Raw genomic sequence first — 70,980 nt, forward strand, 5'->3', positions numbered from 1 at the left:
TCAAGTACTTGAAAGGTTGCCACACAGAGGAGGGCCAGGATCTCTTCTTGATCATCCCACAGTGCAGGACACAGAATAATGGGCTCAAGTTCCAGGAAGCCAGATTTCAGCCAAACATCAGGGAAAATGTCCTGTTAGAGCGGTATGACACTGGAACCAATGACCTCAGGAGGTGGTGGGCTCTCCTACACTGGAGGGATTCAAGAGGCAGCTGGACAGCCCCCTGTCAGGTAGGCATTAAGTAGGACTCTTGCACTGAGCAGGGGGTTGGACTCAATGGCCTTACAGGCCCCTTCCAGCTCTATTATTCTATGATTCTATGAATACAACCCACATCCACTGTTCCTTCAGAATCTTTGCAGAGCAAAAGGGGAATTCTAATCCGTGTTTACAATCGCACAAAGCCAAGAGACAGAGACTTTTTTTTCTACCTATTTATTGACACTTTTTAAAAATCCCATCTTTCTACTCTCAGACAGAAGCTGCAGGGCATTTTTACAAACTTCAAAGCAAAAACAGGCAAAAGGCACTTCAACATCAACAGAATCTTTAAAAGCAGAAAAAGCAAGTGACATTACCCTGGTGCAGGGTGATACTCTAGAAAAGGATGTGTAAAGAAAAAAGACAGGAGAATTTTTATCTGATGCCTAAAAAGCATAGAAAAGAAGGCTGGCCAATTCTCCTGCTGCAAGGAGTTCCGCAGCTCAGGTGCAGCACGCATGAAACAGGCTGGTGTCAGCATGGCTCAGGGGAGCACTTTAGAAAGGGATGTCTAAACAGGGTTTTTTGTGACATCTGCACCATCCATTTAAAGCACCCTGACATCACTGTAACAATCATGGCAACCCCAAAGAATCCTGGGAACTGTAGTTTGCTAAGGGTGCTGGGAATTGTACCTCTGTGGAGGATCTCCTAGCAGCATCCTTAACAAACTACAGTTCCCAGGATTCTTTGAGGGAAGCCGTGACTGTTCAAGTGGTATAAAAGTGCTTTAAAGGTATGGTGTGGATGTGACTAATTGATTGATTGATTGATTGATTGATTGATTGATTGATTGATTGATTGCACTTGTATACCGCCCCGTAGCCGAAGCTCTCTGGGTGGTTTACAGCAATCAAAAACATTAAAACAAATATACAATTTAAAACACATATTTAAAAAACAATTTAAAACACAATTTTAAAATTTAAAACAATATGAAAACAATTTAAAACATATGCTAAAATGCCTGGGAGAAGAGGAAAGTGTTGACCTGGCACCGTAAAAATAACAGTGTTGGCGCCAGGCACACCTCGTCAAAGACATCATTCCATAATTTGGGGGCCACCACTGAGAAGGCCCTCTCCCTTGTTGCTACCCTCTGAGCTTCCCTTGGAGTAGGCACCCGGAGGAGGGCCTTTGATCTTGAATGTAGTGTACGGGTGGGTTCATATCGATGCCACAGAAAGGTAGGCTGGCCAAATCTCCTGCAGCAGAGAGTTCCGCAGATTGGGTGCCAACGTGGAGCAGGCTTCGTCACTCCTGCCCACCAGCCACACCTCAAATGCTTGCGAAACAAGGAGTAAAGTCCTCCTTTGATGAGCAAAGTGTGCTGGCTGGTTTCTATGGTCGACCCCCTCTTCCACACCCACACTTCAAGTCCTTGTTAATTTTCACACTTAATTTCTGGCATAAAACACTCACACACCAACACACTCATGTTTCTACCCCTTCAAGGAATACGTCCCACACGTTGCACTGCTTGATTCTTTCTGGGGGTGGGATTAGGCCAAGAGGAAGAGCAACCATGAGGAAGAAGCCAGCCCACTGAGGAAGGGCATTTTGCCCCATGCCACACACGCACACACAACCCCCTCCCAAAAAAAACCTAGAACTGCAAGGGTGGGGTTGGAAAGAGTTTGGTTCTAAAACAGGTGTGAGGAACCTTTGGCCCTCTAGATGTTGCTGAACTATAGCCAGAGCTTGGGAAAGTTACTTTTTTGAACTACAACTCCCATCAGCCTCAGCCAGCATGGCCACTGGATTGGGCTGATGGGAGTTGTAGTTCAAAAAAGTAACTTTTCCAAGTTCTCACTACAGCCAGTGGAGGTTGGTCCATTAGGGTATGTGCAGCAGTGCCCCACCAACCTCAGCCTACCCTCAGCCAGCCCCCCCCCCGGCCTCAGGAGGTGACACTGCCTGTCAGTTTCCTCCTCCTTAGTCTCAGTGTTGCCCTTGTGGAACTCAGCAGGGAAGAGGATGGGGAAAAAAATAGAATTCATTGGCTCCAGAGCCTGTCATTGGCTCTGGCGCCACCTACTGTTGGGCTCCCTGCCTTCCCCCCCACCAGTCCCAATGGGCACCAGCTGTCACTGGCTACAATTCCCATCAACCCTGGCCATTGGCCAAGCCTGCTGGGGCTCACTGGAGCTGCAGTTCAGTAACATATGGAGGGCAAAGGTTCCCTTGCTCTACGAGAAGTCCTTGAAAACGTTCCCAGGGTAATCACAGACCATCAAAAGAAAGCATCTAACCATCAGCGTGCACCATCTTGCTTTAAAAATGAGAATTAAAAACAGCTCCTTCATCTTCTTGACTGTGCTTTTTTCAGAATTTGAAACAGGGTAGGAAAGAGAGGCTAAGGTTGAAATAGTAGAGGATTTCCAGTCATGGCGGCAGAAGGATGCATGAAACAATTTATTCTTCTCTGTGTTTTCTGGACAAGAAGCTGGTGGCCACCGTAGCCATTGCTGCCAAAACCCCGACGCCCAGTAGCCCCACTGTGCCGGCGACCAAGGTGTCTCTCACCTGCAAGAGATATGGAAGGGGAAACTGTTAAGCGACCTCTATATATGTTATGGTGAGTAGGCAGGAGTGGGAGACCTGGGGCCCTCTTGATGTTGCTGGACGATGACAACACACCATGATGACTGTGTTTTACCTCCACTGACAGAAGGCAGCATGCCTCTGAATGCCAGTTGCTAGGAATCAAAAGTGGGGAGAGTTGCTGTTGCACTCGGGTCCTGCTTGTGGGCTTCCCATTGAGGCATCTGGTAGGCCACTGTGAGAACAGGATGCTGGACTAGATGGGCCTTTGGCCTGAACCAGCAGCCAGGCTCTTCTTAGGTTCCTATCTCCTATCATCCTCTAACCATTGGCCAATCAGGCTGGGGCTGATGTGAGCGGGAGTTCAACAACATCTAGAGCAGTGTTCTTCAAACTTAGGTCCCCAGGTGTTGTCGGACTACAACTCCCATCGACCCCAGCCAGCTTAGCCAATGGCCAAGGATTATGGGAGTTGTACTCCCAACAACGTCTTGGGACCCAGGGTTGAAGAACACTGCTCTAGAGGACCAGAGATTCTCTAATTCTAGCTGAACGCTTTGCTCAGGAAGCTAGGGATTTCTCCTGAGCCAAAAGCACAAATGCTCTCTTTGCTTTTAAATCAGTGTGATGTTTGTTTCTGATTTGAAAGCCACATAGAGAATTAATATAGGGTACATTTATTATTATTATTATTATTAATGACAATAATACAATAATATATCTATTTTATTTTTTATTTAAATTCATCTGCACACACACACAGAGAGAGTTTGAATATAATAGAAACTTCTAAGTGGTTTATGAGAAATATTACAATTATCAATAAAAAAACAGTTTAAGAGAAGTAATGAAAACCATGTAAAAGATCATTAAAATTAACAGTAAACTAAGAAGAGATTTAAACACATCAGCATCTACATGTCTGGAGCGGCTTACCTAAACAAAATGTTTGAAGCAGGCACCATAAAGAAGCCAGCGAAGGCACCTGCCTGATGTCAATAGGCAGGGAGTTCTGAAGTGTAGGTGCTGCCACACCAAAAGACTATTTCCTTACAAGTGTGCAACAGGTATTATGTGGCACCTGTAACCGTGCCAGTTCTGTAGGTTGAATCAGTTGAGTGGCCACATACAGAATAAGGCAATCCTATAAATTTATCATCATCATCATCATCTTTCACCTGCCACATGCATAATTCTTTCAAGAAGATATGTGGGGAGGGGGGCTACACAATTAGCGCAGCAAAATAGCTCTACCCTTTAGAAATGATGAAGAGTGCGCCCATGCTTATCTGGCACAGTGCAGAAACACACGCACACCAGTGCAGAGCCATCTATACGCACCTGGTCACTCTTAGCTATGCCGTACCGCAGCCTGGTGGCAAAATGTTCACAGTTCTCGCTGGCGAAGCTGTAGCACATTTCTTTGCCCAAGAGTGACTCTGCGTTCCGGACAATCTTGCTCGCAGGGAACGGCTTGTATTTCCGGTCATATTTGTTGTTGACTCGACAGACATCGCCCCCGACTATGCTCCACAGGAGTTCCTTCTTCACCACTCCTTTTCCGGACATGACACACATGAGGCTGGAAATGCTGGGCTGGCATGCGTCGGCTTGCAAGTCACCCGGATATAAAGGGAAGATAGGAAGGGAGTTCTGACTGCCAGTGGCGACTGGTGACTGTGAATCCGTGCTGGTTTTAGTCTGAACTGTCAAGGAGCTGTTCAAGGTGCTGAACCCTATTCCCAAAACAGGCTCAGGACATTGGACAGCTCCTTGAAAGTTCAGTCTAAAACCTGGGTGGATTCACTGCCACACTGACATGGAGCCACCAGTCTCCGCTGCTGTTTTTTTTTGCAAACAATGTCCACACTGCAGATTTAAAGCAGCTTCGAGCCATACCAAAGGCCAGTGGAGGCTAGTCCATGGGGGCTAGGGAGGCACTGTCCCATCAACTTCAGTCTGCTCTCAGCTAGTCCCCCCCATCTGCCTGCTTTCCTACTTACAACCAGTCCAGGGGGTGACCCTGCCTGTCTGCTTCTTCTTCCTTAGTCTCAGTGTCGCCCCTTGTAGAACTCAGCAGGGAGGAAGATGGGGGCAAGACTTAGCTGGCTCTGACTCTGCCTGTCAATGGCTGCCGCTTCCACTACTGTTGGTCTCTCTGCCCCCCGCGCTACCAGTTCCAATGGGCACCAGTCACCAATGCCAAAGGTTATAATCAGTCAGGCACTAGTCCAGGAGTGGGGGAACCTTTTTCATCCTGAGGGCTGTCATGCCAGCTTGCCAGCCTTGCCTTGGCCTGCATTTAAAATGCCTATGCAAGGCCTTGTGGGGATTTTTCCCCTTGACATCTTTTTCTGTAACCTGCCAGTAAGCAGTTAAATGTTTGATTTTGCCTCATCGCTGTGACTTGGCAATTACAACCCCAGCTGTATGAGATTACAAGCTAGCTTCACACTTTGTTATCAGTAGAAGGGGCCTGGTTCCGTCAAGGCCATAAAATTCAAGGAACTGCCTTGGGAAACCAAGAGGAGGCGCCTGGAGTTGTGGGAACATACTTTTTTCATCCTTTTGATAATATCCCAATTGGTTAATTGTCTCCAGCTGGGCGGAAGATTTCTTCCATAAGAAGGAGCTCAGAACTTTGGGTTTTTGTCCCACTTTGTGAGTACCACCTTGTCCCATATGTGATGCTCTGTTGTGGCTCCATTTCCATCCTGACTCGCAATTCTCTGAGGGGAGAAGGCTATTCATCTATAGATTCTATGGTCTGTAAGTATAGATTAGGCAAGAAAGCTTTGTTATTTTTTATTTGTGCCAAGAACTATCTTACTTGTATTTCTTACCAAACCTTACACTGGGCGTATGGTAACAGGATTCAGTTTGCTGCTAAACCTTATTTTGTGCACCTCTTTTTTATCTGTAATACTTTTATGCTTTTCTTATTCTTTTTAATAAACTTTAGTTACTTTAACCAATGTGTGTTCACTTCAGTGGGGGGTCAGTTCCTAGATTCAGTCCTTGCCATTCAACTACAACTACCGTGTAACAAGGAGCATTTTGCCTGAGGCTTTAGAAGGAGCAAGGAGCACATATAGGCTCTTGCTCTGAGAAGCTCTGGTGTTTAACAGGGCTCTGAGGTTCCCTTTGCCCCAGAGTGGCTAACCAGCTAGAAGGGTGGTGGCAGTTACTACCTTGCAGGGTTGGTGTGAGTGTGCACATCCTTGGCAAACCAGGATTTGCTGGGATCAATTGCCCAAGGCTGGGGATTGACTCCTGGGACAGTGAGAGCAGACGGGGAAAGCTCCCCGCTTTCACTACAAGGGCCGCATTCCCTTATGGGCAACCTTCTGAGGGCCACATGCCAATGATGTCACGGAGGGGTGTGTGTGTGCAGAGATACTCTGCTTCTGAGCTGCATGTGTGCCAGTGTGTGTATTTACCTAAGTAGCAGGCTTTTACCCTGCATTTAGATCACTGAGACTTCAGACTTAGTAAAATAAGAAAAGCTACTTTATTTATAGAAATACAGAGCAGATAGCAAAGGCATACCTAGTTCTAACTAAGTTGGAGGTGGAATGCCCAGATGTGGGTATTGCCTTCATGGCTCAGCAGAGAGAGAGAGCAAAGAAAAATATGTCTCCTCTCTCCTCGGACAGGAGACAGGACAAATATGTCTCCTCTCTCCTCAAAGAAGAAAAGCAAAGGGGCTGCTCAGCTTCCCTGAGCATATCAGTTTACAACGGAAGGAAGTTAGGTAGAGAACAGCACAGGTAAAGGTAGGCAAGCCTAGCCAGCTGGAGGACCCACACTCTATCTTCCTTCTGGAATGCAAACAAAAGAACCCAAACAGGAGTTGCTCTTGCCCTCATTTCCAACAAATGGAAGGCAGCGCCAGAGGCAAAAGTGGGTAGAGCCATGAATGTAAATATTACCTCTGTACATCAGGCTCGTTTCTGCACATGCACCCCCTCATGCACCCCCTCAGTCCTCCATGTAGGCAAGCAAGAGGCATGATCAGAGTTCAGGGACATGTTCCAGTCGGTCAAAAACACTCAAGGAAGCAGACTTGGTAAGGGACGTGGCCTGGAGAGAGTGCCAAGGGTCAGATACAGAGACCTGGAGGGCCACCGGGCCTGAGTTGCTCCACCTTTGTGATAACGTAGGATGGTATCCAACTAAATTACACTCGGAGCAGACCCACTGACATGAATGGACCCCAGCTGGTCATGTCCAAGTAGCAGTATCCATTGCTATGTGCAATCTCTTTTACAAGAAGAATAATTTTAAAATGATGCAAGATCATGATCAGTGATCATTGGACCCCCCACTTCCAGCAGAATTCACAGCCCTGGGCTATCTGACAGTCTTCATCCACCTGTATTATTCTGTTGTGCAGGCAAGCCAATTATACAGGATGCGGCTCATACCTGCTCAGCGCACAAAACCAGAACTAGAAGACTTTGTTGTTGTTGTGATGTGCCTTCAAGATGATTACGACTTATGGCGACCCTATGAATCAGTGACCTCCAAGAGCATCTGTCGTGAACCATCCTATGGCCAAGTAACCCATTTCAGTCTACCGATCTGAACCCATTCCAGTCCAGCTCCAGGCCTGGTTTCCCCACTGAAAGTGCCTGGATGGCCCCGACTGATGGCCTTCGTCAGGAAAGAGACAGCGTATGGTTGCAGCCAATGTTAGTTCTACTCACAGTAGATCCATTGAAACCAATGGATCTGCATTAGCCACATCCATTAATTTCCATGGGTGCTCAAACTAGCCTACCATATGGATTACTGCAATGCGCTCTACATAGGGCTGCCTTTGAAGACGGTCCGGAAACTACAGCTAGTGCAAAATGCGGTGGCCAGGCTGATAACGAGGACCAGGTGGTCCGAACATATAACACCTGTTCTGGCCCGCTTGCACTGGCTACCTATATGTTTCCGGGCCAGATTCAAAGTGTTGGTTTTAACCTATAAAGCCTTATATGGTGCGGGACCACAATACCTTCTGGAACGCCTCTCCTGATATGAACCTGCCCATACACTACGTTCAACATTGAAGGCCCTCCTCCGAGTTCCATCTCATAGAGAGGCTCGGAGGATGGTTACCAGAACCAGGGCCTTCTCAGTGGTGGCCCCTGAATTGTGGAATAGTCTTCCCGTTGAGGTGCGCTTGGCGCCGACATTGCTATCTTTTCGGCGCCAAGTTAAAACCTTTCTCTTTGCTCAGGCATTTTAGTTTAATATGTTTAATTTGGTTTTAGATTTGTGGATTTTTATATATATGTTTTTGTACTGATTTATGTGATTTTATTGTATATATTTTCTGTTGTACACCGCCCAGAGAGCTATGCTAGTGGGGCGGTATAAAAATTTAACAAATAAATAAAAATAAATAAAAGATAAAACCTATACATGTCGCTCCGCCCACTTTGGCCTCTTGGCCCTATCAGGGAGCAAGGTGTGAAGGAAAAGTGTAAAGACAGACATGCCAAGCCACACCCTTCTCTGGAAACAGCCGCCTATGGACCCAGGGCCCTAATCCAGCACTGATGAAAAGCTCCAGAATGGCCTATACCCAATGAAACCAAGGTGCCACTGCCAAGATTGGTTGAAACGTTGGAAGCCTTCCTTACCTGAAGGAGCCAGGTGGATCACGTAACCAGAGCCCACATAGATGGCCCAGTGCTGGTATCCCAAGCGGGAAATCTCTATAAGGTCTCCGGGCTTTGCCTCCACCTGTTGAGATAGATTCGGAGAGAGAAGGGCCAGAAGAGAGATGCAGTAACAGGCAGCAAGGGGAGAAAGAGTGCAAATCAGCAGGGTGACAATTAGGGATAGAAGGATCTGTCTGTTTCGCTCTTCTCCATTTCTCATTTTTTCCAATCTTAAATTCAGTTCTCCACATTTCTGCAGTAATTTGCAGATTTTTTTTTTAATCCTCATGAAAATTCTTCAGCATTTTAGTACGAATTTTCCCTAGCAGACACTTTTTTTATGCAGTTTTGGCTAACGTGCACATTTTTTGCAAGCAATTTACTCTAATATAATGCATTGTTAATCATTGTAACTCTTATATTCATTTTTCTGTAAGCTTTCCCCTAATAGATGCATTTCGGTATACACTCTTGGGTTGGAGAACTGCCTCGCAAAATTCAGAAAAGTGTGAATTTTGAAGGATGGCTGGGTTTCAGTTCTGATACTGGTTCATAAAGGACAAATTTTATATATTCGGCTATAAACGCAAACTGAATCCATTTTCTCCCCCATCCCTAGTGACAGTGCAATCAGGACTGAGAGAGGGTAAATGCTGAAGCAACCTCTATGCCATTCTCCGCTATCAGCCCTATCCGGCATGGCCAATACTCAGAGATGATGGAGTAATGTTGAATTTGAACGTTGTTGCAATCCAACAACAATTATTCAAAGTATATAACATGCCTTTTTTCCCCAGTTTCCTAAAAGCAATGGTGTATTTGGGTAAATTTAGACTGTGTTTTTAATGGTCTTGGGGGAAACCCTTCTTTAAATTTATTTATTTTGGTGTATTTATACACGGGGTGTATCTTTTTGGTCCAGAAGGCCAGAGCTTTATCTCCCCACATAGGATAACTTTGACAGGTGGCCAGGACTTCCCACCTGTCAATCATCTGACATCAGCTGACTAAGAAAAGAGCAGTCCCTGCCACCTGTCAAAGTTGACCCTTGAGGTCGCAGGAAGGGGTTTGCTTCACTAGAGCATTCCCCACCGGGAACGCTCTGGCAAAGCATCACCCATGAAGATTGAACTCACCACTCACCAGCTGATGATCAGAGACGTTTGTCCTGCTCTCTGCAGGGATCTGCTTTGCGAGCATGTTCCCCACAGGCAAACCCAGCAGGATTGAAACCCTGCCCCCAGTGATGTCGCCCAGTGACATCAGCTGATTGATAGGTGGGTGTGGTTTGGAGAAAGTGGCTTCACAGGCCAAATTGGACCCCTCGGTCCAACTTGCTGCCCTGGGCTCCTACTGGGAAGAAGGGCGGGATCCAAATCAAATAAATAAATAAATAAAAATAATGATTAAGAATAATAATAGCAGTAATAACAATAGTAATAATATGCTGCTTTTCCATATAAATATGCTCAAAGCACCTCACAGCAGAACAAGAAAAATGCAAATCAACACATTAGTACCATAACGATCAAATAGTAAATAGTTTCGAAACATAACACAACAATCCAACAAGTAACTCAGTTTGAGTGTATGACTCAAATCTGAATGCCTCGAGACCTGCATTTTAAGGCTCATATTCATATTTTTCCCCTTCAGTCATGGGGACTAGAAACGTATTATTTAAATTACAGCAAATCATCATAATAAATGTGACTATCCTTGACAGTCGCTGTAGAGCCTGGGCTGGACGTTAAACCTAACTTGGAGCAGCCTAATCTCTGAAGGCATCCACGCATGGTTATATTTATAACTCAACCGAGAGATGGCAGAGATGCTTTAGAATCTGCCAGGGGTTGGGGGATAGCCTTCATAATCTCTAATACTCTCTGACACCACAATGCACACCACCAGAAACGGCTGAAACAACAGCAGAGGCATCCCACTAAACGCAGCACGGCGAGACAGAGCCAGTGGCATCTGTGCTTTCCCCATCAGCTGCAGCAACAGCTTTTACTTACATAACCGTAGTAGTCAGACATCTTGAGGAGTTGCACAGCAGTCTGATTGGATCCTCCACCCTCGCCTGCAGCCAATGGCTTAGTTTAATGGCTGAGGACAGCTGCAGGCGGTGTGTGTGTGTGTGTGTGTGTGAGAGAGAGAGAGAGAGAGAGAGAGAGAGAAATCGCCTTTGGTCTGGAAGAGGCCTGGGCAACGGGTGTTGAAATAAGGCAGGTATCCCAGAAGGATCGGGTGACCTGCCAAAAGAGGAAGGAATCTGAGGGGAAGCGTCTCATTTATTTTTAAAATGTAATAGTACCATTTTGGGGGTTACACAAAGCATAACCAAAATGCCAAAACATTGTCCTAAATTTTCTCCTGCTAAAGAAAGGCGCAAAAAGCGTACGCAGAGAAGGTTATAAATAGGACGTTATTGGCAACCATATCTGGCTGCATACATACCCTATGTTTAAAGCACAGTCCCCCCCCCGGCCAAAGAATCCTGGAAACTGTAGTTTGTCAAGAGTGCTGTGAATTGTAGTTCTATGATGGATCAGCTACAGTTCCCAGGATTCTTGGGGGGGGATGTGCTTTAAATGTTGAATGCTTACGCAGCCTCTGTCAAATCCCAATGTATAATGCAGGGGTGGGGAACTTTTGACCCTCCAGGACTCTGCTCTATTTTGTGCAGTGATCTAGTCATCCAGGGTCTCAGGGAGTCTTAGACCCCCCCTTACTTTTTTGGGAGCAGGGTCCCTATGTCTCCAGCATCCTATGAGCCAATCAGCACAAAAGGGGAGTGTGTTAGCCACTGCGAAGAGTCTTCTAACATGCTTCCTTGTCCTTTCCTGCTGATTGGAGCCAATCAGAGTGAAATGAGGTGAGTCAGCCTCTAAGAAGACTCTTCTCAGTAGCTAACACTCTCCCATTTCATGCTTATTGGCTCCTAGGGACGCCTGTTGTTGTGGGAGAAGGCATTAATAAAGATCTCATTCTCCATCCAGGAGCAAAAAAGGGGGGAGGGGCATGCCTGTGATTATCATGAAGGGACTGCACTTCTGAATTTGCCACCACACTATTGGTTTTGTGTTCTCTCCTGTCTTCCCTTATACAGTTCTTCCCTTATAGAGTCTTCCTCCAGATTCCCCTTGTGCAATGGTCTCTCTTGACTGCTGTTTCACCCCCTCCCTTCTTTCTGGCTCGCCACTAGGGATGACAACCCTAGACCACTCTCTCCTATTACTCTTCCTCTTTCCCCATTTCATTGTCCGTGCTGAGGCTGCCCAAATTCCTTTTGCAGCTCACTTCATTCCCCTCCACCTCCTCCTTCCCTCGTAAATCTCTTGGTCTCGAAACCATCCAGGTTTCTTTGACTGTGTTTCATTCTTCTCTTGGTTTCATGCACACTTGCCCCTAAAATAAGCATTTTTGTAAACATCGTTTGGTCAGAGAACGGCGTCAGAAATTTTGGAAAAGTGCACATTCCGAAGGATGGCTGTGTTTCAGCTCTCATATTGTTTTGGAAAGTTGGGATTTGGTAGGTTTGGCTTTAAATGCGAACCAGATCAAATTTCTCCTCCATCTCCTCCTCAGATAACAAGTCAAAACAAATGCAGCTTCCAGAGCAATGGGAAGCGGAGCACACAAACCAATGCCCAGCCCTAACAAGGTTTAAGAATAAAAAGTAATTTTTCTAACCACAGGTAAAAAGTAAAATATATACCTTTCCAAACACTGGGAGAAAAGAGAGGGAGGAAAGAATGAGGAAGCTAACTTAGTAGAAACTTCTTTGCAGGTTGCCCAGAGAGTCCAAAGTAACCAGCTTTGCGACACGGGAAACTAATCTTCATTCTAAGGTGCTGTGGCAAGGTGTGGTAAGGTGGCCACAACCTATTTGATAGGCGACGCCAGGTGACATCACCTGGTTAAGAATTGGGTGTGGTTTGGTGAAAATAGCTGCACAGGGTAAACTGGAACCCTTGATGGGCCAAGATTGGTGCACAGGCCGGAGGTTCCCCAGCCCTCTTCTGGGTAACCCTTTGCAAGCAATCATGTCAGAGCTCTGGCAAGAGCAAATTGAGAAAGAGCAGGAGAGAGAAAAAGAGAAACACAGAGAGAAAAGGGGTGTCAGAGAGAGAAAAGGGGTGTCAGAGAGAGAGAGAGAAGGGGTACAAGAGAGAGAAAGGGGGTACAGGAAAGAGAAAGGGGTATCGAGAGAGAAAGGGGTGTCAGTGAGAGAAAAAGGGTGTCAAAGAGAGAGAGAACGAGAAAAGTGTCAGCGAGAGAAAGGATACATAAGAAAAAGAGAGAAAGGGATGTAGGAAAGAGTGAAGGGGGTGTCAGAGAGAGAGAAAGGGGTGTCAGAGAGAGAAAGGGCATGCAAGAAAAAGAGAGAAAAGTATGTAGGAGAGCGGGGGGGCATAAGAGTAAAGAGAGGGGGTAGCAGTGAGAGGGGGAAGTGGTGGCAAAAAGAGTGTCTGCATCTTATCCTTAATACAAATGCATCTAAATACATGACCACGAAGATGTCCTGCGGTGCACTGTCTGCCATTTCATACCCAGCAGTTATTGAACTGTTGACAGCATACGGTAGGCCAATTTATGTGTTTCACAAATATGTATCTGGCCAACAGAACCAGGGCCCTCTTGGCTTTTAAATCAGGGCAAGGCATGCTTTGGCAAAGGGAACCACTACACCAGGCATGTGGGCCGGTGGAGGTGAGCCTTTAACAGTGTGCAATAGCCGAGGAAGGTGGTTCTTGGTATAAGAACTGGGGATGTGTGCCCAGATTTTCATCTGTGAAATGTTGGAAGGTTTGTTACCTCTGGCAGGTGTGGGGGAATCTTTGGCCCTTCAGATGTTGCTGAACTACAGCTCCCTTCAGCCCCAGCAAGCATGGCCAATGACCAAGGATGATGGGCAACAGCTGGAGGGCCAAACGCTCCCTACCCCTGATCCTACAGATTGTATCCAGCTACGTTTTACTCAGAGCAGACCTACTGAAATTAATCAACCTAAGATATCTATATCCGTTAACTTCAATGAATCTACGCTGCGACTAACACCGGATCCAACCCCATGTTTTAGAGTTAAGCCCCAGAACTTAACTCTAGGTCTCGGTGAATGCTGGCATAAGCAAAGCTTTGAAGCCACCACCACTCACGCAAAAAAGCAGATGCCCTCACTATACTGTTTCAGACGCTTGCTGGAAATATTTGTTTCATCAAGCCTATCCAGATGCTTGATTCAGTTACATTTATTTTATATGTTTTACTGGATTTGTCTTTTGTTTTTAATAACAGATCTCTATTTGTTTTTAATTAGCTTGTGTATTTTCGTCATGGTTTATATATGATTCAGCACTTGGATAGTTTTGTTGCTGCTGTTGCTGACCAAGCAGTTTATCAGTTTTCTAAATAAATAATCAATCAGCACAACACTGTTTTGTATTCATGGAACTGTTTTACTTGTGTCACTTACAAAACATGGTAAGAACAACGGATGGTGCAAAATGTCCAGTGAAAAGGAACAAAGTCTGTTGCTGTTATACAGTATAGTAATTGGAAGCTTAGATTGCAATGATGGCAATTTATTTGTTTTCATTTTTTGCTGTTATTTCTTTTGAAGATTAAGATCCCTACCACTAATCAACTGATGCTCAAGGTGGCTTAACAGGCTGCAATTATATACAAACCCAAAACTCACACACACAAAATCTACCCGCCTGTCCTTCTCTGGCTGATAGAGAGTTCCTTTCCTTATCCCGGGTCCCAGAGCAAAATGGCATAGGAATAAGGAAGCATGCTCCCTGCAGCTGCTGCTTCTCTGGCCTCCCCCACAGCTGTTCTTCCTGGAAGGCAGGGGGTGCAGCCTTCCAGTGACCCTTGGCCTCCTGGCCAATCACAGAGGTTCCTTTCAGCTCTGCCAGTCCAAGGGCAACAGCCATCCTCTGTTGCAGGGATGGCAGCCTACAGACTAAGGGTCACATGACTCTCGGCTGAATTTCATGCAGATGGCAGAGTGCCAAGGAGGAGGAAATGAGAGAGTGGCAAAGTGGATGGGGAGATGGGAGGACGAGAGGGGGGAAACCCCTCTGTAGGCAATTGATTCAGACCTCTGGAAAGAGCAATTGGGCTCTTCCCAGGCAGCCTGCTGGGAGGGGAGAGAGAAGGGGTTGCTATATCCACTTTGGGCTGTGACACCATCCACTTCAGGCTTCAGCCGCACCCACACCTAGTGTGTGGCCCTTGGCATATTACCCCTGAAGAAAATGTGACCCTCAGAGTGTAGCAGCGGCAGAGGAGGGAAAACTCATCAGGGATTCCAGCCATCCACCCCCGCTGCTACACTCTGAGGGCCACCTCAACCACAAAACTACATTTTGTGCCGGGATATTGCCAGGACCGTTTCTATATGGAGATTTATTTGCTACGATTTATATATTCTTCAATTTATATCCCACTCCTCCACCCGAAGGAGGCCAACACATCAATGGGGAAAAGTTCTACAAATTGTTTAAAACTTTCTAAAAGCCATTTTAAAACTTTCTATAAACATTCTAAAACCTTCTCAGTCAGAGTTCTCAGATGCTGCCGAAGCACAGAAAAAGGGGTCAAAGAATATCTCCCCTTTCAGTTCTTTTGTTTAAAAAAGGCAAGTTTCTAGTCCTCATGACTGTGAATATATCCATAATAGTGTGGGGCCCCGAAGCTGGAGAGGGGGCTGAATAAGATTCCTAGAGTCTGGAATTAGGGACTCAGTGTCCTGAATTAGGCTCCTCATCCACTGCTCGCAAATCCGGCTCGAGTTTCACAAAGCACCAGAAAAGTACAGAATAAATTAGGTAAGCACCCTTGCTTGAGATGCCTACTGAAAACGTTTTTATACCAGCAAGCCTACCCAAGCATATAATTTCATCACTTTTATTTGTTTTTAAAGTTTTGCTCATTGTCTGTGTTTTAACGATAATTATTTATATTTTTTTAATAGTTCTGCGGATATTAGCTTTGTTTCATCTATAATTTTATTGTGTATAACTCTTAGAAAGCTTATACATTTCTCAATAAAATAAAATGCAAAATAAGATACATTACGCAAATATGCTCCATTGCATATTTAGGGTTGTATCCAGCATTAGTCATACTCAGAACAGATCCACCAAAATTAATGGGCATGACTAACTTAAGTCCATTAATTTCCATGGGTCTACTCTGCATAAAACCTAGTTGGATGCAATCCTCAGGCTGCATTTCTTGGCCCAGACTTGTAATTTCAGGGCAGACAACACACAACTCAGCTGTAGTTTTTTATTCTGGTTAGCAAGTAATCCTAGTCTCTCTCTCTCTCTCTCTCTCTCTCTCTCTCTCACACACACACACACACACACACATTCCCCCTTCCCATCTCCTGCCACCACCACCACCCGAAATGAATATTGTTGAAGTCTTCTGGCCAGACCTGGAGACCAATGAAAGGAAAAACCTCTTTTGCAGATTAAAGATTTCATACAGATGCCGAGATATTGGGTTCCTGCCCCTTTAAATCATGGTGAGGCAGATGTTTTTGACAAAATGTGCCTTTTCCCTACCGTCTGGGACTGGACCATGAGAAGCTGAACCTCCCAGAATGAAGAACCCCTGCCCTAATATGGTGCCGTTTTCAATGTTATCTGCACTGCCACGTGGGATTTTATGTGCACTCACCTCTAACATACACATCTCTGTGCACATTATTTGGTTGCAGAACTGCATCACAAAATCCGGAGCAGTGCGAATTTCAAAAGACAGCTGGGTTTCAGTTCGCGTAATGTTGTTGGAAAGCACAAACGGTTCACAGTAGAATCTGAACTGAACCAAATGTCTATTTCCCCCCCCAGTCAGCAATGGGGAGGGGGGAGGAAATAGATCTGTTTGGAGTGCAGGAGGGGTCAGGTTCAGTCTTGGACACCTCCCAGTACAGCTGGGAACTTCTCCATTCTGAAACCTTGGAGAGGTCCACAGCTCAGTGGTAGTGCATCTGCTTGGCATGCAGAAGGGGTCCGGTTCAGTCCCGGTGTCATCTCCAGGGAGGGCAGGTCATGTCCGCTGCCTGAAACCCTGGAGAGCTGCTGCCTGTCCGTATGGACCATACTGGATTAGACCAGACCAATGGTCTGACTTGGTACAAGATGGCTTTCTCGGTTCTACACCTGGGAGGCCGTGGAGACTCGCTCTTTACTTGGGAATCGGGGGAAATCAAGACACCCTCAGCAAGGAGTTAGGAAGAGGAGGCCTCCAAGACTGAGTCCCCAAATGGTAGCAGTCGTTTCACGTGCTTGTTTTCCAAAGAGGTCCTCTCTCAAAGAACACAAAACCTAAAAAAAAAGGGAAGAAAAAAAGGGAGAACAAAACCCACGAGGGCACGGAAGTCTCAGGGTCTCTGTTATTGTTTCTGTTATTGGTTTTGTTGCTTCTTCTTGACCACGATGGCACTGAAGAGTCCCAGGGCGGCCAAACCCAGCCCTGCAATGCCGACCCCCACCAGGGCATCTCGGACCTGCAGGATCAAAGGGAGAGCCGGGTCAGCAAAGCCTGAGGTTCCTCAAAGCAGAGACCTTTAGAACTGGTGGCTGTCCGTGGGGCAGCGCATACATTCCAGGTTTTTGTCCAGACTTTAAAGGAGCTGTCAGAGGTGCTGAAGCCTGTCCCCACAATAGGTTCTGACCCTCGGACAGTGCCTTGAAAGCTCGGACTAAAGCCCGGAGAGGATGTGCTGCCCCACTGGCATCAGAGCTGCCAATGGTTAGAACAGCCCTGCCATGTCAGGCCAAAGGCCCATCTATTCTGGCACCCTGGTTCTCAGATAACCAGATGCCTCTGGGAAGCCAACGAGCAGGGCGTGAAGGCAACAGCACTCCCCTGCTTGTGTTCCCCAACAACTGCTTTTCCAAGGCAATGCTGCCTCTGATCCTGTAGGGGGCACCCAGCCATCATGATTAGTACTTGCTGACAGCCCAATCCTCCTCAAACTTGCATCATCCCCTCTTAAAGCGAAGCTTGTGGCCAGCAGCAAATCTCGTGGTAGCAAATGTCCATATTCACTGTATGAAGAAGCCCTTGCTCTGATCTCTTCTGCATCTTCTTGGGGTCATCCAATGGAGCTGGAGAACACAGGACCATAAGGAGAGCCCTACTGGACCAGGCCAGTGGCCCATCTACTCCAGCATCCTCTTCTCACAGTGCCCAACCAGATGGCTCAATGGGAAGCCCGCAAGCAGGACCTGAGCGCAACAGCAACTCTCCCCATTTGCTATTCTCAGCAACTGGTATTCTGTCTTAGAGGTAAAGCATAGCCTCATCCTTCATTAATTTGTCTATCAGTGGCTATCAGCCCTGATGGCTATGGTCTATCTCCACTGTCAGAGGCCGGATGCTTCTGAATACCAGTTGCTGGTAACCGTAGGAGGGGAGAATGCTCTTGCACTCAGGTCCTGCTTGTGGGTTTCCCGTTCAGGCATCTGGTTGGCCACTGTAAGAACAGATGGGGCCCCCTTCCTCTTGTTTTTTCCCTAAACTAAAACACCACAAATGTTGATTGATTGATTGACTGATTGATTGATTTCCCGCCTGCAAATGTTGTAAACCTTCCACACAGCAGAGTTGCCCCATGCCCTTTTCTGAACCTTTTCCAGCACTAAAATATTCTTTTGGAGGTCAGGCAACCAGAATTTTAAACAAACCATTAGCGGGTTTTTTTTAAAAAAAACTGTCAGTGTTATATGACAGTGGTATTATAACTTACTAGACATATTATGGTCATGGTACCATTATTGTAGACTAGATTGTGGACGTGGGGACCGGGCTGTAGCTCGGTGGCACAGCATCGGTTTTGCATGAAGAGGTCCCCAGGTAGGACTGGGAGAGACCCCTGTTGGAAATGCTGGAGAGACGCTGCCAGTCAGTGCTAGCAATACTAAGCTAGATGGACCAATGGTCTGACTCAGGATCAGGCAGCTTCCTTTGTTTGGGGAAGGGCTGTAGCGCAGTGGAACAGCTTCTGTTTTGCATGCAGAAGGTCCTAGGTTCAAACTTTGGCATCTCCAGGTAGGGCTGGGACAGGCCCATGCCTGAAAGCCTGGAGAGTTGCTGCTAGTCAGAGTAGACAATACTGAACTTTATGGACCAACAGTCTGACTCAGAGTAAGGCAGATCCCTACATTCTGCTTTTTTGGCCAGGCAGAAGTGTGGTCAACCAATCAATCCAATCTTAAGTAAACCACAGATAATAGTACAATAGGGCCCCGCTTATACGGCGGGTTAGGGACCAGGCCCCTGCTGTAAAGCAGAAATCGCCGTAAAGCGGAACCCATAGACTATAATGGGGCCGTCGTGCAAAAATGACGTGAAAATGTCACAAAATGCCACAAAATTGCAAAATCGGCTTTAAAGAGGGGAATTTCCTGCCACCGCGTTAGCGGAACACCGGAAAGCGAAGCTCCGGTAAGCGGGGCAATACTGTACCTGATCGCTCTTGGCCACGCCATAGCGCAGCTCAGTGACAAAGTGTTCACAGTTTTCGCTGGTGACTTTGTACTGCAGCTCCCGGCCCACCATCTCCTCGGCCCGTTGGACAATCTTGGTGATGGGCAGCGGCGGGTACTTGGTGTCGTGCTTGTTGTTCACCTGGTAGCGGTGCTTCCCCGCCACCTCCCGCAGCAACTCCTTCTTCACCAGCGCCTTGTCTGTGAGGGTGGACATGAGGCTGGCACAGCTCGCCCCAGCATATTCGGCTTTGGTACAGAGAAAAAGATAGGACATCATGGAGGGGGGGGGAGGAAAGCTGGGTGCAAAAACCTTTACCCATGCCCCCCCCCCGTCGCTTAGGACTCAAGAGGGCCAACAAAAGCAAAATCGGCCACTTTTGTTCATTCTCTGTTACGGAATTCCCACTTTCATTCATTCTCTGTTATGGAATTCCGCTGCCCCAGTGTGGTGATGGCAATGAAGGCTTCATTTGCATTCTACTGTCATGGGTTTGGGGTTGAGATGGATGATTTCTATGAATCCCTTTCCAGCCTCTGATTTGGAACCCTGCACCTGGAGGCAAGAAATCTGCTCTGCTGGCCAGTTCCCACTTTGTTAGTCTAACAGAGTGGCTAGATGAGTTAATGGGTCTATCAAGTGCCCATTAACTGGGCCAGGGAGATCCTATTGTTATTGAAACTGTAAAGGAGGGGGGGCCCTCTTGGGGCCAGAAGAGAGGCTTGTGTTTTTGGTTAGTCTGAGAAAAGGCTGGGAACTGGAGACAGGCAGAGAGGCTGGCTCCCTGCACAATGGCTCCAGGATGCCTCCTGTAAACCTGATTGGACTGCTGATGCCTTGAACACCTCCATTTTAAGCTCAGGTGAAAGTGTGTAAATAAATAAACCATATTTCATAAAGACACCACAGTCTCCGCTGACCTTCTTTCCAAGCAAACCAAACCCCTGGGTAAGTGCAGGGACCCCTGGAGATCTCTCACTGCTCAGAGATTGGGGTGGCACGCCACAATACGTTTAGAGCTGTATCATGCCACTTTAAACAGTTATGGCTTCCCCCCAAAGAATCCTGGGAAATGTAATTTGTGATGGGTGCGGAGAGTTGTTAGAGGACCCCTCTTTCCCCTCACAGAGCAACAATTCTCTGGTCACATCCATCCAGCGATCATACCCGCACCATACTTCAAAAGCACTCTTATACCACTTTAACCATCATGGCTTCTGTAGTGGGTTGGTAAGGTTGCTGGGAACGGTAGTTTATTCCCGCACGGAGCTACAGTTCCCAGCACCCTTACCAGCCCACAGTTCCCAGGATTCTTGGAGGGAGGCCATGCACATCAAATGCGCTTTAAATGCGTGGTTGCGGATCAGGTGACCGCTCACAAACCCCTTCGGCCTCCTCAAAAGGAAGGGCAGGACAACGGAAGCGCCACCCAGGGAGATTTCAGTGACATTTTTTTCTCTCTGGACATTCTCAAATGGGATTTCTTTTATCATTAATGGACACAGAATGGTTGCGGGGAGGGGGAAATGTGGAATAAGTTTTTGGCACGAGGCCGATTTCAGTGTAGGCGGTGACCTAATAAAATCCTGAAAACCCCATACATGCACACTCCTCTGGCTCTCAGCCGATGAAGGTTAGAGTTGCCAAGGTCTTTGCTGGCCCCTGATCTTGTGCCTCAAACAGCAGATTGAATGGCAGAGAGGAGCAAGGCGCTCTCTCTCTCTCTCTCTCTAGGCTGTAAAAGGTTCTGAAGATCAAGCAGCGCTTAAAACACACAGGGGCAGGCCGCCTTTTCTTTTTTCCTGGGTTGGCTGGCAGATCTCCTTACTTGGTGGAGCCAGATGGATCACGTAGCCATTTCCCACGTAGATGGCCCAGTGCTGGTAGCCAAAGCGGAAGATTTCAATCAAGTCTCCGAGCTGAAGGTCATCCTGAGAGTAAAAGAGATTGGGCGGGAAGCATTACTCATCTACATTCAACAGAAATTTGAAAAAGGAAGTTGAAAAGAAAACACTTCAGACTAGGAAACGGGTGCTGCTAGAGGTGGGGCCACGACTACAGAACCTGGATTTTTTTTTCCTAAGTGCTCCAAGCATATTTTTAGGACCCACTCTATTTTTTGCGACGTGATTTTAGGCTGGTTTTAACTGGTTTTGATGATGCATTTTAAAGCTGTTGTGACCCACCCTGGGACCTTGGGTGAAGGCAGTAGTAATAGTAGCAGGAGTTCAACAAACCTTGTAAGTAGAGACCATAACCCAGTCTGCATCTGTGTTGGAATTGGTTTTTTAATAGGCTTTAAAACTTTTTTTAAAAGATGTTTTTAAAGCTTTTTTTTAAGTGTTTTTAAAGATGTTTTAATATATTTTGAAGTCTATTTTTATGATGTTTTCAAGTGTTTTTAGTGCTTTTGTTTACTGCCCTGGGCTTCTGCTGGGAGGAAGAGCTTTGATTTGGATTCCTGCATTGAGCAGGGGGGTGGACTCGATGGCCTTATAGACCCCTTCCAACTCCACTATTCTATGATTCTATGATATAAATCTAATAAACAAACAAACAGACAAATAATAGTAGTGGTGGTGTCCTGGCTCCTGCCCCACACTTGACAACAAGAGGCATTTCCTTGCCCTTGTAGAAGTCAGCGAGGATGAGGAGCAGGATGGAGGCAACCAGAGGTGTCATTGTCTGGGGTCACGGGGAGTCATGGACCTCTTACTTTTTTGGGAGCAGGGTCCCAGCAGGGTCCCCATGTACAAGCCAATCAGCATGAAAGGGGTGCGTGTTAGCCACTGAGAAGAGTCCTCTCCCTTGGCAAACAGCATGCTCCCTTGTCCTTTTACCCCTGTTGGAGCCAATCAGAGTGAAAGGAGGTGGGTCAGCCATTGAGAAGACTCTTCACAATCTCTAACACATACTTCCCCCCCCTTCACACCGATTGGGAGCCAGGGTCAGAGGCGAGCTTCATGGCAAACGCTTTGGTCTCCCAAATCGTACTCCCGCACTTGGCTTCATTTCAGACGTCTGAAAGTCAAAACCTTTCTGGCAACCTTTCGGCCCCAGAAAGAGAAAGAGAGGTTGGGGGGAGGGGGGAGCCTAGGTGCCCAGCAGTTTTATTCTGGTCCTATAATTCTGTAATTGCACAAGAGAAGGTGTATCCTGGGGATGTGACTGTGAGAGGGCATGGTGTGACTATCGTGAAGGGACGCTGCACTTCTGAATTTGCCACTACACTACTGGAGGCAAGAGTAGACTCAGTTGTCAGTGCCTGCCATTGGCGCTGGCTCTGCCTCCTGGCTCTCTGCCTTCCACCCCACCAGTCCCAACACGTACCAGCCAGCATTGCTTTTTGCAACTGCAAATGTCATGCAGACTTTCCTCTATGGGCCCCACGCTCCGAATCTTTTAAATACCTAGCAACACCCCTGCTAGGAAATTTTGAAGGAGGAAAAAAAAAACATACTCACAGAGTCCTCAAACAAAGCTAAAATCTGAGCCAACGACTCACAGGACAGCTCGTAATGTGGAAAGGGCATTCCAGAGCAAAGGCAAACGCGGCCCTCCGGAAGAGGGCACAGCCTGCTTTGGGGTCCGATGGGAGGCCAGCTGGCATCCCCTTGTTTCTCTTTGTCTTTTTAATTCTATCATCCTATTGTACGTAGTCTTTCGTTTTTTATTTTTCTAAAAAAAAACCACACACCCCGGTTTCATCTGTATCGTGTTTGTCTGCATTCGTTTAACGCCTTGTTATTGTGAGCGACCCTGAATGCCCTTGATGGGTTTTGGGGAGGGTATGCATTTTTAAAACAAACAAGCAAAGCACTGATGGACAAATGCAGAAATATATTGAATATTTTCTTTTGCCTCCCAATTCTGCTTCTGTGGCGAGTGCACAATGGAAAGTACTGTCCATTTATTGGGGCGGAGGGGGGGAAGAAGCTCAATAATGCAGCACTGTTAAGTTTCTCCATCAGTTTCTGGAGGGCTATTTTTCACTCCCAGTCAACCTTTCAAATTGTTGATTATTTCTTAGCCAAATCCATACAAGGGCATTAACAGATCAGGTGCTGGATTTTGGTGAGACGCAGCCAGCATATTTTTAGATGCTTGCACAATCGATTGCAGATTGGATGTAGGAGGGTCATTCATTTCCTGCTGACACTTCGTTTTAAAAGGGTTGTGTGGATGGCTTGTTTTATGTCTTTGCACAGCTGCCGTCTTTGTTTACAATGTGCAACCTGCAAATTTGTACAGCGTTGTTTGTTACAGATTATTCCCACGAAACAAACTCTCTCTCTAAAGGGATAAACAAACAGCATATCCTTTCTGCTGGTTACATTCTAGTACACGCATGCGCCCACGCGCCATGCACACATGCACCAACCCTGAAGGCAGTGGAGGTTGGTCCATTGGGGCGAATGGGACACTGCCCCACCAACCTCAGTCAGCCCCCATCTGCCTGCCTTATTGCTTGCATCCAATCCAGGGGGTGGCCCTGCCTGTCACCTTCCTCCTCCTCAGTCTCAGGGTTGCCCTTGTAGAACTCAGGAGGGAGGAGGAGGATGGGGACAAAACTAGAATTCATTGGCTCTGCCTCTCATTGGCTCTGGTGCCCCCTACTGTTGGGCTCCCTGCCTTCCGCCCTACCAGTCCCAATCGGCATCTACCACCATTGCCTGAAGGGCTACTTGTTTGTGAAACTGATAGATCAGCATCAGAACAGGAGCGGTACCATCAGGGCAGGTCTCTGACAGCAAATATCTAGGACCCCACTCAACTGAACGACCATGAGAGTCCCCAAAGGCAGTAGGCCTGGTGGCTCACCGCATTTTGAAATGAAGCAATGCATTACCAGAGAGGAGGTCAGGTATCCTGCTCCCCTGGTGCATTCACTATAGCTGCCCAATTTCCCTGCTTTTTAAAGTTTGATAGAAATATCTGTGGGCTATAGGTATGTTCTTAAACCGCAAGGTTTTTTGCCTGCTAGTGAATTATCATCTAAAGTGAGTGGGAGCAAGACCATCCCATTCTAAATGTACCCGAGTGCACCACTGCAAAACAGGCCCAGGGTTTGAGAGTTACAGGTCACATCTACACCATAAAAGCTTAAGAACATAAGAAGAGTCTGCTGGACCAGGTCAATGGCCCATCTAGCCCAGTGTCCTTTTCTCACAGTGGTCAACCAGATGCCCATTGGAAAGCTGTAGTTTGTTAAGGGGTGCTGAGAGTTGTCAGGAGACCTTTCTTCCCATCACAGAGCTACAATTCCCAGAGCAGTTTAACAATCAATCCCTCTTCCTGGGACACTCTGGGAATTGGAGCTCTGTGAGGGGATTCTTTGGGGGAAGCCATGACTGTTTAAATTTATATGATACTGCTTGAAATGGAAGGTGGAGATGGGGCCTTGGGTAGTTGCCATCCAGGAGCCTGTTTGCTTCAGAGATGATCGGTGGCTTTCCTTCACTGGAGATATTTAAAAAGAGGCTGGACAGCCATGGTTGCAAGATTCTGCACTGCAGATGCTTCAGGGGGTCGGACTAGATGACCTCTAGAGTTACTTCCAACTCTATAATTCTGTGCTTCCTGCTCAGCTCCTGCTCCTGGTACATGGGGCTCCAGGGGGGCTGCTTCTGACTGTTGATCTCTCCGTATGATGGGATCTTCCACACATCCGATACCCCTTGGAGACCCCATCAAACCCCTCTGTCCTTGCAGACTCCGCACACTCTCTGTCATCCTATTTAGGCACATAGGAAACTGTGTTATACCGAGCCAGACCATTGGTCCATCTAGCTCAGTATTGTCTAAACAGACTAGCAGCGGCTCTCTCCAGGATCTCAGATGAAGAGTCGCTCCCAGCCCTACATGGGAGATGCCGGGGACTGAAGCTGTGACCTTCCATATACCTCCCGGGCCTTCTGCACCTTCAAACACATGAGGCATCTTGATTACAAAATCTCTGCTAACAGAGCAAACCATTGCAGGCGCTTCTTAGGACTCATCCAAACTGAGCAGGATAATCCATGTTTTTCATATCCAGTTTGCCATCTGACAGTCCTCACTGTCTTTTTCTCCAATTTAAAAAATACGTGCTTTTTGTGCCCACACATGCAGCGGTAAGATCCGTACATCCTTTTCGCTTTTTCCAAGCCCCGCCTGTAAAACCACCCCCATCAGCCAATTGGTTCACAAAAAAATGACGCGTGCTCCCCCCCCTTTGCAACGCACAATCTCGCGCATGCACCTGAACGTTAGAGCGCAAAAGTTTGAATTTCCCTGTGGCTGTAAAGGAGTTCCTTGCTGCTTGCTACTTACAGGGGTGTGGGGCAATCAGTTAGCACCTTCGGCTGTTAACTGAAAGGTTGGCGGTTCAAGCCCACACAAAGACAATTCATGTTTCCTTCTGTTATTACCCATCACAATTATACCTCATTTTATCTGGGTTAGAACCAATCGGGGAGCAGGGGAGGGGACGTGAAGGGACAAAACTGCTGGCTCCCTTCTTTTTGCGCTGGAAAGCCGGACTCGGCTGCCTTCCAAAAGCAGTTCCTGCAGGAGGGGCCCCCCGAGGGGGGTTCCTGCTCCCTGCCCTTCCATTTTTGAGAACACCTTGTCACAACCACTACCACCCCTCCCTCCCATTTACCTGCGTTTCTGGAGAAATAAGTGGAATTGTCAGCCCTGTGTATCTCCAGAAACGTTAATATGTATAAAGGTAGAAAAGCATACAGCCCCTTTTGCGCCATACCGCAAATGCAAGCGAACAAAAATACAGGAAGAGACTACACTGCTCAAGGAGGGCCCCCCAAAGGGGGGTTCCTGCTCCCTGCCCTTCCATTTACGTTTCTTTTATTAGACGGAAAACCGGAAAGCGTGGCTGCCTTCCAAAAGCAGCTCCTCGAGGAGGGGCCCCCAGAGGGGGGTTCCTGCTCCCTGCCCTTTCATTTACGTTTCTTTTATTAGACGGAAAACCGGAAAGCCTGGCTGCCTTCCAAAAGCAGCTCCTCGAGGAGGGGCCCCCAGAGGGGGGTTCCTGCTCCCTGCTTTTCTACCTTTATACATATTAAGAGCATCTGCCTTGCATGCAAACGGTCCCAAATTCAGTCTACGGCATCTCCAGGATGGGCTTCAGCACAGCGGGGCTGTTTGCCCGCATTCCCTGCCGGATCCAAGAGCGGCTCCCTGCACCAACCAGCCACACTTCAGTGAGACCAGCCAGGAAAGGGGGGCTTTATACACAACCACAATTGCAGATCTCACCCAGAGCGGCTGCCCAATTTGCAGGCTGGCTAAAAATAAACTTGGGATTTTGCATCTGTGCAGTAGTTGCAGAGGCCCCCCCAACACCCCACCATTGCGATGATTGGTTCAATTTTCCCAGGCTTCTCCCCCCAATACCCCCAATATCCGCGCACATGTCCAAAACTGCAGATACGTGATTGGCTGAAATGAGGAGAAGGGGCACGGGGAAACGCCCAATAACTGTCCATCAGCTGTAAAGTCTGCCGTATTGCGTCCTAGCTGCTGAAGGCACAGCGGATGATTCCCCATTTTAAAAGGCAAATCGCATTTTTTGCGGTACTGCCAGGAGCGGGTTTAACCCGTGAAAAAGCGCAACAGCGCGTGAGGTCATATGGACGACCGAAAAATAATGAAAACACAAAGCAATCGTGTATCACATTTTGCAGTCATCTAGATGAGCCCTCAGTTCACATTTCAAGCCAAATCTATCAAATCCGCACTTTCCAAAAGAACACGAGAACTGGAACACGGCTATCCTTCGAAAATCACACTTGTCTGAATTTTGCAGGGCAATTCTGCAACCAGAAAAATATCGACAAAAAAGGTGTATATTTGGGGAATGTGTGTACAAAAATGAACACATGAGATCCTTCTGTCCCTATTTCCAAACAGGGAAAGAACATCGAGTCCTGAAGTTCTCCATTGCAGAACCTCAGCTGGGGAGGCTCAAGAAGGAAAGAGAAACTAACCCTTCACCGGAACACCGAAAGCCACGCGACACAAATGGGCAAAGGTCATTGTTTCACACAGGGAGGCGCCCTTGTGGAAGGAATTTACTGGAGGAGTCTAGGGGCCCCCACTAGGCAGAACGAGCATGTATAAACAAAAGAATTCCAGCAGAGATGCAGCCTGGGAAAGATCCAGGAGAGTAATGAAGTCGTACACTTTATCATAAAAGAAGGGGTGGTTGCTGCAAGCACCACAGAGTCCACGGTCTGTCATCGTCCAGGTGCCCACCTGTTCTCTCCAGATAGAGCCAGAAATAACAGATCACTTCTGCTCTGCATCCGAACTCTCAATTACCTTAAAATAACACTCCAGCCCACATATCCATCCCACTCACTTACTCCGTCAAATCCCACCATCACACCGCGCATTGCCATGTTCACTTGCCACTGTTGTTTTCTCCTCCTGGTCACCGATGTAAGAATTTCACACACACACAAGAAAACCCCAGTAGCAAAAGGCTGGAAAGTTTGGTAGAACAAAGGCAGAAACGATCCCAATCCCTGCCTGGGGTTTTAACAAACAGCTGTGAGCAACTAAGGATGGAAAATGTAACTAAGGGCAGGAAACTTTGCTCCCAAGGGGCCACGTCAAAAGAACAACACAGTCCAGTAAGGGAACATCTCCAAATTCCTAATTGCTTATAACAGATTACCCATGAGGAAGAAAGGATCTTTTTAATAATAATAAAAAAAAAACAGTGGTGCCATCAGAGCAGAGCTTGGAAAAGTTACTTTTTTGAACTACAACTCCCATCAGCCCCAGCCAGCATGGGCACTGAATTGGGCTGATGGGAGTTGTAGTTTTAAAAAGTAACTTTTCCAAGCTCTGCATCAGAGTAGGACTTTCAGGCAGAAGGCCAGGGCCCAACTGAGCAGAGGAAGCAGGAAGGGCCTCCGAGAGCCTAAAATGACCTGAGTGCACCACTGCTAAAAATCAAGTTTTCCTGGGGAACACAACCAAGTCAAATGTGAATTTATGACAATGTGCATGTCATCCACAATGCCGAGCAATTACTGCAGCCAACTAACTGGGAGGGGGGGGCAGCGAAGGGAGCCTGGGTTCCTTTTGTGTCGTTCAAGCTTCATCTTCAGAAAACAAAAGGCAAACTTTTTTATAGCACGGAGATTATCAGCAGGATGTTCTGCTCACGTCTGCAGCAAAGCCTTCCATTTAAAGCGCAGGAGCATGCTGGCAAGGAAATCCCAGCCAACTGCTAGGGTTGCCAACTTTTCAATCAGACCCTGCTCCTCTGCCTTTAAACTGCCCCTATTTGCCAGAGACACACCCTATTTTCTGGTTCCTGGCTGTATACGCACCATACATTTAAAGCACATTTAAAGCATATGACTTTCCCCAAAGAATCCTGCGAAGTGTAGTTTGTTGTTAAGGGTGCTGGGAACTGTCGCCGACTTCTCAGAGCAGTGAGAACTTGCAGGGGCGCAACTCTTACGCAGGCACGGTTTCCTTTGGAAGAGATTCACTGGAGGCTTGTAGCATTTGGAAATATTTGCATTTATTTGCAAATATACAGGTTGAGCACAGGGGGACGCTTAGGTCAATCACTCCAGCGGACAACCAAAGCCCACCACTCCCACATCACATCTCTGAGACAGCCAGCAACCTAAGATGTTTTTACAGAGCCAAAAATATCCAGCTGCCTTCATCTCTGAGCTGTTCCCAAAACGGCTATCTCTCTTCCAATGCAGACACCTAGATCACATGACAGGAAGCTGCCTTAGCAAGTCAGAGGTAACTGGCAGTGGTTTTCTAAGGTTCAGAAAGCGGACACTCCCAGCTCTGCTGGAGATGCCAGGGGAAAAGGCTCATCCCCCCTGCCTGAATCCTGGGAACAGTATTTTACCTTTCAAGGACCTGCAATTCTTAGCACCCTTAACAAACTACAGTTCCCAGGATTCTTTGGAGGAAACCATGTGCTTTAAATGCACCGTGTGGATGTGACCTTTATTTCCCACAATGCTCTGTAGTGCCCCTACGGAGCCTACGGAGGCTCGCAAACCCAGCGACCTGCATTTTTTAAATTTTATTTTTGTATTGCCTTCCAAAAAAAGCCCAAGGTGACATCCACCAAATAAACCTGATGTGGAGGGCCTGGGACAGGTGCAAGTGCTGTTAGCCACTGCTAGGACACTGGGGCCCTGTCAGCTGCCCTACAAAGCCAGGTGCTGACGCCAGGCTGGAATAAAATAAATAAACCTTCTCCCATTGCTACCACTGGCCCGTTTACCCAGAAGGCATTTAATAGTCTTGGTGACTTACCAGATTGGGAGACTTTGGTCTGGCAAATTTATGGTTGTTCTTTCTTTTGACTTCCATGTTTGCATGTGCAACCGCTGAGGTGGAACCTGCAACATCAAAACCGACAGTTACTATTAATGCTCGTTAAGACAGGCCTGTTAGCACGCCAAGGGAGTTTGGCTCAGGGATTAACTTCCCTTTGACTTATTAGGTAGGTCCTTGACCTACTTGGTCAATACGATTCAGCAATACTACACATAAGAAGGATCTTTGTATTGTTGTGGTTCAATAGCTGAATATGAGCCAATAGTGTTACGTGGTTGCAAAAAAAGGCAAGTGTTATTTAAGGCTGCATTAATAGAAGTATAGTTTCCAAATCATGTGAAGTACTATTTCTCCTCTATTCAGCACGGGTTAGGCCTCAACTTGAATACTGTGTCCAGTTCTGGACACTGCAATTTAAGAAGGATGCAGACAAACTGGAGCAGGTTCAGAGGAGGGCAACAAGGATTATCAGAGGACTTGAAAGAAAACCCTATGAGGAGAGATTGAGAGCACTGGGCATGTTTAGCCTTGAGAAGACTGAGGGGAGATATGATAGCACTCTTCAAGTGCTTGAAAGGTTGTCACTCAAAGGAGGGCGAAGATCTCTTCTCGATCATCGCAGAGTGCAGGACATGGAATAATGGGCTCAAGTTACAGGAAGCCAGATATTGGCTGAACATCAGGAAAAAATTCCTAACTGTTAGAATGGTACGACAATGGAACCAATGACCTATGGAGGTGGAGGGCTCTCCTACACTGGAGGCCTTCAAGAGGCAACTGGGCAACCACCTGTCAGGGATGCTTTAAGTTGGATTCCTGCATCGAGCAGGGGGTTGGACTCGCTGGCCTTACAGGCCTCTTCCAACTCTATTGTTCTATGATTCTATGACCTGCAGATAGTGTAATGTTCTGTTGTGGGTGCTGAGTAAGGAGGAACAGAACACTCTACTGTGTTTGGCACTCTTATATAACACGATTATCACCAGCGTCAGCTAGTGGCATTAACTGTAACTGCACTTACTTTACAACTGCCAGATCCCATATACAGTATTACAAAACGGGGGTAGGTTTCTTGAAATGGAGGAAGGGACTGTTAGTCCGCTGCCTGCGGGAAACCTGATATCATGCAGGGATGGGGAAGCTGTGGCCTTCCAGATATTGTTGGACTACAACTCCCATCATCCCTGACCATTGGCCATGCTGGCTGGGGCTGATCGGAGTCAAAACCCAGCTCCACCTGGAGGGCCCACAGGCTCCCGCATCCCTGGATCTGAGTTTGCAGCTCACTGTATAAGAAGAAGAATGGTGTGCAAAATGAAACTGAAATTTAAAAGCTCTAATTATTGTTGTTATTGTCGTTAACAACAACAACAACAATAATAATAATAATAATAATAATGCATTGCACCTCCAGCTTAGTTAGTTAGAAGTAGGTATGCCTTTCCTACCTACTATGCATATCTATAAATAAAGTAGCTTTTCTTATTTTACTAAGTCTTAAGTCGCAGTGATTTAAATGCAAGCTAAAAGCCTGCTTCATTGATAAATACACACAATGGCACACACGCAGCTCAGACACTGAGTATCTCTGCATATTTCCATAACAGTAAAAGCATATAAAAGGAAATAATCCAAAAATTCAAAATCTCCCCCCAGCCCTGGTCATCAGATCTATCATTTGATGAGTGGTCAATGAACCTCACCCCACCCGATCTTCATGGATCAGCTAAAAGGGAACTGTACGCATGTCACATCCACACCATCTATTTAAAGCACATGGCTTCTCTCAAAGAGTCCTGGAGTTTACCCCTCACAGAGCTATAATTCCCAGCACCTTTTACAAACTACAGTTCCTAGGATTCTTGGACAGAGGAGAGGAACCATAAGTGTTAAAGGGCTATGAGTGCTTTAAAAGTATCATTTGGATGTGAACTCTGGAAGGTTTTATTTGCCTTCTTTCAGATGTTAAACATTTTTTAAGGTTTCTTTTGTTTTTTGCATGTGGCTGAGCTTGATTGCTGGAGCTCTCCATTCCATAAACTCTCCATTCCATAAGCTCTCCATTCCAAAAGCTCTCTGCTTTGATGATAACTAGTGATCCAGGTGGGCAGGTGTCAGGCTACCCTACCTTTGAAGAAAGAAGTCTGGCGAAGTAGCTTCTTGCTTCTTCTCAACCCGGTAACTCCCAGCTTAAATGTGCCTGAGGGGACCTTGGTGGGCACTCCTGGTTGGTCTCCTTTGGCTTTCGCGTGGGGTGTGTGGAGTGGGCATCCTGGCTTCCCCACCATCAGGGTCTTCGACGTTCTTGCCAGTCGCTTCTCGTACAAACAAGGAGGTTGGGGGACACAGCCCCCAAAGCCTTTGGGGATGGTCCCCCTGGAACGGTTGGCCTTCCCCATTGCGGTATCTTCTGGATTTTTCACTCGCCCTTTCTCCACTTCCTCCCCGCAGCACACTCTCTTCCATACTAGGTTCAAACCCTTCCGAGTGTAGACGGCAGGTTCCTTGTTCAACGGGAATTCTTTTAGACTGGACGCGGAAGGTCCCTTAGGGACCTGTGTCACTCGCTCATGTTCAGTTTTTGCCAAATTGTGGAGTGGAGGTGGTGACGGAAGCACATTTTTCTCACGCGGCTTGGGCTTGAGGGGGACTGAGGCCACAGCCTCTGCTGGGCAGCCCCCCCCTTGGGCTGGTAGCGTCTTTGGCTTCTGGGCAGCCTTTTGGCAGGACCCCCTCTCACAGATCCACAAAAAAATTTCAGACATATCGCTGGCCTGATTGGTTTTTCCCTTCTTCCTGGGCAGCAGCTCAAGATGTCTTTTGAGGGCCAGAAGAATTGTGACAACCTGGTAACCGCCGACAACAGGCCTAGTAAGGAGCAACAGTGACTCCATTTTGCTTGGGGCTTCTGATTGGACTATTATGCCACATTTAGAATCACAATCACAATCAGGTGGGATGGGTCACCCTTGGCTTACCCAAGAAATGGAGAGATCCACCAAACGGGGATGCACTTTTTATGCTTCCACTTTTTCAGACTTACACAGGGCCAGCAGCAGGCTGAACACCTGGGCCGTTGAACACCAGACTGATTGGACCCCAGTCGTCATGCTCTCCAACACTACCTCCCAAAGCTGGCAGCATGGGCCTAAAAAGGTCTGCCCGCCCCACCTCCAGCATCACCGTGCATCAGCATGCTGCATGCACATGCCTGCCATCACCCAAGATGGCGGTGGGAGTGCCAGCCTCTTAGGGACACCCCCGCCACCATCTTGGGTGATGGCAGGCATGTGTGCACAGCACACTGATGCAGGAGGTAGGTGGGGCGGGTGGGCCTATTTCAGCATGCGCTGCCTGCATCGCTGTGTGCAGTGCCCCTTCTCCGCAATCTGGGTGTGAATTGCCCGTGACCTGATGCCAGCACGGATCAGGGAGCAGGACCTCCATCCTCCCAGCCTAAGAAGGAACCCTTCTGGGCCATGGGCCCTCGGCCAGTGCCTGACCTGGCCATCCACTGTCACCAGGCCTGGAGTTACATGTGGTTATTGCTCAGGGATCACTCGGTTGGCTAGCTCCCCATGTAAAACTGGGATGGAGAGCCTTAGGCCCGGGGGCCAAATGTGGCCCTCCAGGCCTCTCTATCTGGCCCTTGGCAGTGTCTCCAGGCCACATAGCTTCTCGAGCCACAGTCGTCACCTCACCTGCTTGGCTTCCTCCTCAAGTGTGGTTGCCTGGCTGGACTGTGTCCTTGAACTCCGATAATACCTCTTGCTTGTCTGGAAGGAGGACAGAGGGGGTGAGCGAGTGTGAAAACAACAGCCTACTATTCAAATGGCAAAATTCACATTGGTTGCTCCGCCCACTTTTGCATCTGGTGCCACCCACTACTGGCCAGAGGCAAAACCCATCTAATTCTAGTCCCCATCCTCCTCCCTGTTGAGTTCTGGAATGGTAACACTGACCGCATCCGCATCATACATTTATTCCACTATTGTTCCACTTTAAACAGCCATGGCTTCCCCATCCCCACCCCAAAGAATCCTGGGAAGTGTAGTTTTTTAAGGGTGATGAGCAGCGCTTGGAAGATGACTTTTTAAAAGTAATAAATTGCAATTACTGTTCCATGGCCCCATACAGTAATAAATTACCAGTACAGTTGCAATTGCTCTAAAAGGACCTGATTACTTTACCGTTACTCAAAAGTAATCACTACAGCTACAGTAGGGCCCCACTCATATGGTGGGTTACATTCCGGACCCCCCCCAAAAAGCAAAAGCAACCGAAAAGCAGAACTCATTGAACAGAATGGCGCTCAACGAAAGCCGCTGTAAAAGCGGACAAGCGCCTTATGAGTGGGTCTTCAGTCTAATTGCGCCTAATTGAGACTGCCGCATTAGCGAAGCACCATAAAGCAAAGCGCCGTAAAGCAGGGCTCTACTGTACATTTCAGTTATTTTTTTAAAAATGGAGTACCTACAAGGTCCTGGCCTTAGAAGTGGCACATCTAAACAGCCTAAAACAACATTAAAAATAAACACACGCAGAGGGTAGTAGAATTTTTTTTTATCCATAAGATTAACAGAATTGGCACAACAGAACCTCACATCCACCACCACCACCCAGCAACAATGAAACCCCCAGAACACATATATCTTTTCACTTGAAATCAATTTTTACACTTGAAATGCTGCTTTTACAATACATTTCTGTTATGTCCCAAAGGAACCAGATGCTCAAAGAGCACGTCAGACAAGGCATGTCCTTTTACAGTCACTACGTTGCCACTGGTACTGAACAGGCGTCCTACTGCGGCACTGTAAGACATGCCTGCGTTGTGCTGCAAAAAACACCACAGCATATGTAGAAAGCCATGGAGCCACGGAAAGCCTCAGGAGGGGAGAGTGTTCTTGCACTCGGGTCCTGCTTGCGGGCTTCCCCCAGGCACGTGGTTGGCCACTGTGAGAACAGGATGCTGGACTAGGTGGGCCACTGGCCTGATCCAGCAGGCTCTTCTTATGTTCTTATGATACCACTTCCCTACTGGGAGACCTCTGATCCCTCAAGAATTCCTCATCAGCAATGGCCACTGCTGACTTCTTGCCCTGGGGCCGAATATTGAGGAAGTTATTTTCCAAGTCTTCTCCTTCCTGGTCTTTGTCTGAAGACTGATCGCTGTCCTCATTAAGGGCACCCATCTTTATTTCAGCTCCCAACAAGTCTTCCATTTCATATCGAAGAAAGAGAGAGGACGTGTTAACACACATACGTTAGGAAACCACCATATGCTCTTGATTTCCTGATGCTTGGCATGTCCCCTGATTCTGGGTCCAACTGTCAGCCTGAGCCTGTGGGTGCTGACAAGGAAGGTAGGAAGGTGACCAAGTCACCCCACTCAAGGGGCAGCACACCAGGCCCTTAAGGGTTACCTGCAGCATCCAAGGCTGCGATGAGGAGCCACAGGAAGAAAAGGTCCAGCCCCTGCCTACCCCATCAAGCCCCGCCTCCCATGAGACAACATCTCTCTTGGAGTAATCCATCCAAAGGGCTCCCCTAATGTTCTTACTTGTTGGTATGGGTGGTTGTCTGCCACGATTCCCACCACTCTCGTTTGAAGCGAGCGATAGCTGCGAACTGCTTCCTTGGGGTTTCACGCACACCTCTCAGCACCTGAAAACAGTATGTGTGCCTCACAGGTTTGTTTTCCAGCCCTTCTAACTTGCAGTCCAGATTACAGAGTGTTGGTAGCAAATACCCCAATGAACATGCCCAGGGATGGCGCCAGAGGGCAGCCAGGTCAGGCCCTGGCCAAGGGCCCCTTTGGCCCAAGGGACCCCTCTTTAGGGTGGCTGGATAGCACTCTCTTCCACAATATGTGGCAGTGTTGGCTCCCAATCCTGCCACAGATCTCAAAGAGGGAGCTCCCAGGCACCTCCCCTACTACCGTGCAGGCCCGCAACATCCGCCTGCATGCCCCACCTACCTTTCCCTTGAAGTAAATGCTAGTTGCGCTGCGGGCACATGCCTGCCATCAACCAAGATGGCAGCCGAGGTTTCCCAAAGGGACTGATGTCCCTGCTGCCATCTTGGTTGATGGCAGGTATGTGTGCACGTAGCACACAGCACGGGCAGCATTCACTTCCAGGGAAAGGTAGGTGGGGGGATGTGCAGGTGCCAGGGACCGGGGCAGACTGGTGTCCAAGGGCCCCAGCATGCCTGGCGCCAGCCCTGAACATGCCATTCTCCTGTTGCAGGATGTCTAGGGACTAGGCTCCTGGTCCCATGATCTCTGTATATTTCTGCACCGCTATAGTCTCAGCAGCTGTGGTCCTGGACAAAGAGCACTGGTCCATCATGGCGTCCATTGTTAGTGGCGCATTTGACAGGAGCTCATGCAGTTGCTTCAACGCATCAAAGGTGGAATTCCACCTGGTCTTGTTCAGTACCTTCAGACACACACCATGTTGCGCATGGATGTACTCAGCAATCTGCGCTGACTGGTTCTGCTTGGACCACAACGTCCTGCACTTTCCCATCAAGGAATGAAAGCATTTCTTGAAAGAACCAAGAGGGCTACTTTTGGAGGAGTCAGAAAGCATGGCCTCTATGTCTTGTGTTGCCACCAGGCTGAGGGTGTGGCTAGCACATCTCATGTGGTGGTAAAATGAAATCTTCTCCTGAATCTGCAGCTTCCTCTGCCTCAGGTCCTGTGTCCAGGATCTCAGAGATGGGCACAAACTCCGCCTCAGCCTCCTCCTCCTCCTCCTCCTGGTTATCACCATCATTGCCATTCGCACTGGTGTCTGCAGCTTCTGCTGGTTCTTTGGCCATGAAAACTCTGGACGCTTTCACAGAGTTGGAGTCATAGTCCGTAGCAGTGCACACTCCTTTGTTGTGAATCCTGTACTGCACATGCACATCATGCTGTGCTTTTTGCAAGGACGTCGTAAGTATGGCATTCCTTCAGATGCATGCAAGCCGAGGCCCCCATTGCAGGGTCGTTAGGTTGATCCAGCGGGCTGTTACCCCAAAGTAACTCTTCTTGCCATCGGTCCAGCAATCTAGAGTGGTTGCTATATACGCCACAACACCCATTCGGTCTGCAAGTGTTTCCCTCATGTGGCATGCTCTCTTCTCAATTCTGTCAGAGTCTTGGCACATACGATGGTGAGGTCTTTTGGGAGTCCAATGCGAACCAGATTAATGAATGATGGTTCGTCCACAGTCTGAAGTGGCTCCTCTACAATGAAATCAATTATTTTCCTGTCGACAGTGCTCTGGGTGACAGCCTCCCTGCTGGATCCCCACCTCTCAAGAGTTGTCTGCTGCTGCTTCAGCATTTTGGAAGGAGGGGCATCATGCATCAGTTCAGAATGGCCACATCTCCTTGCCCTTATCGCATCTTCAATTGCTCTCAGCTTCTCAGGGTGTACCCTCCGAGGAAGAAAAAGATGAACCAAGCATGAATCCCAGGAAAAATGGAAGAGGCACTTCACAATTGAAACATAGATAGGCAATGGACACTTTGTGAGGACCAGCATGACAAAGGCTCACCTCTAAACGTTTCTTCACATTGGATGAGGAGGAAATAGCTGATTTCAGCGTTTTAATCCCCGGAAGGCAGTAATTACATCATACAACGCCGTTTCACCCTCTCCGGCTCACAAATGTACAAGCTTTCTCAAAGCCAAACCATGGTACTTGCTGATCTGCAGATGTGGCTGTTGACAACTGGCACTGCTTTATGTTGACCTCCTCCTTATGCACAGAGCCTCCCTTGTGAACGTCATGTCACCACCTCAGGCTGTGACTCAAGTGGCTGCAACAACTGGCTGTCGCTCTCAGGCGCAATGGCAAAACTGCAACAGGGTTTTCTGTAATGAATAAGAGAGATCTGTTTAGTTAATGCTCCTGTATGGGTGAACTTCAGCTGTGATGCCATGTGAAGTGTGTCCCCCCCGCATCTTTTCTCCATCCTGCAAGATCCCCCCAGTCAGAGTGGAAGGAAGAGCAGGCTGGTAGCACAATTAAAAGAGATCCTCTTTGCATAATGTTTGCTCACTGAATAAGCCTGCCTGGGCCAGTCACTCATCCTAACCCACTAGTTCACAGGGTTGTTGTGAGAATAAAATGTGGGGGGGGAAGCCATGTACAATGAATTGAGGCAGGATTTGAAGATGGTTATGATGATAATAAATATGCAGCATTTCAAATTGATTCTGTATGGGAAGAATTCTATGCCAAGCTTGGAAAACCAGGGACGAGGTATAAAATGTAGGCAAAAATACTTTTCACAAACTGCCATTTATCCTTTATATCTATATCTATCTATCTATCTATCTATCTATCTATCTATATAATTAGTAGTATCTTTTCTTATACATATATATATATAAGCTGAATGAGATGTATCTATGTAAAGCATTTTTTCTTTCCCTTTTCTTTCTTCTTATTTTTTGTTTTTATTTTAGTACTACTTTGTGATTTTCTTTTCCTTAATAAAGATTATTTTAAAATATTATTAATAAAGATAATTCATTGATTCTGCACAAGCCTCTATGCGCTACTGTAAAATGGCTTATATAGTGGGGAGGGGGGAAGGATGGATTGAAATGGGTTTGCTTTGGAAGGAAGGAACTATACGAACAAACTTCCCCTGCCAGCAAATTAAGGCACATGCTCGCCTCGCCTGCCCAAGCAAACATTATTAGGATGTGGGAAGCAGGCTGGCTAGCTAGCCTGCAGTAGTGGTCTCTCCATTGGTAAGAGCAGAGCTTGGAAGTAACTCGTTATTTTTAACAAGTTACCTTTAATTCGTTACAATTTTAAATAACGAGTGGGTAATTCCATTACATTTGGCAAGTAACGGAACGAATAGTAATTTCCCTACTTTTCAGCTTCAACTTTAACGTTTCCACGTTAGGTTGGACGTTACTTGGGGGCGGGAAGAAGGGGAAGTCAGCTCCTGGCTGTGATTGGTTAACACAAGACATGTGCCTCACACTGATTGGACCTCTGCGCAGACTGTCTCTTCCCTCATGATCTGTGTTAGGAGGCACGAGGGAAGAGATGAATAGGCAGGGGGAGCCTGCTAGCGTCTGACTCTGAGAGGAAAAAATGGACGCCGGAGGAAAAAGCCAGGGCAAGGACAACAACGGAGGAGAAGGCTGCAGCAGAATGGCGAAGAGCTGTGGAGGTGAGTGACGATGATTTGTGTGTGTGTGTGCCCCGGTGTGTGTGTTTTCGGCTGGAGTCTCTGGTTTTGGGGGGGGCTCCGGCTCTCTGGCTACCACCCCTTACTCTCTGGACTCTCCACTTCAATTTAAAAAAAATTAAGTTTCTAGGTGGTCTAATTCCCGAGATATACACCAAAATGTAAAACCCCCCTGCACAACTTTTTTTTAAACAGATCATGCTCTAGCTACAACTCCCATCAGCCCAATCCAGTGGCCATGCTGGCTGGGGCTGATGGGAGTTGTAGTTTAAAGTAACTTTTCAAAGCTCTGGCTGCAACCCCGCCCTTTCATGATTGTGAGTAAAGTGCAGACTTGTGTTTGTGTTGTAAATCTCTCTCCCTCCATCCCTATTTTTAAAAAAATTAGGCAGGGTTTATCACAGTTTTTATTATGTAGGAAACTAATACTCATTTTTTAAAAAAATGAATGAAGTTTATTTATTTATTTTTATTATTTTATTTATATCCCACCCTTCCTCCCAGTAGGAGCCCAGGGCAGCAAACAAAAGCACTAAAAACACTTTAAAAATCATAAAAACAGACTTTAAAATATATTAAAACAAAACATCTTTAAAAACATTTTTAAAAGCTTTAAAAACATTTTTTTAAGAAAAAGTTTAAAAACATATTAAAAAGCAATTTCAACACAGACGCAGACTGGGATAAGCTCTCAACTTAAAGGACTTGTTAAAAGAACAAGTTCCTTATCACTTGAGGCTGCAGTTTTCCCTGGTTGAGTAAGCCCCATTGAATACATTGGGACTTGCTTCTGAGTAAACAAACATAGGATTGCACTATAAATATCTTTACAGGTTATATAAATAAACATACTTGATAGTCAAGCTTATATAAATATTTTCATAGAATCATAGAATAGTAGAGTTGGAAGGGGCCTATAAGGCCATCAAGTCCAACCCCCTGCTCAATGCAGGAATCCAAATCAAAGCATTCCCGACAGATGGCTGTCCAGCTGCCTCTTGAATGCCTCCAGTGTCGGAGATCCCACTACCTCTCTAGTAATTAGTTCCATTGTTGTATGGCTCTAACAGTTAGGAAGCTTTTCCTGATGTCCAGTCGAAATCTGGCTTCTTGCAACTAGAGCCCATTATTCTGTGTCTTGAACTCTGGGATCATTGAGAAGAGATCCCGGCCCTCCTCTGTGTGGCAACCTTTCAAGTACTTGAAGAGTGCTATCATATCTCCCCTCAGTCTTCTCTTCTCCAGGTTAAATATGCCCAGTTCCTTCAGTCTCTCCTCATAGGGCGTTGTTTCCAGTCCCCTGATCATCCTTGTTGCCCTCTTTTGAACCTGTTCCAGTTTGTCTGCATCCTTCTTGAAGTGCAGAGACCAGAACTGGACACAGCACTCAAGATGAGGCCTAACCAGTGCTGAATAGAGGGGAACTAATACTTCACATGATTTGGAAACTATACTTCTGTTAATGCAGCCTGATATAGCATTTGCCTTTTTTGCAGCACATCACACTGTTGGCTCATATTCAGCTTGTGATCAACAACAATTCCAAGATCCTTCTTGCATGTCGTACTGCTGAGCCAAGTATCCCCCATCTTATAACTGTGCATTTGGTTTCTTTTTCCTAAGTGTAGAACTTTTACTTCCACCCAGTTTTGTCATGCTGTGTCCCTATAAGTATCCAATTGCATACTATGGTTGTACAATACTTCCTTTACATTTTAAGTATGCCTTGGGGTAGTCATGGTTCTCCATTGTTTTCATCCTGAGGGGCAGATAGGCTGAGAAATGGTGAGTAGCCCATGGTCACCCACTACACTTTATAGCTTATTTTCATTTTGAAAAATTAATTAAAACAATTTACATGCAGGCAAAATTTATTAAGCGGATTCACACAATATGTGTAAAGCACATCCAACTCACATTTAAAGCGCATGACTTCCCCTAAAGAATTCTGGGAAGTGTCATTTCCCCCTCACAGTTATAGTTCTCACCACTCTTAACAAACTGCAGTTCCCATGATTCTGTGGTGGGATTCATGTGCTTCAAATGGGTGTTGAATGTGCTTTAAAGGAATGGTGTGGATCTGCCCTAGGTATGATGTTCATTCAAGAGTGAATTGAAAAGAACAATTTTAAAAGATACTTCTTACTCTTACTCATTTTTCAGACCTCTTTCTGAAGTAAAGGGTCAAATCTGTAAAAACATTTGGAGCAGCCACATTAAAAGATAAGGGCAGGGTATTCCAGGCAGGGGGTTGCCAACCCTGCTTGGATATGGATGTCTTTGCAGAAGAACCCTAGTCAAGGTTTACCAACAGCACAGTCCAAACTATATCTACTTAGAAGTCAGTCCTGTTGAGTTCTATGGGGCTTAATCCCTTAGTAAGTGTGTTTAGAATTGCAGCCTTCAGGAGCCTCCATCTTTACTCCCCAAAGCTCCCATCTAACATCTCCACAACACTAGGCTCCTTTGTCTCTGCTGTGGCCTTCTGGTGACTGCCCTAGCCTGAAGGCACTTAACCCTTCTTGCTGAAAGCAAGTCGGCTAGATTAAATGTTCCCTACCCAGGCTCATATATATAAAATATAAACGGCATTTTGTCAAAAGTATTTTTGTCTACATTTTATACCTCATCCTTGGTTTTCCAAGCTTGGCATGGAATGCTTCTCATACAGAATTAATTTGAAATGCTGCGTATTTATTATCATAATCATCATATTCAAAATAAAAAATATATGTACCGCCTTCAGGTTGATTCCAACTTATGGGGACCCTATGAATAGGGTTTTCATGAGGCTGAGAGGCAGTGACTGGCCCAAGGTCACTCAGTGAGCTTCATGGCTATGTGGGGATTTGAACCCTAGTCTCATTTTGTTCTCACAACAACCCTGTGAGATAGTAGGTTAGACTGGCCCAGGCAGGGTTATTTAGTGAGCAAAAATGATGCAAATAGGATCTCTTTTAATTGTGCTATCGACCTGCTTACTTCCACTCTGACTGGGGCATCTTGCAGTATGGGGAAGAGATGGGGGCACATCACAGCTGAAGTTCACCCACATAGGAGCATTATCTCTTGTTTATTACAGAGACGCCTGTTGCAGGTTTTGCTGCTGAGAGCAGCAGTCAGTTAGTGCGGCCACTTGCCTCACAGCTTGTTGATCCTGAGGAGGCAAAACTAGAAAGTGAGGTTCAGAAAGGAGGCCCTGTGCATGAGGAGGAGGAGGGCATGAAGCAGTGCCAGTTGCCCACAGCCACATCTGCAGAACAGCAAGTACCATGGTTTGGCTTTGAGAAAGCTTGTACATTTGTGAGCCAGAGTGGGAAAAATGTTGTTGTACGATGCAATTACTGCCTTCCAAGGATCAAAGATCTGAGATCAGCTGTTTCCTCCTCATCCAATGTGAAGAAACATTTTGAGGTAAGCCTTTGTCATGCTGGTCCTCAAAGAGTGTCCATTGTCTATTTATGTTTAAATTGTGAAGTTCCTCTTCCATTTTTTCTTGGATTCATGCTTTGTTCTTCTTCCTCAGAGGGCACACCCTGAGAAGCTGAGAGCAATTGAAGAAGCAATAAAGGCAAGGAGACGTGCCCTTCCTGAACCAATGCATGACACCCCTCCTCCCAAAATGCTGAAGCAGCAGCAGACAACCCTTGAGAGGTGGGGATCTGGCAGGGATCTGCTTCTTCTGGCAGCCTGCGTACACCCTCGCTTCAAACTAGATCGGCTGGAATCGTGTCAGGCCACCACCCATACCAACAAGTAAGAACATTAGGGAAGCCCTTTGGGAGGATTACTCCAAGGGAAATGTTGTCTCAAGGGAGGCATCAGAGGGCTTAAGGTGGTAGGCAGGGGCTGGGCCTTTTCTTCCTGGGGCTCCTCATCACAACCTTGGGTTGCTGCAGGTAATCCTTAAGGGTCTGCTGTGCTGCCCCATGAGTGTGGTGACTTGGTCACCTTTCTACCTTCCATGTCATCATCCACAGGCTCAGGCTGGACCCTGAACCAGGGGACATGACAAGCATCAGGAAATGAAGAGCAGATGATGGTTTCCTAACATATATGTGTTAACATATCCTCTCTCTTTCTGTCTCTGTCGCAACAGAGGCACAGCGGTCATCATTTCCCAACTTCCTCTCCTCCCAGACACAGGATCCATACAAGGAACAGAAGAGCGCACACTGACAAGAGTTGGGAAAATCAGCCCCCTCCCCAGGAATTCACGCATCAAAACCAGAGTACAGACTAGGTTCTAAGCGTATATAGAGATTTCCTTTAAAAAAAACTGGCTGAAAATGAAATTCCACATACTGCTCTATAACACAAGAATGGGGAATCTTTTTTCAGCCAGAGGGCCACATTCCCTTCTGGGTAACCTTTCGAGGGCCACATGCCAGTGGTGGCTGGGTCCAGAAGCAAAACTAGGCAGAGCAGCGAATGTGAATTTTACCTTTGTACAGTAGGCTACTTTCTTCTGCACTCAGCTCAGGCACCCTTCACTCTGTCCTCCCTCTAGGCAAGCAACAGGCCCAGCCAGGCAAAAACATTCAGGGAAGAATCAGGAACACTGAGAGGCGTGGCTTGAGAAGAGGGGTGTGTGGCCAGGGGAGAGTTCTGAGGTCCAAATGGAGAGGTCTAGAGGGCCACATTTGGCTCTCAGGTTCCTCACCCCTGCTATAACAGGTCGCACCCACAACCCACAAAATATAGCCAAACTGCAAAAAAATATATATTCTTTTTTATTATTATTGACTTTTTGAATGCAACTTCATTAAGGAAAAAGGAAAAAGAAAAACCCTGTCAGATCACTTTAACAGAACATTTAAAGATCTACACATACATTTAAGTTTGCACATATCGATCGAGACATGCTGACAAAATGTCCATACGTGTATCCAGATGAAGTTGGTACCCTCAAATGGAGTAAGGGTGTCTAGATCATCAAACCATTGCATAATAGTCAGCAGCTGGGAATAGTAGTCTCCTAAGTGACAAACAGGACACATAGTCCATCCTCGTGGCAATAAAATTATTCTATACTAAGCCCCCCCATAAAGAAAAAAAGAAACATAAATCCCAGATTGCAAAATTAATACTCATGGGACTTCAAGAGCTGGTCCAGGACCAGACTCCATGTCTACAATGTCAGTGGGGCAGCGGATCTGCTCCAGGTTTTAGTACAGACTTTCAAGAATCTGTCCAGTCTGCTGAAAGCAATTCCCAAAATGGGTTCAGCACTTTGGACAGCTCCTGGAAAGATCACAGTAAATCCAGGAATGGATGCATTGCCACTGATATTGGAGCCACCAGTTTCCACTGAGGCAACGGCGACGATCGCATAAGCTGCCAGGATAGCAGATCAGCTGTCCTGGGGGCAAGAGCAGCAACCCAGCCATGCCCCAATGAGATGCGGAGGGAAATGTGCCTTTTATCCACCCCTCCCCGGAAATGGGCACACAAGCCACAAGTCTGGCTAAGGCAGTAGAGAATCCCAGAGCCCCAACACACACATTCTACCTCCTCCTCCTTGCCAGACAGAGCTGGGATCCTTCTGCTTCAACTGTGAGCAGCCGGGACATTTAAAGAGATAATGCCCACAGCCAGCGAACTCGACCCAGCTTCCCCCAACTCGCATGTAGGGATGGGCGAGAAACTCCATTAAGTTCACATATCAAGCCAAATATATCAAATATGTCAAATTCGCACTTTCCAAAACACTATCAGAACCAAAACACAACAATCCTTCAAAATTCGCACTTATCCGAATTTTTCAATGCCGTTCTCCAACCACACATTGTTTTCAAAAATACATACATTAGGGGCAAGTGTGCATGAAAACGAATACTGAAAATAATATACAAAAATGCATTATATTTAGAGAAATTGCTTACAAAACTGTGTGCATGAGTCAAAACTGCATAGCAGAATTAGAGATGGGCAAGAATTTTGATTCAATTGACATTTCAAGCACAATTGATCAAATCTGCACTTTTTGAAACAATGTGGGAACCAAAACTCAGCTATGCTTAGACATTCGCATTGATTAGAATTTTGTGATGTAGTTCCCCGATGAAATAATGTGTACAAATGCATATATTAGGGGAAAGTGTGCATAAAAATGAATATATGAGTGAAACGAACATGCAAAAGTAAATTATATGACTAAAAATGGCATGCAAAACTGCAAAACTGTCAAAACTGTCTACAAATGTGTTTATTAGGAGAAATTCACACTAAAATAGTGGAGAATTTTCATGACGATTTTTTAAAAAGCATTGAAGATGGCTGCAGAAATATAGAGGACTGAATTTAAGATTGGAAAAATGAGAAACTGAGAAACTGAGAGAAAAGAAATGGACACATCTTTCCATCCGTAACCAAAATGGGTTTGCGAGGAGAAATTTGCACTAAAATGCTGAAGAATTTTCATATAGATTTTTTTTTAAAAAGTTCGCAAATTGCTGCACAAACTTGGGGAACTGAATTTCAGACTGGAAAAATGAGAAAGTGAGAGAAGAGAAATGGATGGATCTTCCCATCCCTACTCATATGCATCTCCTGCCCGTGCCGCCCCACCGAGAGAGCCACTGCCCTCCCAACAGGAAAAGGCCAGCCTTCCAAGGGAAGCTGCCTTGTATTGAATATCACACCAGTGGCCCATCTCCCATCCCGAGGGTAGCCAATGGGATACCTCCAGATGTTGTGAGACTACAACTCCCATCATCCCCAGCTGGCGTGACCAGTGCGCAGGGATGATGGGAATGGTAGTCCAAAAAAGCTGGAGGGCACCAAGCTGGTCATCCCTGGCCTACATCGACAGGCAGCAGCACTCCACGGTTTCAGCCATGGGGGATGCAGAGCCTCACGTGTAAATGACATTGGGGAACAGAATATGGAACCTTCTCCACGCAAAGCAGGCACTCTGCCACTGAGCTACAGCCCTTCCCGTAGAAAGAAGCATTCCATTGCAATAAACAGAATCGGGGGCGGTGTGTGGTCTGTGGGTGGGTTGCTCACAACAATTTCTCCAGTTTGCAAATGGGCCCACTCAGCCAAAACACGGGAGACACTTGCCACAATAAAAAAGGCATATATAAGCAAATCTATATGTGGCTTGTGAAGGCAGAATAGGCCGCCCTGACTATGACCAGTCAAACTTGGCAACACCCCAGACAGATGTATTCTTAAATTGCAATGTGGTAGCATTGGTGGAACACAGATTAGCAGGCAACCTGCTATTATTTGGAAGTCTGGCACAGTGTTCTCATCAAAGCTGTGACTTATGAACATCAGAGCCTAAGAAGAATCTGCTGGATCAGGCCAATGGCCCATCTAGTAACGCATCCTGCTCTCAGAGTGGCCAACCAGTTGCCCATGGGAAGCCCGTAAGCAGGACCTGAGTACAGAGAGCACTCTCCCTTCTTGTGGCTTCAGCAACGGGTAGAAGCTGAACCTGCCACAGGCGTAAATAAGTCTGAGTTCCTTATGTAATAGCTTCAGCTTTAAGGACTCTCACAACAGACAGGCGTCAATCGGAACACGGTGTCCATAAAGATCTAAGCGTTTTTCCTCCGCCTGCCTCCTTCAATTGTGCGTGTCTCCCCTCTAACATTAAAACCAGAGCAACAGCCAATCAATAGGGCTTGTATCATGAACAACTCAGAGAGCTTCATCTCTGGGCGTTTCAATTTAATTTTAGGACTTCACTACATCGAGGAGAAGAAAGGCTAAAGACAACCAAACCTGATCATGGTTCTCGACTTTCAGACTGAGTTTTAGCAAAGAAAAGGAGGGTTGTTGAGGAGGGTGCTTGAAATGATAGCTCTGTGAGGGATAAAGTGCCGTTCCCAGGACTCTTTGGGGGGAAATAACATGCTTTCATGCACTCAGAGTATGGTGTGTTCCCAGCCTCTATCCTCAAGCTCTACCACTGCCAAAATATTTTGCCGCATAAATAAAACCCGTCTTTTGTTAATCACAGCAGCATATCTATTGTTTAGAGATTAACCGGATCCCAAAAGGGATCCAGAAGAAGGCTTGAGTGAAGTCCCTTTGATACCTATCTAATTGGAAAGGGGGGTTAAATAAATACATGTGCAATGGCACCAGAACAGTGAGAGCTATTGTGATGTACTTATTTATCTACAGTGTTTATTTATATATACAGTGTGATATAGACCATAGATATATAGATATAGATACACAGTGTGTTGGGCTGGAGCCTGGAAGACCCAAGTTCAAATCTTCACTCTGTGAAGAAGCTCACTGGGAGACCCTGTGCAAGTGTCTCTCTCAGCTCAACCTACCTTGGAGGGTTGTTGTGACGGGGTGGGAACTATGTACGTTTCCTTTCGGAGAAAAGGGAGAATACAAATAAAAATAGAATGGCTGTTGAGTAAGGAGGCAGACAAGCGGGAGGGCCAGTAGAGAGCAGGTTGACGTTGGTGGGGCGGTGCCCCTTTTACCCTAATGGGCCAGCCTCCCTTGGGGATGGGGGAGGGGAAAGCTTTAAAGAAATCCACAGAGTTCGATGCTGAAGCTAATCTTTAATGAAAGAAGAAGGAAGTCGTAGGACATTTCCCATGCCAGAGAGAAGAGAGGAAGGATCTCATTGCTGTAAAGCCATATCGTATTTGTCAGTTGCTGCTGCGGACATTCCCTTTAGAAACCACGAACCGGCCCTCTGGAGGGAGGAAGTCTTGGTCCTGGGATGATCACAACAACAGGGGGCGGCCTGATGTGCACGTACCCGTAATCAGGATGTGCAGTCAGATTGACACCATTAGCGCTGACCCCAGAGGTTATGGCAAGGCACTGCAATTGTAGGGCAGGAGGCGGTCTGTGAGATATTTGGGACTTAAGTTGTTCGGGGCGCTTAACACTAATGTGAGCACCTTGAAGTAGGCCTGGAAATGACCTGGCAAGGCAGGCACCTCTTTTAAAGCAGCGGTTCTATGGGATTCATTCGTTTAGTTTTCTACATTTTAATTTTAATATTTTCTAGGGAAAGGGCTGCAGCTCAGCGGCAGAGCACCTGCTTTGCATGCAGAAGCCCCTCAGTTCGATCCCTGGCAAACAGGAGAACAGTGAGAACAGCATGCTGAGCTAGTGTCCCGTCGAGAGCTGGAACCACGAGACGGAGACGCGGGTGCAATTAAATCTTGCTTTATTAAAATAATGGATACCTCAAAGACATTGTGCTTTATATAGAAACCTGCCTTACTCGCTAGAAATCCCTGTCTGCACTCTAGACATGCTCTGCGGTGTGTAAAGGAAGTTGACTCAGTGACTCCCATCTGTGAGCTGCCAGCTTACGTAGGGAACGTTTTTGATCGTAATCTATGACTCCTTCGCAAGTCCTGTCTCTGCCCTGTCTGTTTCTTGCGGCAGCGGGCGCGAGACAAAAGGGAGCATGTTTCCCAGAGCTCATCGGAAAACACCTGCTCTTGGGCTGCAGGGTTGAGGTCAGGAGGGGGCGTCATGCTGGAAGCATCCTGGGAACTGGGAATGATCCCAAATGCCAAATGTTAATAGCAAGTAAAAGCAGTGCTGACTGGTGCTCAGTGGAAGTGGTCCCTCCAGGGAGACTGGCGTCTCTGATGTCAGTGGGGCAGTGAATCAACTCTGGGTTTGAGTCCAAACTTTGAAGGAACTGTCCAAGGTGCCAAAACTATATTGGAAATAGGTTCCAGCACCTCTGAGAGCTCTTGAAAGTTCAGTTGAACTTGGAGCTCCACGCAATTCCCAAAATGGGTTCAGCACTTTGGACAGCTCCTGGAAATATCACAGTAAATCCTGGAGTGGATGCATTGCCACTGATATTGGAGCCACTAGTGTCGACTGCGGCAACGGCGACAATTGCATAAGCTGCCAGGATAGCAGATCAGCTGTCCTGGGGGCAAGAGCAGCAACCCAGCCATGCCCCAATGAGATGCGGAGGGAAGTGTGCCTTTTATCCACCCCTCCCCGGGAATGGGCACACAAGCCACAAGTCTGGCTAAGGCAGTAGAGAATCCCAGAGCCCCAACACACACATTCTACCTCCTCCTCCTTGCCAGACAGAGCTGGGGTCCTTCTGCTTCAACTGTGAGCAGCTGGGACATTTAAAGAGATAATGCCCACAGCCAGCAAACTTGACCCAGCTTCCCCCAACTCGCATATAGGGATGGGCGAGAAACTCCATTAAGTTCACATATTAAGCCAAATATATCAAATATGTCAAATTCGCACTTTCCAAAACACTATGAGAACCAAAGCACAACAATCCTTCAAAATGCGCACTTATCCGAATTTTTCAATGCCGTTCTCCAACCACACATTGTTTTCAAAAATACATACATTAGGGGCAAGTGTGCATGAAAACGAATACTGAAAATAATATACAAAAATGCATTATATTTAGAGAAATTGCTTACAAAACTGTGTGCATGAGTCAAAACTGCATAGCAGAATTAGAGATGGGCAAGAATTTTGATTCAATTGACATTTCAAGCACAATTGATCAAATCTGCACTTTTTGAAACAATGTGGGAACCAAAACTCAGCTATCCTTAGACATTCGCATTGATTAGAATTTTGTGATGTAGTTCCCCGATGAAATAATGTGTACAAATGCATATATTAGGGGAAAGTGTGCATAAAAACGAATATATGAGTGAAACTAACATGCAAAAGTAAATTATATGACTAAAAATGGCATGCAAAACTGTCAAAACTGTCTACAAATGTGTTTATTAAGAGAAATTCACACTAAAATAGTGGAGAATTTGCATGACGATTTTTTAAAAAGCATTGCAGATGGCTACAGAAATGTAGAGAACTGAATTTAAGATTGGAAAAATGAGAAACTGAGAGAAAAGAAATGGACACATCTTTCCATCCGTAACCAAAATGGGTTTGCGAGGAGAAATTTGCACTAAAATGCTGAAGAATTTTCATATAGATTTAAAAAAAAAAGTTCGCAAATTGCTGCACAAACTTGGGGGACTGAATTTCAGACTGGAAAAATGAGAAACGGAGAGAAGAGAAATGGATGGATCTTCCCATCCCTACTCATATGCGTCTCCTCCCCGTGCCACCCCACCGAGAGAACAGGAAAAGGCCAGCCTTCCAAGGGAAGCTGCCTTGTATTGAGTATCACACCAGTGGCCCATCTCCCATCCCGAGGGTAGCCAATGGGATACCTCCAGATGTTGTGAGACTACAACTCCCATCATCCCCAGCTGGCGTGACCAATGGGCAGGGACGATGGGAATGGTAGTCCAAAAAAGCTGGAGGGCACCAAGCTGGTCATCCCTGGCCTACATCGACAGGCAGCAGCACTCCACGGTTTCAGCCATGGGGGATGCAGAGCCTCACGTGTAAATGACATTGGGGAACAGAATATGGAACCTTCTCCACGCAAAGCAGGCACTCTGCCACTGAGCTACAGCCCTTCCCGTAGAAAGAAGCATTCAATTGCAATAAACAGAATCGGGGGTGGTGTGTGGTCTGTGGGTGGGTTCCTCACAACTATTTCTCCAGTTTGCAAATGGTCCCACTCGGCCAAAACATGGGAGACACTTGCCACGATAAAAAGGCATATATAAGCAAATCTATATGTGGCTTGTGAAGGCAGAATAGGCCGCCCTGACTATGACCAGTCAAACTTGCCAACACCCCAGACACGAGCTCCACGAGCTAGAGGGAGCCCCAGCTGACAAAGCGTCAAGGCCCCAGCTGACAAAGCGTCAAGGCGAGTTAAGCAGCAGAGCGAGTTCGGCAGCAGGGCGAGGAGGCCAGGGCCCCCCACTCTGCCGTCTGTTCCCTGACCTAAACTAAACCGCAGTCTCCAACCCATTGACGTAATAAACCTTAAACAAAACTATGCAGGTAAGAAGCCAGCAGGGGTGTGGGGGCTTCCCAGTGTTTTGCACCGCCTGCAGCATGTACGACTATCTGCCTGTTGGACAGAAGTCGTGGGTATGCTCTCAGTGCAATGAGCTCCTGGCTTTCCGGGAACGACTTCATTTCCTTGAGGCCAAGGTGGCGGACCTGGAAAAGCTGAGAGAGGCAGAGAGGTGTGTGGAGGAGGCCTTCAGGGACGTTATAGCTGTGTCCCACTCCAACGATGATAGCTCTCCTGCTATCGTGGACAACGATGGTCTCGGGGAAGGAGAGCATCCAGCAGAGGAAGAGGGAAACGATCCCTTAGAAGGGACCCATTCCTTGGGGGATGAGCAGCTATCCTCTCGTGCCGAGGATATATCTCCAGGGGGTGGAGGGATCCTTGTAGTGGGTGATTCGATCATTAGGAACATAGACAGTGGGGTGTGTGATGGGCGTGTAGACTGCAAGGTGTTTTGCCTGCCTGGTGCGAAGGTTGCGGATATCGCCCGTCGTTTAGATAGTTTGGTAGACAGTGCTGGGGAGGAGTCAGTGGTCGTGGTGCACGTTGGCACCAACGACATGGGGAAATGCAGCCGTGAGGTCCTGGAAGCAAAATTTAGGTTGCTAGGTAGGATGCTGAAAGCCAGGACCTCCAAGGTGGCTTTCTCTGAAATGCTACCGGTTCCACGCGCAGAACCAGCCAGACAGGCCCAGCTTCGCAGTCTCAATGCGTGGATGAGACGATGGTGTCGGGTGGAAGGGTTTGGATTTGTTAGGCACTGGGGAACATTTTGGGACAAGCCGGGCCTGTACAAAAGGGACGGGCTCCACTTGAACCAGAATGGAACCAGACTGCTGGCACTTAAAATTAAAAAGGTAGCAGAGCAGCTTTTAAACTGACTGAGGGGGGAAACCCGACAGGAGCTGAGAAAGGTCCGGTTCGGAATAAACCTCCCCCCTGGGATAAAAACCAAAGAAATGATGAAATTTTAAAAGGGGTAGGCCTAGAAGTAGGCATTGTGAGAGCAGAGGCACAGGATATAAATTCAGAAGAGCAAAATTACCAAAGGCCTAACCACAAGTGCCAAAGACACTTGAAGAGAGACACTGCTTACAAGTGCCTGTACGCTAATGCTAGGAGCCTGCGAACCAAGATGGGAGAACTGGAGTGCTTGGTCTTAGAGGAGAGCATTGATATAGTGAGCATAACGGAGACCTGGTGGAATGGAGAAAACCAGTGGGATACGGTTATCCCTGGATATAAAGTATATCGGAAGGACAGGGAAGGACGTATTGGTGGCGGAGTCGCTCTATACATGAAAGAAGGCATTGAATCCAGCAAGCTCGAAACCCCAAAAGAGGCGGACTCCTCCACAGAATCGTTGTGGGTGGTGATACCGTGCCCCAGGAGGGACTTAATACTTGGAACGATCTATCGTCCCCCTGATCAAAATGCTCAGGGAGACCTTGAGATGAGATATGAAATTGAGGCAGCATCCAAACTAGGAAATGTGGTAGTAATGGGTGACTTCAACTACCCGGACATAGACTGGCTGCATATGTGTTCCAGTCATGACAAAGAAGCAAAGTTTCTAGATATTCTAAATGACTATTCCCTAGATCAGTTGGTCATGGAACCGACCAGAGGGACGGCAACCCTGGACTTAATCCTCAGTGGGGACCGGGACCTGGTGCGAGATGTAAGTGTTGTTGAACCGATTGGGAGCAGTGACCACAGTGCTATTAAATTAAACATACACACGGTCACATTTGACTTCAAAATAGGAAACTTCACAAAAATGAGGGGATTGGTAAAAAGAAAGCTGAAAAACAAAGTCCAGAGGGTCACATCACTCGAAAATGCTTGGAAGTTGTTTAAAAACACTATATTAGAAGCTCAACTGGAGTGCATACCGCAGATCAGAAAAGGTACCGCCAGGGCCAAGAAGATGCCAGCATGGTTAACGAGCAAAGTCAAGGAAGCTCTTAGAGGCAAAAAGTCTTCCTTCAGAAAATGGAAGTCTTGTCCGAATGAAGAAAATAAAAAAGAACACAAACTATGGCAAAAGAAATGCAAGAAGACAATAAGGGATGCTAAAAAAGAATTTGAGGAGCACATTGCTAAGAACATAAAAACCAAGAACAAAAAATTCTATAAATACATTCAAAGCAGGAGACCATCTAGGGAGACGATTGGACCCTTGGATGATAAGGGAGTCAAAGGTGTACTAAAGAATGATAAGGAGATTGCAGAGAAGCTAAATGAATCCTTTGCATCTGTCTTCACAGTGGAAGATATAGGGCAGCTCCCTGAACCTGAACTAACATTTGCAGGAAGGGATTCTGAGGAACTGAGACAAATAGTGGTAACGAGAGAGGAAGTTCTAACCTTAATGGACAATATAAACACTGACAAATCACCGGGGCCGGATGGCATTCACTCGAGAGTTCTGAAAGAACTCAAATGTGAAATTGCTGATCTGCTAACTAAAATATGTAACTTGTCCCTTGGGTCCTCCTCCGTGCCTGAGGACTGGAAAGTGGCAAATGTAACGCCAATCTTCAAAAAGGGATCCAGAGGGGATCCCGGAAATTACAGGCCAGTTAGCTTAACTTCTGTCCCTGGAAAACTGGTAGAAAGTATCATTAAAGCTAGATTAACTAAGCACATAGAAGAACAAGCCTTGCTGAAGCAGAGCCAGCATGGCTTCTGCAAGGGAAAGTCCTGTCTCAGTAACCTATTAGAATTCTTTGAGAGTGTCAACAAGCATATAGATACAGGTGATCCAGTGGACATAGTGTACTTAGACTTTCAAAAAGCGTTTGACAAGGTACCTCACCAAAGGCTTCTGAGGAAGCTTAGCAGTCATGGAATAAGAGGAGAGGTCCTCTTGTGGATAAGAAATTGGTTAAGAAGCAGAAAGCAGAGAGTAGGAATCAACGGACAGTTCTCCCAATGGAAGGCTGTAGAAAGTGGAGTCCCTCAAGGATCGGTATTGGGACCTGTACTTTTCAACTTGTTCATTAATGACCTAGAATTAGGAGTGAGCAGTGAAGTGGCCAAGTTTGCTGACGACACTAAATTGTTCAGGGTTGTTAAAACAAAAAGGGATTGTGAAGAGCTCGAAAAAGATCTCTCCAAACTGAGTGAATGGGCGGAAAAATGGCAAATGCAATTCAATATAAACAAGTGTAAAATTACGCATATTGGAGCAAAAAATCTTAATTTCACATATACGCTCATGGGGTCTGAACTGGCGGTGACCGACCAGGAGAGAGACCTCGGGGTTGTAGTGGACAGCACAATGAAAATGTCGACCCAGTGTGTGGCAGCTGTGAAAAAGGCAAATTCCATGCTAGCGATAATTAGGAAAGGTATTGAAAATAAAACAGCCGATATCATAATGCCATTGTATAAATCTATGGTGCGGCCGCATTTGGAATACTGTGTACAGTTCTGGTCGCCTCATCTCAAAAAGGATATTATAGAGTTGGAAAAGGTTCAGAAGAGGGCAACCAGAATGATCAAGGGGATGGAGCGACTCCCTTACGAGGAAAGGTTGCAGCATTTGGGGCTTTTTAGTTTAGAGAAAAGGCGGGTCAGAGGAGACATGATAGAAGTGTATAAAATTATGCATGGCATTGAGAAAGTGGATAGAGAAAAGTTCTTCTCCCTCTCTCATAATACTAGAACTCGTGGACATTCAAAGAAGCTGAATGTTGGAAGATTCAGGACAGACAAAAGGAAGTACTTCTTTACTCAGCGCATAGTTAAACTACGGAATTTGCTCCCACAAGATGCAGTAATGGCCACCAGCTTGGACGGCTTTAAAAGAAGATTAGACAAATTCATGGAGGACAGGGCTATCAATGGCTACTAGCCATGATGGCTGTGCCCTGCCACCCTAGTCAGAGGCAGCATGCTTCTGAAAACCAGTTGCCGGAAGACTCAGGAGGGGAGAGTGTTCTTGCACTCGGGTCCTGCTTGCGGGCTTCCCCCAGGCACGTGGTTGGCCACTGTGAGAACAGGATGCTGGACTAGATGGGCCACTGGCCTGATCCAGCAGGCTCTTCTTATGTTCTTATGTTCTTATGATGTATTCTTAAATTGCAATGTGGTAGCATTGGTGGAACACAGATTAGCAGGCAACCTGCTATTATTTGGAAGTCTGGCACGGGGTTCTCATCAAAGCTGTGACTTATGAACATCAGAGCCTAAGAAGAATCTGCTGGATCAGGCCAATGGCCCATCTAGTAATGCATCCTGCTCTCAGAGTGGCCAACCAGTTGCCCATGGGAAGCCCGTAAGCAGGACCTGAGTACAGAGAGCACTCTCCCTTCTTGTTTCTTCAGCAACGGGTAGAAACTGAACCTGCCACAGGCGTAAATAAGTCTGAGTTCCTTATATAATAGCTTCAGCTTTAAGGACTCTCACAGCAGACAGGCGTCAATCGGACCAGGGTGACCATAAAGATCTAAGTGTTTTTCCCCCGCCTGCCTCCTTCAATTGTGCGTGTCTCGCCTCTAACATTAAAACCAGAGCAACAGCCAATCAATAGGGCTTGTATCATGAACAACTCAGAGAGCTTCATCTCTGGGCGTTTCAGTTTAATTTTAGGGTTTCACCACATCGAGGAGAAGAAAGGCTAAAGACAACCAAACCTGATCATGGTTCTCAACTTTCAGACTGAGTTTTAGCAAAGAAAAGGAGGGTTGTTGAGGAGGGTGCTTGAAATGATAGCTCTGTGAGGGATAAAGTGCCGTTCCCAGGACTCTTTGGGGGGAAATAACATGCTTTCATGCACTCAGAGTATGGTGTGTACCCAGCCTCTATTCAAAGCTCTACCACTGCCAAAATATTTTGCTGCATAAATAAAATCCGTCTTTTGTTAATCACAGCAGCATATATATTGTTTAGAGTTTAACTGGATCCCAAAAGGGATCCAGAGCAAGCTTGAGTGAAGTGCCCTTTGATACCTATCTAATTGGAAAGGGGGGATAAATAAATACATGGGCAATGGCATCATAACACTGAGAGCTATTGTGATGTACTTATTTATCTACAGTGTTTATTTGTTTATAAAGTGTGATATAGACCATAGATATATAGATATAGATACACAGTGTGTTGGGCTGGAGCCTGGAAGACCCAAGTTCAAATCCTCACTCTGTGAAGAAGCTCACTGGGAGACCCTGTGCAAGTGTCTCTCTCAGCTCAACCTACCTTGGAGGGTTGTTGTGACGGGGTGGGAACTATGTACGTTTCCTTTCGGAGAAAAGGGAGAATACAAATAAAAATAGAATGGCTGTTGAGTAAGGAGGCAGACAAGCGGGAGGGCCAGTAGAGAGCAGGCTGACGTTGGTGGGGCGGTGCCCCTTTTACCCTAATGGGCCAGCCTCCCTTGGGGATGGGGGAGGGGAAAGCTTTAAAGAAATCCACAGAGTTCGATGCTGAAGCTAAGCTTTAATGAAAGAAGAAGGAAGTCGTAGGACATTTCCCATGCCAGAGAGAAGAGAGGAAGGATCTCATTGCTGTAAAGCCATATCGTATTTGTCAGTTGCTGCTGCGGACATTCCCTTTAGAAACCACGAACCGGCCCTCTGGAGGGAGGAAGTCTTGGTCCTGGGATGATCACAACAACAGGGGGCTGGATGATGTGCACGTACTCGTAATCACGACGTGCAGTCAGATTGACGCCATTAGCGCTGACCCCAGAGGTTATGGCAAGGCACTGCAATTACACTGCGTCACTCCCAAAATCACTGGTGCCGCTAATGGGGTGCCCCCAAGAAGAGGTTCCAGTTGGGATGTAGCAGGAGTGCTGGAGGGATGGAATGTAGCCGTGGGACATCTTGGAGCAATGGAGCTGGGTCTGAAATGAGAAATTGGGGTTTTGCTGATGGGGGAAAAACACATTGATTCAATATCACTATCAGAATTTATTACCGGCTCTTCATCCAGAGGTCCCAGGGCAGGTAACAACAATTTCAAAATGTATAATTTGAAACAATCAAGAACAACCGAAACAACGTCACAGAAAAAAGGGTGCGTCCTAATAATATACCTCTCGGGTAAAGAGTAAAAAGGTAAAGATGCACCTTCAGCATTTGCCGAACATTGTACAATGAAGTTGCCAGGCGCACCTCGGTGGGGCAGGGAGTTCCACAGCTTAGGGGCTGCCACTTGGAATACCCCCTTCCTGACCCCCCAACTCCTGAGGGTGGCGGAACTACCAAAAGGGCCCCCTCTGCTGACCTCAACACCCAAGAGGGTCTGTAGGGCAGGAGGCGGTCTGTGAGATATTTGGGACCTAAGTTGTCCGGGGCGTTTAACACTAATGTGAGCGTCTTGAAGTGGGCCTGGAAACGACCTGGCAAGGCAGACAGGCACCTCTTTTAAAGCAGCGGTTCTATGGGATTCATTCGTTTAGTTTTCTACATTTTAATTTGTATGTTTTCTAGGGAAAGGGCTGTAACTCAGCGGCAGAGCACCTGCTTTGCATGTAGAAGGCCCTGAGTTCGATCCCTGGCAAGCAGGAGAACAGTGAGAACAGCATGCTGAGCTAGTGTCTCGTCCAGAGCTGGAACCACGAGACGGAGACGCGGGTGCAATTAAATCTTGCTTTATTAAAGTAATGGATACATCAAAGACATTGCGCTTCATATAGAAACCTGCCTTACTTGCTAGAAATCCCTATCTGCACTCTAGACATGCTCTGCGGTGTGTAAAGGAAGTTGACTCAGCGACTCCCATCCGTGAGCTGCCAGCTTAAGTAGGGAACGTTTTTGATCGTAATCTATGACTCCTTCGCAAGTCCTGCCTCTGCCCTGTCTGTTTCTCGCGGCGGCGGGCGCGAGACCAAAGGGGGCGTGTTTCCAATGGCTCATCGGAAAACACCTGCTCTTGGGCTGCAGGCTCAAGGTCAGGAGGAGGCGTCATGCTGGAAGCGTCCTGGGAACTGCTTGGCAAGGGAGGAGTTGGCATGATCTCTGGGGCACCCCCTCGAGAACAACTGGAGGTGGCGCACTCTCCTCTTCGGAGCTCTCGCCACCTGTGGGAACTGGCTGGAGTTCAGGCTCACTGCCCCCCCAAGGTCCCGAGCAGACTCAAGAACTCCTGGGCCTTCAGCGCCTTGTGGCAGCTGAAGCGCCTGAAACTCATGCCTCTCCCCTCCCTGCTCCTTCAGGGAGAGCCGAGGCTCAACAGCTAGATGGGCCACTGGCCTGAGCCAGCCGGCTACCCTTACGTGCTTCTGTTCCACAGACACAAGGCCACACAGCTGTGTACCTTTATTTCTTTCTTAATTATGAGATTTATATCCCGCCTTTCCTCCCGGCAAGAGCCCAGGAATAGGACTCTGGGGGCTTCTTTTTGAAAGGAAGAACGGGGTGCAAATTTGGAAATGCATGTTGACCACTGGGTGGTCTGAAGCAACCCCTGTGTTTCAGCATGACCTCGTTAGATATAGTAATAAATATCATCATCATCATCATTATCATTGATAATGTGTTGCATTCGAAAGGTCCCAGGATCACTCAAGGTAGGGCAGGAAGATACCTGAAATCCTGGAGAGCCATCGGCAGTCTGTGTAGACCAGGAGTGGTGGACTCCAACGCCCATCAGCCCCAGCCAGCACGGCCAATGGTCAGGGATGACAGGGGTTGTGGTCCAGCAACAGTTGAAGGGATATAGATGTTCCCCATCCCTTGCATAGACTTTATTGAACTAGAAGGACCATTCATTTGACTCCGTATCTAATGTATCTAACTCTCCAAAGAACGATCCCAAATGCCAAATGTTAATAGCAAGTAAAAGCAGTGCTGACTGGTGCTCAGTGGAAGTGGTCCCTCCAGGGAGATTGGCGTCTCTGATGTCAGTGGGGCAGTGAATCCGCTCTGGGTTTGAGTCCAAACTTTGAAGGAAGTGTCCAAGGTGCCAAAACTATTTTAGAAATAGGTTCCAGCACCTCTGAGAGCTCTTGAAAGTTCAGAGTAAAACCTGGAGCGGATTCACCGCCCCACTGACCTTGGAGCTCCACGCAATACATTCCTTCCACTCCTATTCCGCTTTAAACAGTCATGGCTGCTTCCCCCAAAGAATCTTGGGAAGGGAAGTTTGTGAAGGGTGCTGAGAGTTAGGGCAACCCGATTCCCTTCACAGCCCTACATTTCCCAGAGTGGTTTAGCAATTCCTCCCTCTTCCCTGGGCACTCGGGGAATTGTTGCTCTGTGAGGGGAAGAGGGGTCTCCCAGCAACTCTCAGCACCCTTCACAAGCTGTATTTCCCAGGATTCTCTGGGGGAAGCCATGACTTTTTCAAGTGGAATAATAGTGGAATTAATGGGTGGCGTGAATGTGGCCCAGCAGCAGGCACAGCCAGAGCCAGAGCCAATGGCACTCGGAGCTGTCTTCCGCCTGCCTGTAAATAAGGAGACAGGCCGGGGGAACCGGCTGAGGGCAGACTGAGGCTGGTGGGGTACTGGCCCCTTTGCCCTCCTGAACCAGCCTCCCCTGAGCAGAAGCAGGTTTAGGTTCCCAGGAAGAGAGCGAGCGAGCGAGCGAAGAAGAGGTTCTTTCACTTACCAAGTCCTGAACAAACTGCTTGGGAGAAGGCGAGAGTTGCTGTTGGGAGAAGCGCAGGTGGGAAGACCTTTTATGCAGCTCCGGGACTGTGACTCACTCTCTTGTTGCCTGACACTGTGTGCAGTTATCCTGGCCTGAAGGCCCTTCCCAATGAATTTGGGCTTGCTAATTAATTTAACGCAGCTTCAGACAGGCATTTCTGGCCCACCCTGCATTTATGATGTGCCTGTGACACACCTACGGTCCCCTTTCATTATCCAAGGGTTTATTTTCGAAGAGATTTCATACATTTCCTAAATAGGCCGCTCCCCTTTCATATAACATATATGTTATGTCAAGGCTCTCCGTCCACTGAATTCTACAGATGTGTTACAGTCCTCCTCCAAATCTTCCCATCCTTGGACAGTTTCATTTGTTGTATAGAAGCCGCTGCCGATTTCTGCGTGGAACCGAGACTTCCAAATTCAGCTCCAGGTCGTGTCTGTTTCTACTTTGCTCCACTCTGAAATACAAATGCCATCTCGCTCTTGCAGCACTAAGGAAGAGGAAGCTGAGTGGTGGGGCCACCCCCTGGGCCTGGTCGGTGTAAGAAGAGAGGCGGGTGGGGGGCTGGCTGAGGGCAGACTGAGGTCGGGGAGGCACTGTCCCCAGGCGCCCCAAAGCGCAAGCTGGTGCTGCTCTCTGCCACTTGCCACCCTGGCTTCCTTTCGGGAGGAAGGGCGGGACAGAAACTTAATAAATAAATAGATGCATAGATAAATCATGCAAGATGGCGGTGGGGGTGTCCACATGCTCCCACTGCCATTTCAGGTGATGGCAGGCATGTGCGTACAGCATGCTGACACGGCTGGATATATTTAAGCCCCCAGCAGTGGTAGTGGTGGTAGTGCCGCTGCGTGGCCACCGTTACCTTCGAGGGCCCACTGCAGCCTGGCTCTGGCCCTCCATCTACATCTCTCTCTCTCTCTCTCTCTTTCTCTCTCTCTCTCTCCTCATCATTGTGACATTTCATATCACCTACGACTTGACATCTGGTATTGATAATTACCATTCTATTTTTAATTGTATTCTCCCTTTTCTCCGAAAGGAAATGTACCTCATCACAACAACTGTCCAAGGTAGGTTGAGCTGAGAGAGTGACTCAGCCAATGAGAAGACACTTCCCAGCAGCGAACACTCTCCCCTTTCATGATTATTGGCTCCTCGGGATGTCTGTTGTTGTGGGAGAAGGCATGAACCACCCAGCAGCAAAAAAAAAAGCGTGTGTGGCTGTGACAACATGAAAGGACCCTGCACTTCTGAATTTGTGACTATACTGCTGGAAAGAAGGTGGGCAGATGGGGGCTGGCTGAGGGCAGACCGAGGGTGCTGGGGCCCTAATGGGCTAAGCTCTGTACCCAATGGGGACAGAGCAGAGTCAAATCTGGACCACCCAGGTCTTGGTAATGAACACAAGTTCTTCCCTTATTACAGGCAGAACTGGTGTGAAGTAATAGCACCACCAGATAGGCAGACAGGCATGAAAACTGCAATCCTGGAGGTGAGCAGCTGGTCCAGGACTCCAGCATAAACCTCAGGCTTCAGATATCAGTGGCCCCTTCTCCTGATCCAACTTGACCTGCTGCTGTGCCATAGAACTGCCGGCGACTGTCGCAACAGAGGCACAGCGGTCATCATTTCCCAACTTCCTCTCCTCCCAGACACAGGATCCATACAAGGAACAGAAGAGCGCACACTGACAAGAGTTGGGAAAATCAGCCCTCTCCCCAGGAATTCACCCATCAAAACCAGAGTACAGACTAGGTTCTAAGCGTATATAGAGATTTCCTTTAAAAAAAACTGGCTGAAAATGAAATTCCACATACTGCTCTATAACACAAGAATGGGGAATCTTTTTTCAGCCAGAGGGCCACATTCCCTTCTGGGTAACCTTTCGAGGGCCACATGCCAGTGGTGGCTGGGTCCAGAAGCAAAACTAGGCAGAGCAGGGAATGTGAATTTTACCTTTGTACAGTAGGCTACTTTCTTCTGCACTCAGCTCAGGCACCCTTCACTCTGTCCTCCCTCTAGGCAAGCAACAGGCCCAGCCAGGCAAAAACATTCAGGGAAGAATCAGGAACACTGAGAGGTGTGGCTTGAGAAGAGGGGTGTGTGGCCAGGGGAGAGTTCTGAGGTCCAAATGGAGAGGTCTAGAGGGCCACATTTGGCTCTCAGGTTCCTCACCCCTGCTATAACAGGTCGCACCCACAAACCCACGAAATATAGCCAAACTGCAAAAAAATATAAATTCTTTTTTATTATTATTGACTTTTTGAATGCAACTTCATTAAGGAAAAGGGAAAAAGAGAAACCCTGTCAGATCACTTTAACAGAACATTTAAAGATCTACACATACATTTAAGTTTGCACATATCGATCGAGACATGCTGTCAAAATGTCCATACGTGTATCCAGATGAAGTTGGTACCCTCAAATGGAGTAAGGGTGTCTAGATCATCAAACCATTGCATAATAGTCGGCAGCTGGGAATATTATAATAATAATAATAATAATAATAAATTTAATTTCTGTGTCGCCTATCTGGCCAATGGCCACTCTAGGCGACGTACAAAATCATTAAAATACAAAATGATAAAATACAGTGATACAATATAAAAACAGTGTAAAAACAATGCAGCTGCAACAACAATATTAAAACAGGGCAGGAGGCATTTCAGTTATAACAATTAACCCTCCCCGGAGATCCCGAAGGCCTGTTGAAAAAGCCAGGTCTTTAAGGCTTTCCGAAATACATTTAGGGAAGAGGCGTGCCAGAGATCTTGTGGGAGGGAGTTCCAAAGAGTGGGGGCCGCCACTGAGAATGCCCTCTCTCTAGTCCCCGCCAATCTGGCTGTTTTTGTTGGCGGGATTGAGAGAAGGCCCTGTGTGGCCGATCTTCTTGGGCGGCATAATTGGTGGCGTTGAAGGCGCTCCGTAAGATAAACGGGGCCGAAACCGTGTAGGGATTTAAAGGTCAATACCAACACCTTGAATTGGGCTCGGAAAACAACTGGAAGCCAGTGTAGATCGAACAACACTGGTGTGATGTGATCCCGGCGGCGACTATTCATAAGTCTCCTAAGTGACAATCAGGACACAGGACACATAGTCCATCCTCGTGGCAATAAAATTATTCTATACTAAGCCCCCCCATAAAGAAAAAAAGAAACATAAATCCCAGATTGCAAAATTAATACTCATTGGACTTCAAGCTCCCAGTGAGCTTCTTGACAGAGTGAGGATTTGAACTTGGGTCTTCCAGGATCCTGCCCAACACACTAAGATATATATACAAACTTCCCTTCCCAGGATTTGGGGGAAGCAGCCGTGATTGCTTAAAGCAGAATAGGAGTGGAAGGAATGTACCTCCGTACATTTGATCTCATATGTCTCCAAGAAACATGGTTAATAGAAGATCAACCTTTTTTTGTTAATGGATTTAAATGTTGGACTAAACCAGCTAAGCGCTTTGCGCAGAAAGGCCGAGCCAGTGGAGGCCTAGCGTTTTTAATTTCCACAGAGCTAAACGCTACAGTAACAGAGATTTTTTTATAAATAAATTATTCAGTTTATTAATAAGTTGTTTATAGCCATAGGCTGTTACAACAAGAATACTATATACATTCATACAATATAAAATAATCATCCTAAATTGAATTTAAATTAAAATTTCAAATAAATTGATTTTAACAACTATTCCCAGAATAGGAAGCTCTCAGTTTCTTTGCCGCTAGAGCAAAGTTAGCAATAGAAATTATCATATGTGGCTGAATAGCAGATAATAAAAAAATCAAAATCTGGGACTTATTGTCGTTATTATTCATTGGAATCAGCGGTGCTAAAAATTTTGTTCGTGGGGAAGAATATAGAGGACAATCGAGCATGTAATGGATTAGATCTTCTGGCACTCTGCATCCTGCTATGCATAACCTTTCAGCATGTGGGATACCTAAGTATCGGTCATACAAATAATTTGAGGGCATCACCTGGAAACGTAATTCAGTATAGGCTCTTCTGAGGGGCACGCATGTTAGGACATCTAAATAGGGCGGCCATATATGATTTGGTTTGATGTAGATAAACCATTTGGAAAAATGGGAAGTGGCGATCCTTGTGATGTCATGTTGTGCGTCACTATCGTAAATTTGGTTAGACAGAGCCTTTGGATTGAGGCTGGCGAGCAGAGGAGGGGTCAAATGATACTGGATACCCAGATCATAGAAATTTTTAGCCCAACCCCCTTTTTCTAGTTGTACCTCCCAGCAAAGTTTGGCCAGTGAGGGTGAGTTGGCCTCCGAGAATTTTTTCCATAAGCGTAAAAACGCTAGGTCAACTCTGGCTATTAGGGAGGGGGAATTAAGTTCTATTCTCATAAAAGCCGCCGGGGTGCCTTTGGGTAAGCCTAAGATTTGTTTAAAGAAGGTGTTTTGAATTGGTTCTAGGGCTGTCCGGAGGGAAGGGCCCCAGATCTCACACCCAAACAAGATTTTTGGAAGAATTTTTGATATGTAAAGTTTGGACATGGGTCTCAGCAGTTGGCCAACCTTGGAATAAAAAAATTTCTTCAAAAGACCAAGGGTCTTAAGAGCTAAAAGTCTGATGTGTGCCAACTGTTGAGCCCATGACAATTTGTTGTTAATGTAGATTCCCAAATACTTAAAAGTTTGGACCTGTTCTATTATATGTCCATTTAAGCGCCAGATGGATTTGACTTTGTTATACTTTCCGCATATCATTATTTTAGTTTTTGTATAATTAACTTGAAGACATTGAGCGGCACAGTATGTCTGGAAATGTGAGAGCATTCGTTAAAAGCCTATCCTATTTTGGGAGAGTAACAGAGATACCATTCTCATCTCCGGAACATTACCTAGCCCTAATTATATCTTTTAAATCACTTTCTTTACAAACGTCTCCATCTTTTCCACCTCTCATTTGTATAAATGTATATATTCCCCCCAGTGGCCCGAGCTTAAACTCTCAAAGGTGGCAAGATCTCCTAGAATTTATTGAGCAAATCCAAGAAAAATATCCCAGATATAATTTAGTTATGGGTGGAGACTTCAATGCCAGGACGGGACCCAATATTCCAAACTCATTAGTACTTCCAGACCTATGTCAAGGAGACTATTCATTCCTTCCTTGTACTTCATATGATAAAGTAATAAATCTAAATGGACATGTTGGCAAAGAAAGAGTGCCTGAATGTATTTTTCCACAGCAGAGTTACAAGGCCAAGAAGCACAGAGTCCGTGCAGATCTCAAGGACAAGTATCCAAGGCAACCAGCTGGCCTTATCTATAAGACTTAGCAGATCTGGCCAGTCGGTGTGGGGGTCGAGGAGTTTGTACAGAGAGAGAGCTTGTGATATATTCTATTGTCAGTAAAGTGACTCTTAAAACTTATTACTTGTCTGGCTCATTGCTTCAACTGGCATCTAGCCTGTCACTATACTGTTCTGCATCCTGGGCATCTGCTTGCGCCAGATACAACATCCAACAAGTGGTAGCAGAGGATGGTTACCTGGTGCTGATGGTTACCTGGTGCTGAGGATTGCAGAAAAGCAGCAGAGAAAAGCCAGAACTGCAGACCAGCGAGTAAAACAGCAGAGAGACGGAGAAACTGAAAGCTGAGCTGAAAGCTGTGAGAGAGCCATGGGACTGAAGGACAGAGGTGAGAAGCTCTAATTACAAAGGCGGTGAACTGTGAAAAGTGAAAGTATGTCTATTACGTTATCGGCCGGGATTCCCTTGGAAAGGCTGACAGGGAAAAATTATGGCACTTGGAAACAGAGAATGCAGGCTTTTCTAGTGAAAGAAGACCTGTGGAAAGCTATCGCAGAAGACCCACCCTCCGGGGTGCCTATTCCAGCAGATTGGAGAAGGCTGGATGAGAGGGCAAAGGCGTTAATTGTTCTTGCTATTGATGATTCTCAATTACTGCACGTGCGTGATGCAACAACAGCTAAGGAAACCTGGGAAACTTTAAGAAATATTCATGTGAAAAAGACTGCCAGTTCTAAAATATATCTTGCCAGAAGATTGTATCAGATGCGCTTATCTGGAGATACAACCATGTCAGAGCATTTGTTGGAAATAAACAGACTGTTTACTGAGTTGTCAGAACGTGAAATTGAACATTCTCAAACGCAAAAAGTGTATATCACATTATCTTCACTAGATTCATGTTATGATAGTCTGGTGAGCTCTTTGGAAGCAATGGACGATGCAAATCTCAATATGGATTACATAGAAGGAAAACTTTTACAAGAATTTCAAAGAAGGCAAGAAATGACAAAGCAAGAAAGGACTGAGTCTAAACACGTGGAAAAGCAGAACAACAAAGCAGCGCAAGAGAGACTGTATGGACAAAAGGCATGTTATTTTTGTGGTTCCAAGCAACGTCTTCAAAGGAATTGTGAAGCAAGAAGAAGAGAAAGAGGAAGAAAACCATGTGTACAGGTGATCTATGCTAGTAAGAATAAGCAATGTATTAACAATGAGCAGGGAAATAACTGTAAAGATTTATGGGCAATTGACAGTGGGGCAAGAAATAGTATAATCAAAGATAAATCCATGTTTCATACATTTTGTGACGTAGAGGATCATGTAATAATGGCTGATGGATCTAAGAAACAGATCAAAACTAGGGGAACAGTGAAATTAGCACGTTTCAATACCATTATGACTGATGTGCTGTTTGTTCCTGATATTGAATGCAACATTATGGCTGTGTCGAAACTCAATGAAATGGGGTTCAATGTAATGTTCAAAAGGGGTTCAGTGCATGTAATGAGAGGAGGAAAAATATTCATGAAAGGAATAGTGAGGAACTCATTGTTCTTCTTACACGTGAAACAAACAAATCATGTACTCATGTGTGCTAATAAGAAACCCCATAATAATTGTGTTCATTTATGGCACAGAAAACTAGGCCATATAGGATATGAAAATGTGGTGAAAACAACAGAGAACAGTAATGATGTGACATTGAGAAACTGTGAAAAATATGTAGACTGCCACGTGTGTAAACAAACTAGGGCAGTTGTGACTGCAAAGAACAAAGAAGCCATGCCCAGTACAAATGCACCTTATCAATTAATACACGTGGACTTAGTGGGGCCATTTCAACCTACTCAGGGGGGTGCAAGATATTTCCTGACAATAGTTGATGATTTTTCAAAATTCTGCACTGTTTATTTACTAAAAGCTAAAAGTGAAGCTGCAGAGAAACTGAAAAGATTTATTACAAAAATTGAAGTGCAGTTTGGTGTCAAAATACAGAGATTAAGATCAGATCAAGGGGGAGAGTTCTTAGGACACTCTTTTACTGAATACTTGGATAAAAGAGGAATAAAACAGGAGTTAACAGCCCCTTATAGTCCTCATCAGAACGGGTTAGCTGAACGCTGGAACAGGTTGCTTCAGGACTCAATAAGATCAATGCTATGTGACTCCTCTTTAACACAAGGTTTCTGGGGAGAGTGTGTTCTGTATTCAGCTTACATTCAAAACAGAATATTCCATAAGGCCACTGGAATGTCTCCTTATCAGAAATTGTATGACAGAAAACCCAGATTAAAACATTTGATTAGGTTTGGAGCAGAATGCTGGGTACATGTTCCCAAAAATAAAAGGACAGGGAAGCTGCAAAGGAGAGCAGACAAAGGGTACATGCTGGGATTTGAAAACACGTATTACAGAATTTGGATGCCAAAACAAAGGTCTGTGGTGTTAAGCAGAAGCGTGCAAGGAACAGAGCAGGATTGGGAAGAGAAAACATATGTGGAGTTGGGAAACACTGAAGTTAGTAATGAACAAGAACAGGCAGATACAGTACCAAGAAAAAAACAAGAAGAAACAGGCAGCAGTAGTGAATCAAGTTCTAGCTCTGAGAGAGAAACTGAGGAATCGCCTGACACAGACACAGACACTAAGGCAGAAATACAACCACGCAGATCAGAGAGAACAACCAAAGGTATTCCACCTGTTAGATTTAAAATAAATTCCATTAAGCATATAGACTTCAGTAACTGGAAAAAGTGGGATGATGGGAATCATGAAAAATAATTGCTGAAAGAAATATAACGAAAATGATGCTGAGATTGCAATGGAGTAACTGTATTACAAATGATGCTGATGTAAACTGAAGAAAAGAAATGTATCATGTGGAGAAATGTAATTTAAGTGACTGCAAGAAATATAACTGTAATTGTGATAACAAAAGTTAGAAGAAACATGAAAGATGTAATGTAAATGATAAAGGTTTATGCTATGGAAAAATAGGTGGGGGGTGTTGGCAAAGAAAGAGTGCCTGAATGTATTTTTCCACAGCACAGTTACAAGGCCAAGAAGCACAGAGTCCGTGCAGATCTCAAGGACAAGTATCCAAGGCAACCAGCTGGCCTTATCTATAAGACTTAGCAGATCTGGCCAGTCGGTGTGGGGTCGAGGAGTTTGTACAGAGAGAGAGCTTGTGATATATTCTATTGTCAGTAAAGTGACTCTTAAAACTTATTACTTGTCTGGCTCATTGCTTCAACTGGCATCTAGCCTGTCACTATACTGTTCTGCATCCTGGGCATCTGCTTGCGCCAGATACAACATCCAACAGGACATGCTCTATATAAGATGCTGATAGGTATAGGCTTCTTGTGCCTCAATGGCACTGAATATGATTCGTCTGAAGGGTTTTTCACTTTTATAACCAAAAGAGGTGCCAGCGTGGTAGATTATGTGTTGATCTCTCCACAAATTCTAGATCTTGTAAAGAATTTTGATATTGCCTATAGATCTGACAGCGACCATCTTCCACTGTCACTGTCCTTGTCCCTTTTTGTTAGTAAATCAAAAATACCTTTAGTCAAAGAGACGTTTCAGGGCCCAAAACGCAGAAGATGGTCTCCCTTGGTTCTTGAGGAAGTAAAATCAATTCTAATGTCTTCTCCATTGATGGAGTTAAGGCATAAGGCTACCTTGCCATCTAATGACATAAATGTGATCTTTGAACAGATTGTATCCCATCTTCTTCCAGCTGTCAGCACATCTAAGGCTATCCCAGATATAATTCAGCATGGGAATAAACCGTGGTTTGATAAAGCCTGTTTGGCTAAAAAGAAGCAGGTCTGTTATCAAACCCGTTTTACTAGATTACATTATTTGGAATCTGCCATAGTCAAACTTTATACTCTCAAAAAAGAATATAATAACTTATTAAAATATAAAAGATCATCTTATGTTACCTCATTCTGGCAAAGACTTGGGGCTGCGGCTCTCAATTCCAATCAGGAGATCTTCTGGAGATTGGTTCGTAATTCTCAGTCTGATAATTCCCACATCTCAATTCCTCCAATCCTCCCCGAGTCTTGGATTACCCATTTTCAGGCAATTTTCGACGACCCATTCCCCTTGGATCTTCCCACCTTTGCCATCCCCATAGACTGTCCACAATGGCCCCCAGTAACTGGAACTGAAATAGACAACCTGATCACGCAATTGTGCTCCGGGAAAGCCCCGGGTCAAGACTTCTTACCAGCTGAACTGTATCAATCTTTCCCTATATGGTGGCACCCTATTCTTGCCACCTTATTGACTAAAATCAATGAAACGGGCCATATCCCCCATAGTTGGAAAACGAGCATTGTAGTGCCAATATTTAAAAAAGGTGATCCCACTAAACCATCAAACATTAGACCCATAAGCCTTTTGGACGTTGCGGCAAAACTGTATGGGCGTTTTCTTCTAAATAAACTCCTTGATTGGGACAAGGAGCAAGCTATTATATCAGACGTCCAAGCAGGGTTCAGGGAAGGGGCTTCAACAATACACCAACTGTTTATTCTACAGCACCTTATTAAGCATGTAAAGATGAACTCACAACGCTCTTTATATCTAGCGTTTATTGATTTCTCGGCCGCCTTTGATTCTGTTAACCGTCGTATACTCTGGAGTAAACTTGAAAAGGCTGGCATTAATAAAAGATTGCTTTGGCTTCTCCAATCCTTACATCAAGACACGGTCTTAAGAATTCGCTTAGGTCATACTGGTCGCCTATCGCAAAAAATTCCAATGAAGAGAGGAGTAAAGCAGGGCTGCATATTGGCCCCTTTCTTGTTCAACTTCTTTATTAATGATATTGTCCCGGCAATGTCCTCCCCGACTTTTTTTCCACCCTCAATCAAAGATAGAAAAATTCCGGTCCTTCTATATGCGGATGACTTATTCCTACTCTCCCAAAATAGGATAGGCTTTAAACGAATGCTCTCACATTTCCAGACATACTGTGCCGCTCAATGTCTTCAAGTTAATTATACAAAAACTAAAATAATGATATGCGGAAAGTATAACAAAGTCAAATCCATCTGGCGCTTAAATGGACATATAATAGAACAGGTCCAAACTTTTAAGTATTTGGGAATCTACATTAACAACAAATTGTCATGGGCTCAAAAGTTGGCACACATCAAACTTTTAGCTCTTAAGGCCCTTGGTCTTTTGAAGAAATTTTTTTATTCCAAGGGTGGCCAACTGCTGAGACCCATGTCCAAACATATCAAAAATTCTTCCAAAAATCTTGTATGGGTGTGAGATCTGGGGCCCTTCCCTCCGGACAGCCCTAGAACCAATTCAAAACACCTTCTTTAAACAAATCTTAGGCTTACCCAAAGGCACCCCGGCGGCTTTTATGAGAATAGAACTTAATTCCCCCTCCCTAATGGCCAGAGTTGACCTAGCGTTTTTACGCTTATGGAAAAAATTCTCGGAGGCCAACTCACCCTCACTGGCCAAACTTTGCTGGGAGGTACAACTAGAAAAAGGGGGTTGGGCTAAAAATTTCTATGATCTGGGTATCCAGTATCATTTGACCCCTCCTCTGCTCGCCAGCCTCAATCCAAAGGCTCTGTCTAACCAAATTTACGATAGTGACGCACAACATGACATCACAAGGATCGCCACTTCCCATTTTTCCAAATGGTTTATCTACATCAAACCAAATCATACATGGCCGCCCTATTTAGATGTCCTAACATGCGCACCCCTCAGAAGAGCCTATACTGAATTACGTTTCCAGGTGATGCCCTCAAATTATTTGTATGGCCAATACTTAGGTATCCCACATGCTGAAAGGTTATGCATAGCAGGATGCAGAGTGCCAGAAGATCTAATCCATTAAATGCTCGATTGTCCTCTATATTCTTCCCCACGAACAAAATTTTTAGCACCGCTGATTCCAATGAATAATAACGACAATAAGTCCCAGATTTTGATTTTTTTATTATCTGCTATTCAGCCACATATGATAATTTCTATTGCTAACTTTGCTCTAGCGGCAAAGAAACTGAGAGCTTCTTATTCTGGGAATAGTTGTTAAAATCAATTTATTTGAAATTTTAATTTAAATTCAATTTAGGATGATTATTTTATATTGTATGAATGTATATAGTATTCTTGTTGTAACACCCTATGGCTATAAACAATTTATTAATAAACTGGGGAAAAAAAGGAGTGGAAGGAATGTATTGCGTTGAGCTCCAAGGTCAACTGAACTTTCAAGAGCTCTCAGAGGTGCTGGAACCTATTTCCAAAATAGTTTTGGCACCTTGGACACTTCCTTCAAAGTTTGGACTCAAACCCAGAGCGGATTCACTGCCCCACTGACATCAGAGACGCCAATCTCCCTGGAGGGACCACTTCCACTGAGCACCAGTCAGCACTGGCCTGATCCAGCAGGCTCTTCTTATGTTCTTATCAGAGACGCCAATCTCCCTGGAGGGACCACTTCCACTGAGCACCAGTCAGCACTGCTTTTACTTGCTATTCACATTTGGCATTTGGGATCGTTCTTTGGAGACTTAGATACATTAGATACGGAGTCAAATGAATGGTCCTTCTAGTTCAATAAAGTCTAGGCAAGGGATGGGGAACATCTATATCCCTTCAACTGTTGCTGGACCACAACCCCTGTCATCCCTGA

At 46.2% G+C, this 70,980-nt stretch overlaps 2 protein-coding genes and 1 long non-coding RNA gene across 5 annotated transcripts; all 3 read right to left on the reverse strand.

The window, feature by feature from the left end:
• Positions 1 to 433: 433 nt before the first annotated feature.
• LOC133374778 (phospholipase A and acyltransferase 3-like) lies at positions 434 to 10,614 on the reverse strand. 2 transcript variants are annotated; one of them, XM_061605992.1, is made up of 4 exons: positions 10,484 to 10,614; positions 8,445 to 8,547; positions 4,147 to 4,415; positions 434 to 2,787 (listed from the first exon to the last, which is right to left on the reverse strand). In XM_061605992.1, the coding sequence occupies exons 1-4, from the start codon at positions 10,502 to 10,504 to the stop codon at positions 2,677 to 2,679; spliced, it is 504 nt and encodes a 167-aa protein (XP_061461976.1). In that variant the 5' UTR covers positions 10,505 to 10,614; the 3' UTR covers positions 434 to 2,676. The 2 variants fall into 2 exon arrangements, with proteins under 2 accessions (XP_061461976.1, XP_061461975.1); XM_061605991.1 differs by lacking the exon at positions 10,484 to 10,614 and adding an exon at positions 9,609 to 9,855.
• A 3,324-nt stretch (positions 10,615 to 13,938) lies between these two features.
• Positions 13,939 to 33,063, reverse strand: LOC133374779 (phospholipase A and acyltransferase 3-like). Of its 2 annotated transcripts, XM_061605993.1 has the most exons (5): positions 33,014 to 33,063; positions 29,289 to 29,374; positions 20,812 to 20,914; positions 18,963 to 19,231; positions 13,939 to 16,998 (listed from the first exon to the last, which is right to left on the reverse strand). In XM_061605993.1, exons 2-5 carry the CDS (start codon positions 29,343 to 29,345, stop codon positions 16,897 to 16,899), a joined length of 531 nt encoding a protein of 176 aa, XP_061461977.1. In that variant the 5' UTR covers positions 29,346 to 29,374; positions 33,014 to 33,063; the 3' UTR covers positions 13,939 to 16,896. The 2 variants fall into 2 exon arrangements, with proteins under 2 accessions (XP_061461977.1, XP_061461978.1); XM_061605994.1 differs by lacking the exons at positions 29,289 to 29,374; positions 33,014 to 33,063 and adding an exon at positions 27,350 to 27,573.
• Positions 33,064 to 55,829: 22,766 nt separating this feature from the next.
• Positions 55,830 to 59,048, reverse strand: LOC133374886 (uncharacterized). Its single transcript, XR_009760009.1, has 2 exons — positions 58,969 to 59,048; positions 55,830 to 56,258 (listed from the first exon to the last, which is right to left on the reverse strand). It is a non-coding gene; the product is annotated as an uncharacterized LOC133374886 (long non-coding RNA).
• Positions 59,049 to 70,980: the final 11,932 nt, after the last annotated feature.

The sequence above is a fragment of the Rhineura floridana genome, chromosome 22 (assembly GCF_030035675.1).
Source record: "Rhineura floridana isolate rRhiFlo1 chromosome 22, rRhiFlo1.hap2, whole genome shotgun sequence".
NCBI lineage: Eukaryota > Metazoa > Chordata > Lepidosauria > Squamata > Rhineuridae > Rhineura > Rhineura floridana.

What these genes read in the sequence shown, in the direction of transcription:
- LOC133374778 (XM_061605991.1), bottom strand. Translation starts at nt 9,728, where the DNA reads ATGTCACTGGGCGACATCACTGGGGGCAGGGTTTCAATCCTGCTGGGT. An exon ending in ACGTCTCTGATCATCAGCTG is followed by an intron (nt 8,548 to 9,608) that starts GTGAGTGGTGAG and finishes CTATCTCAACAG; the next exon opens with GTGGAGGCAAAGCCCGGAGA. An exon ending in GCATAGCTAAGAGTGACCAG is followed by an intron (nt 2,788 to 4,146) that starts GTGCGTATAGAT and finishes TATCTCTTGCAG; the next exon opens with GTGAGAGACACCTTGGTCGC.
- LOC133374779 (XM_061605993.1), bottom strand. Translation starts at nt 29,345, where the DNA reads ATGGAAGTCAAAAGAAAGAACAACCATAAATTTGCCAGACCAAAGTCT. An exon ending in GATCCATCTGGCTCCACCAA is followed by an intron (nt 19,232 to 20,811) that starts GTAAGGAGATCT and finishes TCTGTACCAAAG; the next exon opens with CCGAATATGCTGGGGCGAGC. An exon ending in GCGTGGCCAAGAGCGATCAG is followed by an intron (nt 16,999 to 18,962) that starts GTACAGTATTGC and finishes TTGATCCTGCAG; the next exon opens with GTCCGAGATGCCCTGGTGGG.